The sequence below is a fragment of the Phoxinus phoxinus genome (genome assembly GCF_949152265.1).
Source record: "Phoxinus phoxinus genome assembly, chromosome: 9".
NCBI lineage: Eukaryota > Metazoa > Chordata > Actinopteri > Cypriniformes > Leuciscidae > Phoxinus > Phoxinus phoxinus.
In genome coordinates this window covers 29,633,167-29,694,114 of record NC_136884.1, presented here as the reverse complement: position 1 = coordinate 29,694,114, position 60,948 = coordinate 29,633,167, and the positions used below count along the sequence as shown (strand labels likewise).

Genomic DNA, 60,948 nt, shown 5'->3' with positions numbered 1-60,948 from the left:
AAAAGATTGTGAACCAAAATGCTTAAGTTATTTTATAAAAAATATATTTATTTTAAGTTATATTGTTGTAAACCAATCAGGGGGTTGGTGTAAAGCTGCTGTTTTATTTAAAAATGTGTTCTGCTTTTGTGTTTACAGAAATGTTCTAATTTTGGAATAAAATATTAAGTGACCTTTTTGTCACTTGTAATGAAGCTTGCATACTAGTGAAATTATTATTATCATGGAATGGTAATTATTGTCTTGAGCCTGGAGTTATGGCTCTCAATATCGCAATATATATCGTTGGGAAAAAAAATATCGCAATGTAATTTTTTTCCAATATTGTGCAGCCCTAGTCTGTACCTTGCTGCATCATATCCTCTTCCTGACCAGCTGACTCTCTAGCAAAGGATACTGTTTTCAACTTCCGTTACCTTCTCCTTCTCCAGATTTCGGGTGTGTACTTAAGAAACAGAAACAATTTTACAAACACTTTAGACAATAATTATGAACATTTAGAAATCACAAATATGAAATAATTCTAAATTAAATTATTAACCATAAATGTACAGTAATTACCACCAAATACATGTTTCGATTTTGAACATTAACTCACACTTCAGGATTGACCCAAAGACCTCCTTCAGCTTTCCCACAAGCTCCTCGTGAAGATCCAGCCCAATGCTGCTGATGACATCTGCAGTAAATGTTGATTGTTTTTTCCTCCCCAAAAGTAATATGGGGTAGTACCCAACAGCTTCAAGGCGATCCAGCTAAAATGTGATCACACCAAGATATGTGTAAATTACATTGCAAGTACACTAGTAAACTAGTAACAAACTAGTAATTGTATTACTTATTTCTTCGTTGAATATGAAAAGCTGCAATATGATCTCCATAATGGACATATGGCTCTGCAACCCGATTTCACCCCTTGCTAACACGGGATTACACTGTACATTAATGTGTTATTCATACACCAAATTACATTTTTGTGTGCTATAGAAAAGACATTGTTTTATATTGGGAACGGTTAAGGTTAGACAAGAACTTACAGAGGTTAGGGTTAAGATTAGGTGAAAGTTTACATAATGTATAATAGTGTACTGTAAGTACAGGGGTCTGCGTGGCATAGTGGGCTAAGTCGCTGCATTGACGGTCTGCGTCACGATGGTCGTAAGTTCAAGTCTAACATGTACTGTCTGACTTTCCTTGGCCCGCCTGCACGAACCAGTGCAGAATTGGCATTGCGGTGCCCAGGGTTTTGTTTACTTAAATCAGATTCTCTATCCTGTCATGTCGCTCTCTAGCGACTCCTTTATTGAAGTATATTTGGTTAATGTTAACCATATGTCTCAAACCAGTTCCACGGAGGGCCTAGTGTATGCTGGTTTTACTCTTTTACCTTGTACAAAACTGATTGAGTAGGTCAGTAACAATTGGTTAGGATCTCTCATCATCTGGCAGTCTAGGTCTTAATTGGTCACTAATTGAAGATAAAGACTAAAAACCAGCATACACTAGGCCCTCCGTGGAACCGGTTTGAGATCTCTGACGTCAACATTCTGTGCATGATCCGAATAAAGGTGAACAGTGAGGAAAAAGTTGTTGGTTCAAGCGACATAATGGTTGGATGAACCATGTGCGTGCCCCTTGTCATCCCACAGACTACAAGTAGTAGCGAAGCGGCAGACAAGGCAGGATTTGGAACATGGAATTGAGAAGAGAGGAAATTCTATACAAAAATAAATAAATAAAAAGTTATGATATTAGTTTATATCAAACACAAAAAAGTTAGGCGTACCTATTACATGCCACCTTGGCACACTTAATTTTATTTTCTATAGAAAAATAAACACAACATTATGTTAGATGTACACCTTGGGGTGAGATCAGGCTATGATACAGCTAGCCTATACAATGTAAACCCCAAGAGTTCATTATTTTGTTGAAACTGAATGCACCTAATAAAGTCAAGTACAGTGATTTAAATATACATATCACAGGTTTAGAGTAGCTAAATGTTTAATAAAAATGAACAGTAATACTGATATTTCACAACATGTGAGTTCACCTACTAAGAGTATTTGGGTAAAAAATAAATGTGGGTAGGCTACACTGAAAAAATGGACGGTTGCAGATTAACATAAAAATATTATGTTTGATTAACATAACTATATTGTGTTTAACAGTTATTGTATTTTGGTGTTTAACACAATATAGTTATGTAAATCAAACATAATATTTGTATGTCAATCTCACAACCCAGCTTTCCTTTTTTTCAGTGTAAGTATACTTACATACAATGCAGATTAAAAATGTTCAGAATAATCTTAATTCAAAAAGTCAAACTTTACAGTAAATTGCATTCTTATTAGTATGCACCACTTACCACTTTGAAGCTTGACTCTAGCACATGGGTTTGGTTACAGTTCTTCTTTATGTTTTTTACATATTCAGACTTCTGAGCTGCAAACTTGGTTCTGGCCTCAGTCAGTCTTTTCTTGTAAGGCTGCTGTGCTTTGCATTGAGGGCATTTTTTGCATGCAACATAAATTAAATGCTGGCAAGCAACACACTGACGTTGGTTCTTACCTCCCGGCATACCAGGATAAATACACATAGCTTTTAATAAAAACAAATAAAAAAAATGCCCCGACCTTCCGGACCCCAATATCAGTAAAGCAGGGTGTCGAGATGTAGAACTATTGTACTTACTTCTTAATGTTCGGTTGATCGATTGTTTTCGCGATCGTCTGCAGTCACGATGGGCGAGAATGCACTCTGGTCCAGACGAGTGATGTCACAATAATTGATTCCCGCCAAGGCCTCCCGCTAAAATCCTCGAATCAGTATTAATGCGCGTAGGCGTAGTTTAAGTAGCCTGGGTTCCCATTGACATTGAGTGTATATCTGGAGTTTTCCTATAGGCTATGCTGCTGCTGCCTTGCGCGCACGATGTCTGACGTTAGCCAGGCTATTCTAAGCGTAGTTCTGAAATTGTCATCTTTAACGTCCGACTTGAGTGCGTTCACAATAACCGAATCCAAGTCGTCTAAATCAGAATTTTTAATTCTATTGTGAACTGAATAAACAGAATTGCTGTATCCTAACAAAATCATGTAAGTATGTTGCACACATTTAAAATAGATCCATTGGTTGTGTGTGTAATGCATGTTATACTTTGTCATTTTTGCAGCAATTGCAAATTTGGACAAGTTATCAGTCGTCTTGTAAAATAAATCTGAAATACAGAATGAGACTTACAGTTAATTAGCACGTTTTTAGCTGTTTCCACTCTCAATTTAAATTGAGTGATAAAGTGACAAATGGATTAAAAATATTTTAAGGAAAATAATTGTTTGAAAATTATTCTAGCAAAAAGTACTGTATTTAAGAATCAACCACTTGTATGTATTTGTTTCATTGTGTGTTTGTGTTAGATAAGTTAAAGGGGTCATGACATGGTTTTTTTTTATTTTATTATTATGTTCCCTTAGGTGCAATTATAGTATTACTATAGTTTTTTTTACAAAAAACTTTTAAAATGTAGTGATTTATGTCCTTTTCCCACCCTGTTTCTCATCCTCTGATTCAAACAGTCTGTTTTGGGGGTGTTTCCCCTTTAAGAGTTCAGTGCTAACCCCCACTGTTGTGATTGGCTAACGTCAGTGCCTATGCATCAATTGTTAACGCCCCCAGCCAGAACCTGTGCGGATTCAGCGTATTTAAAAAGTAGTTTACAGTTTTAAATACATTACTTACAGTTTGCGTCGTCGTTGTTGAGCCCAGAATAGTCGGCACGGACTTATATTTGAGCAACAGTTTTCTGGCAAAGGCAGCATCATTTCGGGATTTGTTCTCTACCACTGCCGTGACTGGGACAAATAAAGTGCATCCATTTTTCCCTGTCGTCTGGATCTTTCGCAGCGTATTCAAAGATGTTGTTTGTCCACAGCCAGTAACAGCACATCTGCGTGGCATCGTAATATCCCTGTACACAGACCCACTCGCTGTCCGTCCGTCGACTGAACACTTGTGAGGCGCGCGGCGCGTGCGCGACATTGATACGAAATGAGCGTAGTTACCTTGCACTTTAAGCGTAGTTGTCTTGTGCCGGAGGCGGTCGTATGCAAACGCTGGTACGTCACTTCGTACCGTGACGTCACTTCTTACCATGGATCCAGAACGAGCTGTATTTAGAGCTTGATTAAATAAATTATTCGTTTATAATGGGGAGGACGTCTTAAGCTATGAAACTTGCAGGACGTTTTAATGGTACAAAGACCTCTTATATACCAAAAGATCAAGGCAAATTTGGTTTCTCATGTCATGACCCCTTTAAGGTTAGGTTACAACCGGCCAGTACAACTGGCCCCAGCTTGGCCCCCCCAGTTGAAATGTTCTAGAACTGCCACTGGGGCGTAGGACTAAATGAGATGTTGGAGGGGACACATTTCATATTTGTAAGTGTTCTTACTATACTATGCCAGGGATCTCATGCAGTGCAAATTGTAGTTAGGGTCCCTGTGAATTCCATCACAGTTGTTAAGTGTGAATATATGTAATCATCCCATATATGTTCTGACTTAAGTCTTCCATGTTGAATGAGCTGTGAAAAGAATCAGACCTCTTAGTGACATATGCTTCAAAGGAATCATGTTATCGCTCTCCGACCATCTTGTACCTTGTTATCAACAAGATAACGCTTAAAGCGTGAACTGAACATTAGAATTTGATTATGCTGAAAAATTGGGTAACCCATTTTGTGTGTGTGTGTGTGTGTTGTTGCAGCTTATAGAAATCAAAGATATGGTATCTCAAAAAAATTAGAAAACAGATTTTCTAATACAGAAATGTCAACCTGAGAAGCATTTGCAGAGACTTTTTATCTCTCAATCTGGTTCAGTACAACCACAATCATGTGCTGACTTCAGATGCACCTGTATATATATTTTCAACCACTATGTTTGGACACTCCGCATATGTATTCACATTGGTTGTGTTCTGTTTTGAATTTATATAATCCTCAACCTAACAGCCAACAAAGTCTTCTAGAAGTTGAGGAATGAGGAAAAACTCTACTCTGGATCATGTTCCTCTACCAGTGAGATATTTAGCATCTTGAAATACAATGGTGTGCATAAAACTCCACCAACATGCTACAGAATACATCTGTTCTCTCCAACACATATATTCTTCCTAGGCAAGAGGCCTAAGGGCAAAACTGCTCCTTACAGAAAAAAACCCAAATGTATTTCACATTTGATATGTTATAACCCCCCCATCCCCCCGTAAATTACGCCTATGGTTCACACGTGCGTTCACATTCATGTGTTTTTTTTGTAAGGGTGTTGTCTTCTTTAAATAAAACACCAAAAACTACAGCAACAACAAAAATTAATGAGGATTTAACAGGCTGAAGACACCACAGAGTAATCTGTTGTCAGGCCAGGATGTTACTCCAGCAGTTTCGTTGACAGTTCGCAATTTAAATGATTCCAATTGTATAAACAATTATAAAATATACCTATTCGCTTATCACAGGTAAATGTAAGATATAGCTACATTTTATTTGTTATGTGTTTTGTACAATGTAGCCTACATATGTTTTTTTATATATATATTTTTTATATGTTTGGTACAATACTGGAAGAACGGAAATCTAATATATTCAATGAAACGGGAAATAAGTTTTTAATGGTGCCATTTGAATCCTAATTTTCCGGAAGTGGGGTTTACGCGGGCCATATCTATGACGCGAGCGGCCACACCACTGCGAGTTTAATCCGAGAGGTAAAACAGTTTAACGATATTGAATAGACAACATCTAAAAATAAGCAAACGTAAAATATTGCGTATTTCTGGAGTAGGGTCAAGAACCCTGAGAGTAGACGTGACATGGCAAGAAGGAAAAGACTACAGAAACAGATTCCTCTTGATGGGCCTAACGTTTCTAACATTACACTCACTGGAGACGTGGACGATTATGTTGATAGTCGGCTAATTGATATAATTAGTTCCGAATTAAGAGACAAAGTACATGAAAAGGTAAGTAAAGAAGAGTAGCCTATAGCCTACGTTATGTTAGCCCAAACGAGTGGTAGCCAAAATAACAATTTATTAACGTTTTAGATCAGTGTTTCACAAACAGCTGTAGGCCCATAATTCAAGACAAGTAACGTTAAGTTAGGCATAGTAAAATTAATATTAGGATACTAAAGAGGTACTTTGGCTACAGTCACATAAAAATGTTGGGAACAACTGTTATAGGTTAATGTTATGTTGGACATTGCTGCATGAACATTTGCGGTGCCTTTCTAGTGAGATATCAATTTTTGTTATATTTAATAGACTCCAATGAATAACTTTTACAGCTATATTCTTGAGAAATGCTTTTGAGCATAGATTTAAGTTACCCATCTGAACCCAAATATGAACTTGATTTACTCAAATATAAATAAATGTAACTAGACACATTCTCAAAACGGATGCAATTATAAAAATAACTGTTGCCATTTATTTGCATACTAGACTATACAATTAAATGAGTACGATTTAATTTAGCTGCAATTTATTAATCAATACATTTATTGTGTGTGATGTACAGAGGATCCATGTAAGGCCAAATGTAAGAGCAAGAACATTGACCAATGTTGTTTTCGTCAACGATGACGATAACGCAATTATTTCGTTGACGCACCTTTTTTTATGACGATAACGTTACGATGACTAGCTTAAAATGGCTCTATGGTGACTAAAACATGACGAGACGTTTTCGTTGACGAGACGAGATGGAACGAAAATTATTATAAGTCTGACGTTCACAATGCATGTCATTTCTGCCTATTTTGCGTGAAATCGGTCTGTTTTGAGCTAAAAAAAAAGTATCACCAATGCCGCATTCTAATCGTTGTTGTACGCCCACCACCCGGCTGCCGCGCACCAGATTCCACACAACAACAACCAGTGTTGCCAGACATACGATATTTATCGTATTTGTACGATAATTATGACAATAATGAAAAAAATCCCATAATGTACGAATTGCCCGCAAATTGGTTAAAATCTCCCGGAATCTAGATCGAGCGAGCAAGAGCGCGCATGTGTAGTGCGCGCAGAGCAGAGAAAGGGAGCGAGAGACCTTGCGTGTGTGTGCTAGTGTGCGTTGTGTGCCTCACGAAGCGCATGTAAGGACCCAACCAATCGAATTATTCAGAAAGTCTAGTTTATTATGCAAAGGTTTTAGGTTAAATGTTGTTTTATGAATTGCAACACTTGCTGCAACCTGTCAAACCTAAGCCCATTTCCAATACTTTTTAACCTAAATTAATTTGTTAAAGACTACTTTTTTTTTTTTTTTTTTTACTAAAATTGACTAAAACCTTTTTGTGTTTTCGTCGACTAAAACTTGACTGAAACTATCAAGTTTATAAGTGACTAAAATAATGTGACTAAAACTAAAAAGCATTTTCGTCAAAAAGACTAAGACTAAAACTAAAAGGGCTGCCAAAAACAACACTGACATTGACTCAGTGCGGTGGAGAAAGATGGACCAGTTGGGACGATTGATTATTAAGAATCGAACTCCCTCAAGAGGTAGTATGTGTTCTAACCCTAACCTAACCCAACGGTGAAAGATACTTCCAAGCAGCAACTTATCTCCTGAACAGGCAGTGGGAGGGAACTAGTCCAGCAACTTCTCTTTAAAGCCGACAACAGCAGACGAGGAACGGTGAGAGATTTCCAAGCAGCAACTCGCCTCCAGAATAGACAGTGGATACTGGAACTGGCAGTGGTAAGAGAGCTACTCACAGCGACTTTTCTTTAGAGCAGGCAGCGGCAGACGATGGGACAGCTGGGGTAAGATACTTCCAAGCAGCAACTTATCTCCTGAACAGGCAGTGGTAAGGGAACTAGTCACAGCAACTTCTCTTTAAAGCCGACAGCGGCAGACGATGGGGCAACGGTGAGAGATTTCCAAGCGGCAACTCGCCTCCAGAATAGACAGTGGATACTGGAACTGGCAGTGGTAAGAGAGCTACTCACAGCGACTTTTCTTTAGAGCAGGCAGCGGCAGACGATGGTACAGCTGTGGTGAGAGACTTCCAAGCAGCGACTTATCTCAGCGACTTCTCTTTAAAGCAGGCAGCGGCAGACGATGGGACAGCTGTGGTAAGATATGTCCAAGCAGCGAACTATCTCCTGGGCAGACAGTAGGTAAGCGGAACAGGCAGTGGTAAGAGAGCTACTTACAGCGACTTTTCTTTGGAGCAGGCAGCGACAGACGATGGGACAGCTGTGGTGAGAGACTTCCAAGCAGCGGCTTATCTCCAGAGCAGGCAGTGGATAATGGATCAGGCAGTGGTAAGAGATTTACTCACAGCGACCTTCCTTTAGAGCAGGCAGCAGCAGACGATGGAACAGCTGTGGTGAGAGACTTCCAAACAACAACTTATCTCCAAAGCAAACAATGGATAACGGAACAGGCAGTGGTAAAAGATCTACTCACAGCGACTCCTCTCGATTTCTTTTCAGGGTAGACAGCGATGGACAACCCGCCCACTGGGCCAACGGGGGAAGCAGATTTGTACACCCACACTTGTGCAAATAATAAAGCATGTCAAAGAATCACACGTGTCCACTTCATATTAAGCACTACAGTCCACATCATCACATAGCGAATAAGGCTCCCACTCGTGGCCCCAGCCGGCGTTCTCTCCCCATCTGAACGTCTATGAAGAATATGCTACAAAAAGGATTTCAGTCAATACCTCAACGAATCCTAGAGCCTACTGTCCACTTTACAGTTCCCACGATGCCGAGGATAAAACCTCGCCTCCACGCTACAACAATCCTTCCCGCTCCGTCCTGCTTCCTCCATGCCAGAATGCCCTTTTTATAATCCACCCGGTGGATACAGCTCATTTCTTCATCTAATCGCCGCGCCCGGACGCATTACACGGTGGAAACCCCAGAACCGTCCCGGTGTCCCACTAAAATTGCTCCCCCCCCCCCGGAAACATGTCCTGAAATAATAGTTCCCCCTTGTTCGTCATACATGTACTTGTTTAGGCATTAATGCATAACTGTATTATGCCTTAATGCATGTAAGTAAACCATGAGTATGAATAACAATTGTTTTTTTGTTCAATCAGGCATGCAGACAGGGCACCCAATCCCTACTTCAGAGTGTGCAGCTGCCATTTTAAAGATGGACTTGAAAGGGGTCCAACATGGTTCCAAGGGCGTAGTCTCAATGAACCTGTCGAGGACAGCACGAGTCAGGCCCTGGAGCCCGGCACGAGTCAGCCCCTGGAGCCCGGCACGAGTCAGCCCCTGGAGCCCGACACGAGTCAGCCCCTGGAGCCCGGCACGAGTCAGCCCCTGGAGCCCGGCACGAGTCAGCCCCTGGAGCCCGGCACGAGTCAGCCCTTGAAGCCCGGCACGTGTCAGCCCCTGGAGCCCGGCACGAGTCAGCCCCTGGAGCCCGGCACGAGTCAGCCCACACAGGAGAGCCTGCCCATTCGACATGCATCAATGTTCCAGGTACTCTACATCAATCCTTGATGAAAAGGTCCTACTGATGGAATTTGTAACATCTTTGTTGGCTATGTGTTGCGATTCAAGGAGTCTATCGTGTACTATGCTGGGTGGAAGGTAGAATGTCTGTCAATTGATGACCAGATCCTGATGACTCTGATGAAGCTTCGTCATAATTACACTAACCTGCACCTCGGTCAGCTTTTTCAATGTGGCTCATCCTGTGTGGCTAATGTAGTACTAACTATTATCTATGTTCTACATGAACTTTGGTTCAAAGACATCATGGCCACTGCGATCGGTCTGCGAGAAGCCGAACCATCTCGAACAAGCCTGGTGTGTTTTTGTTTGGCGCTGCCACGCTAGCGTTGCTGGGCAACATGAGATGTATACACAGTGACGTAAGATCTGGCTCTGTTGTGGCTCTCTAGCCTGTGGAAAGGCAAACCGGTTCTTCGAAGACCCGTCAGTAGAACCAACTCCGAACCGGCAATAGCTCTAGCTCTGAACCAGCACCTGGTTCTTGCTGGTGGAAAAGGGGTATCACACATACACACACGGAGGAATGGATGCTGGGGAGCAGCGACTCTCTCTCACACACACACACACGGAGGAATGGACGCTGGGGAGCAGCGACTCTCACACACACACACACGGAGGAATGGACGCTGGGGAGCAGCGACTCTCTCACACACACACACGGAGGAATGGACGCTGGGGAGCAGCGACTCACACATACACACGCGCTTTGGGTTGCATTCTGAGAGGCTAGTTGTTTTTATTTCTTATGTTCTGAATCATTGGCTTCCCTGTAACCAGGTACTGACAGGAGGCGCGACGAGAACGCTGATCCATTGCCCCCCAAAAATGTTTGAACGGAACTGTGAAGAAATCCTCAAGGATGAACAAAGGGGAACTGATTGTAAGAACTATTACATTATATACACTATTTACAATTTACAAGTTCTGCTCAATATGTGGGAGCATATGAGCTCTGTAAAATGCCTCCAAAATCCCCAAATTAGGCAGCCAGGAGTCATCACGGGAGATTGGCAATATCATGCACTGCTTAGGTGTCCAAATGATAAAGTGGCATGTGGTCTTCCCTGTAATGTGCAGCTGCCCCTGCACTTGGTGCCAGTAGCTGTGGTCCCTTTTCAGGTGGTAGGTGCCACCTTCCTGGTGAAGGTAAAAGCTCTTCTCTTTCACCGCATCCTCAAAGGTACTGTCCCTCAATCTGTATGGACACTTCACCTCAATAATGCCCGTCTCTTCAACGAGACCATCAGAGGTGGCACCAAGGATCCCAGAGTCAGCCAACCATAAACCAGACCCTCTGACCTTCAGGCCGGTTCCCTCCTCGAACGCAGAAATACCCTCTTTTTCATTTACTATGCCCCACTGCACAGCCAAAACTCCAGAAAGGTCCTGGTTCCCACAGAGCCTGTTGATGAGGGAAGGGGTGGCACGTTTTGTGGACAGCACGCTCCCAAAATTGCTGGCCGTTAGGCGACCTTTCCGCAGGGCATGCCAGAGGTGATTGTCCTTTTGGCCCACTGTTGCTGTCTGGATGGCCATTATCTGGTCCAAGGACAGCCTTAAAGGTGCCATGTGTAAAAATTGAGGTAAAATTATCCAAAAAATGAGCTACACGCATCAAAAGAATGAGAAGAAATAAGGGCAATGATGTCATTAAAAAAATGTCAAGTTATAGTGCTGCAGAGATATCAACCTTAATTAGCATTAGCATTTCTAGCCACGGCCCGACAGGTGTTGTAATACCAGTTTCGGCCATGGGAGGCGGTATGCGGGCCACATAACCACCAGCCAACCTGCAATACACGACACGAATAACTCGCACGGCTTGTGGGCGTACTTGAACCTGATGTCTATCGTGTGGAAAGTACAGAGCCCACTACTTCATTTCAATTCAGGGAAGAGAGCGGAAGGATGGCTGAAGCCTTTGGCAAGAGACCCCTACAACCACCGCGCTCTGAAGCACAAATCAGATCAGATAAGAAAAGGACCGCTCGTCACGGTCCGGGCTCGAAAGCGCGGGGGACGGCGGGCGAACTGCAGCGCATAGCCCTGTTTTACAACGTTCAGCACCCATTCTGACACGCCCGGGATCGCTCCCCATGCTTTCGCACGGATAGCTAGGGGCAGAATGGTCTCCGTGTTCTGACCGCCGCGCCGCACTGCGCGGGTTCGAGAAACTGAAACGGAGGTATCAGCGCGGCGCGCGCGCCCTCGTTGTCTGAAGAGTGCTGCTCGCTGACGACAGCAGCCGCTGTTTCACATTCAATGACTCGGTCGCTAAGGACGGAGAACAATTTGTGGCGCGAACAGGTCATTTGTAGCCTACTGTATCTTTCAACAGTGTTCGTGCTTTTTTTACTATAGTAGAGATGATCGGTTCACGTGCGCTGTCTGATGTTTACTGCATCACTCGACATGGAGAGGTTGGGTAAAGTAATAATTACAAGAGCTTCACGGTTATCAGATACAAGCATTTAACGGCCCTGTAGTATATATATATATAAATAGTTATTTGTGTTTGCGCACGTGATATCAGGAAGCAATGTAACGTTACCTGTAATACACACATGATGGCAATGCGCAAATCGTGTGTGTGTGTGTGTCACAAATCATTATTGTTTCTTCAACTTATTAAAATATCTTACTTTACTGCAACTATCTGTTTCTGCTTCTTTATCATATTTATAGTGTGTGATTTATAAAATACCATATCCTACATCACATATTTTGATATGTGAGGTATACTGCCCCCATCTGGTATGGAATGTGAAATATGACTTGATTTTTTTTGCCAGACAATGACACATGGCACCTTTAAGGCAGCAAGAACAGCATCACTGCCCAGGTGTTTATTGGCAGTTACAATGCTGTGACTGCAGAGATGAAGAAGGGATCCCTGCTGAGTTTCTGGCTCAGGAGTGAGCAGCCAGGAAACCCCCGTGAAGCGACCCTGGAATTGATCCAGCAACCACTTGCGGTCCTCCGGGGTCACTGAACGAGTCAGTGGCTTGTAGCTACATCCAGGGAAAAGTTCCTCCACTGCCTTGACTGTGTCTGATGGACCACTAGGCTTTTTCCACCTGCACTCAACGTCCGTGGAGCTCAGGTTATGCACAGCCCAGATCATCAGAGCAGCAGCATGACTGCATTTATATTCTCCACGAGGACATTCACAGGAGGTAGAGGTGACATCGGCCGAGTCACCAGTGGAAACCTGAAGAGAAATAATTTTCTCCTATTTATTTCACAAATTTGTGACAATTTCATTTATATGTTTAATGCATCAATGTGATGGTTCTAAATAAACTGAAATGATGCAACACACTTTACATTGTTATTCATTTGTTTATTCATTCATTGATTTCATCTCATGTTAGAATATTGTCACAGCTGAAAGGTGTAGAGATATTTCGTTTTGTGTTAGCTGGTGAATGTCAGATGATTGTATATTTGTAATACCGTACCTCACAGCACATCCAATACAAGTCAATGGAGTTGGACAAAAACTACGATAAAACCTGTTGGAAAGCATCTTTTGCAGCGATTTTTGTGTGAGCATATCAGTGAACATCCCTGACCACTCGGTGAGTTTCACATCTTTGTAAACAAAAGTTTAATGCGTTTTAGGAAGGATTGTTCCAGTGCACCTATGCAGCCGGTGTGGGGGTGCTACCACAGAAACCGGAAATTCTCGGGCCAGCAGCATGTGTCCAAATTTCAGTCTTAACCATTCTATTTCATCAGAAACTTTTGTGAAAAGACATTAATCTGTGTTTAATGAGATGGTTTAGCATGTGTGTGTAGTTTGTGTGTTTATTTCAAAGCCCTTTATGACACAGGACACTCTGCTGACAGGACAGGTTGAGGTCCATACTCATTTTATTCATGAAGTTATAGTTCATCCTTAATTTTAATAACATTTAATGTATTTTCTTAATATCCACAAGTGAAAATTAAAAAGTGATGGTCAGCAAACCAGAAAGTGCACAACGCCACCGGTCTGATGCATGGTCTGCTCTTGGACCACCATCATATTCAGTTTATTAACTTGCCATGAATTATTACACAAATGTTCAGTAAATATATGAATAGGTATGCCTAGGCTAAATATTGTTTTAACAGTGGCATTATAAAATGCTTATAAAAAGTAGCCTATCTAAAGTGAATGATAATGCTAACTAACGTTACCAACCTACCTGCAAAACTCACCACAACTTTGTAGGTCTTGTCCCTCATGCTGGCCCTTACAAAACCCACAAGCTGACCCTCGAACACACGACCCGATTTGAAGTGGTTTTCACCCCTTTGGACACTTTTGTTTTCCTCCTTGAAAAAAGCCATCATGGAAGCCAAGGAGATCATGATTGCACTGATAAGTCTACCGTGCAAAAACGCAACACATACCTCGAGTTGTCATAGACGCGTCGCGGCACTTCTCGTCCGGTGTGTGCGATTGTGATACCTCGAGTTGTCAAAGACGCGGCGCTTCTCGTTCTCGTCCGGTGTGTGCGATACCTCGAGTTGTCAAAGACGCGGCGCTTCTCGTCCGCTGTGTGCGATACCTCGAGTTGTCAAAGACGCGGCTCTTCTCGTCCACTGTGTGCGATACCTCGAGTTGTCATAGACGCGGCGCTTATCGTCGGGTGTGCGGCCCCCAGAGGAGGTTGACTCGCAGCATTTCAACACACGTGTTTATTTCTGCTTGACAAGCTGACCGAACGTGACATGGGGGCGTGGCAGCATCGACGATTCCATTTTTTAATTCGATGATCGAGATTGTGACTTAATTTCGATCGAGACACCCTTAGTTTTTATGGCTTATACCCCAACTGTCTATGGAGAGATTGTATTGAATATATACTTCCGGCACCGGCTGTGGGCGGGACTGTGATGCTCTATGCTGAGAATCTGTCAGGATGTCAATCAAATTCAAATACTTACACAACAGCAGCAACAACGACCTGTTTACACTCAAACAAAATGGGGAATTAGGTCAGATAATACATGGGTATGGATGGATGGACATGCGTTTAAAGTAGCGTTAGCATTTAGCTGACAGGAAATTTCATTTTCTGAGGTAAAACTTTGCTTCATTAGAAATTGTATTAATGACTTTCAATATATAAATCAACAACATGAATAAATAAATAAATTCCTGTGAAATATTAAGTAAAAAAAAGAGAGAAATCTTGTCAGAGTATGAAGTTTAAAAATGAATCATGTCAGAGGCTGCTGCTCTTTTTCCACTTCCTGGCAGGAAATGTAATTTTCTGAGGTAAATTTTTACTTCACAAGAAATGTATTTACGCAATTAATTTATTAATTGGAAGTTGATTCACATTTCTTGTGAAATTAAATTAAAAAAATTCTGTCAGGGATTGGAAAAGGGGGCCGTCTATAGCGTTATGGCTAAGGTTGAGTTAATTTTCTGAGGTAAAACTTTACTGCATTAGAAATTTTATCATTGACTTTCAATAAATAAATCTAAACTATAAATAAAACGTCTCGGTTACGGATGTAACCCTCGTTCCCTGAGTAGGGAACGGAGACGTTACGTCGAATGACGACGAATGGGGTTCGCTTAGAAGCCTATCCTCTTCGAACAGTAATAAAACGAGCCAATGGCAAGCAAATGCCATGGGTCTGCTGAATTTGCATAGCATAACTCCGCCCCACCATGTGGGTATAAAGGAAGTGAGCTGGCAACATGCAGATATGTTTCTTCGCTGAAGGAGCCAAGGCTGAACTCGGCTGTTCCAGCGGTACAGCGGAAGTGGCAGGAAGACGTAACGTCTCCGTTACAACGAGGGTTACATCCGTAACCGAGACATTCCCTTTCGTTGTCACTTCGAGTTACGTCGAATGACGACGAATGGGGTTCCCAGTCCAATCACGCCACCTCGGCTGTCTTCCAGTGCCCTGCGTAAGTCTGAGCTCCCTGTCGTGACTAGCACGGACGAAGGACTCCTACTTAACACAGGAATACCAAGGTACACTGGGAGCATATCTCAGTGGAATATGCAATCAGTGCCCACCCGAAGGGGGGACTTAAGAATAACATATGACCCGGAGGGGGGTGCATACGGAAAACACTGGGGTGTCCAGCCCGTAGGGTGGAGTATTTCAACCCCAGGGGTGGCAGACTGGCTTGCCAAGGGAAAGACACATGCTCGAGAGAGGCTTACAGTGGAAATACACACGTGGGGGTCGCCCAGCGGGGGAACCATGCACATGGTGGCACCTAGCCAACGCGAAAGCTGCCGGAGGCATAACTCTGGCGTTGACGTCAACAGCGCTGTAGGAACTCAGGGCTTATCAGGCTAACCTGAGGAAATATCGCACGTATCCAGTCCGTGGAGTGGAATGGCGAGCAAGCGAAGACACGTGAGCGGGTCCTAGCACCGGCTGGTTGAAGCGAGTACACGGGAGGACACTGGCTCCACTTGGAGATTGTAGAATCTGGCGAATGTGTTGGGTGTCGCCCAGCCTGCAGCTCTGCAGATGTCTGTTAGCGAGGCGCCATGCGCTAGAGCCCAAGAGAAGGCCACACTCCGGGTGGAGTGGGCCGTCACACCAAGGGGGCACGGTCGACCTTGCTGCTGGTAAGCCAAAGCAATGGTGTCCACTATCCAGTGAGACAACCTATGCTTGGAGAGAGCCTTTCCCTTCAGCTTCCCACCATAACAGACAGGAGCTGATCTGAGGTCCTGAAACATTGCGTTCTGTCTACGTAAGCACAGAGGGCGGGTACTGGACAGAGCAATGCCAAGGCTGGGTCTGCCTCCTCCAGGGGCAGCGCTTGCAGGTTCACCACCTGGTCCCGGAAGGGAGTGGTGGGAACCTTGGGCACATATCCAGGCCGGGGTCTCAGGATCACGTGAGAGAAGGCCGGCCCGAATTCCAGGCACGCTTCGTCTACAGAAAATGCGTGCAGGTCCCCTACCCTCTTGATGGAGGCTAATGCAACCAGGAGCGCTGTCTTGATTGACAGGAACTTAAGCTCCACTGATTGCAGAGGCTCAAAGGGAGCACTCTGCAGGGCAGTTAGAACCACTGAGAGGTCCCAAGAGGGAACGAGAGGAGGGCGAGGATGATGTAGTCTCCTTGCTCCTCTCAGGAACCTGATGACCAGGTCGTGCTTTCCCACGGACTTACCTTCGACTGTGTCGTGATGTGCGGCAATAGCGGCAACATACACTTTCAGGGTGGAGGGAGACAGCTCTCGCTCCAACCCATCCTGCAGGAAGGAAAGCATGACACTGATCGGGCATGATCTGGGGTCTTCTGAGTGAGAAGACACCAAGAGACGAAGAGGTTCCACTTCAACGCGTAGGCATGCCTAGTGGACGACGCTCTAGCGGAAGTGATGGTAGCCACCACCGCTGGTGGTAGGGTACTCAAACCTGCCTCGTCCCGTCCAGGAGCCACACATGGAGGTTCCAGAGATCGGGACGAGGGTGCCAAAGGGAGCCCCGTCCCTGAGAAAGGGGGTCCTTCCTCAGAGGAATTGGCCAGGGAGGAGCTGTCGCGAGGAGTACAAGTTCGGAGAACCAGGTTCGGGTGGGCCAGTGCGGCGCAACCAATATGACCTGCTCCTCGTCCTCCCTGATCTTGCACAGGGTCTGTGCAAGAAGGCTCACTGGGGAAACGCATACTTGCGGAGGCCCCGGGGCCAGCTGTGCGCCAGAGAGTCCGTGCCGAGCGTGCCCTCGGTCAGGGAGTAAAACTGGGCGCAGTGGGACGAGTCGTGGGAGGCAAACAGGTCTACCTGTGCGTCCCCGAACTGATCCCAAATCAGCTGGACCGCCAGGGGATGGAGTCTCCATTCTCTCGGAAGAGGCTGAAGCCGTGAGAGCTCGTCGGCTGCACAGTTCAGGTCTCCCGGAATATAAATGGCTCGAAGCGACCTCAGATGCTTCTGACTCCATATGAGGAGGTGGCGGGCGAGTTGCGACATACGGCGGGAGCGTAGACCACCTTGTCGGTTGATGTACGCTACCGGTATTGTCTGATGGGACTAGTACGTGCTGGTTCTTGAGTAGCGCCCGGAAGCGGTGCAGAGCGAGACGTACTGCCAGCAACTCGAGGCAATTGACATGCCATAGGCGGTGGGGTCCTGTCCAGGAGCCCGCGGCAGCATGTCCATTGCACATGGCGCCCCAGCCCGTGGAGGAGGCATCCGTTGAGACAACAACATGCCTGGAAACTCGTTCTAAGGGCACCCCGGCCCGAGAAAGTGAGATTCGTCCACGGGGTGAAGGTCTGATGGCAGGTCGGAGTAACTGGTACTCGGAACGTTCCCTGACGCCATGCCCACCTCGGGACTCGATCGCAAAGCCAGTGCTGAAGCGGTCTCATATGAAGCAATCCGAGCGGCGTTGCCGCAGCTGCAGATGCCATATGCCCCAGGAGCCTCTGAAAAAGTTTCAGTGGAACCGCACTCTTGCCCTCAAATTGTCTCAGGCAAGTCGGCAGTGACTGCGCGCGCTCGCTCGTAAGCTGCGCGCACATGGCGACCGAGTCGAATTTCCTACCGAGAAAAGAGATTCTCTGCACGGGGCAAAGTTTGCTCTTCTCCCAGTTGACCCGAAGGCCCAGACGGGCTAGGTGCCGGAGCACTAGGTCCCTGTGTTCGCAACCCTGGTCCGAGAGTGAGCTAGGATTAGCCAGTCATCGAGATAATTCAGAATGCGAACCCCGTGCTGCCGTAGCGGCACAAGGGCTACCTCGACGACCTTCGTGAAGACGCGAGGAGACAGGGCCAACCCGAATGGGAGAACTGCGTACTGGTATGCCTGCCCCTCGAAAGCAAACCGCAAGAACGGTCTGTGACGAGAAAAAATGGAGACATGAAGTAGGCGTCCTTCAGGTCGATCGCTGCAAACCAATCCTGTGGCTGCACACATTCGAAAATGCGCTTGGCCATGAGCCTCTTGAACGGAAGCCTGTGAAGGGAACGGTTCAAGACGCGCAGATCCAGGATTGGCCGTAACCCACCGGATTTCCTGGGGACAATGAAGTAGGGGCTGTAGAAGCCGGACCTCATTGTGGCTGGAGGGACAGTCTCGATCGCACCCTTCGCCAGCAGGGTGGCGACCTCCGCACTCATGACAGGGGCATTGCCACCGACCATAGTGAAGCGGACTCCCCTGAAGCGGGGAGGAGACCGTGCGAACTGCATCGCATAGCCGAGCCTGATGGTTCGCGCGAGCCAGCGGAACAGGTGGGGAAGCTCTAACCAGGCTCCCACGGACTGTGCCAGCAGGGTCATGCGAACGACAGACGTCCCCCCGGGGGTGCAGCGAAGCGGAATGACCGGCCCAGACGTGGGTGGCATAGCGGCCCGGTGTGGGGGCACGGTCATTAGCCGCGTCCTGCCAGAGGAGGCCAGGGAAGGACCAGCGTTCCACGGGGGCGTGCTCTGGCAGGGATCTGGCGATGGAGGGGGACGAGAGTGGCGAGGCCCGTGAGCGTGCGCACTGTCATCCGAGAACTCTGTGACAGAGGAGGGCGAGAGTGGCGGGACCCGAGGGTGGCGCGCACTGTCGTCCGAGAACTCTGTGTGCTCAGAGATGGGAGAGACAGTTCTTTGGAAAAAGAGGTTTTCACCGGCCCTCCACCGGGGAAAGGAGTGGCCCTGCAACCACCTCCTAGAAAGAACTGCAACCCATCTCTGAGCTGCCCGTAACGGGAGCACCGCATTGCTGCGGGGCTGGTACGGGCTGGGGCGCCTTCCTGCGACTACCTCCACGGCACGGCCTGGGTGAAGGGTGCTGCTAGGGCCGGCAGGGAGTGTCGCAGGAGGGCGCCCTCGGCGGCGAGCGGAATGAGGCAGCTGAGCCGGCGGCTGAGCAGCTGGCCGCGGGATCAGAGCCTCAGTCTGCTCTGGGCAGCCACTGCGCCGCCGAGGAGGCCAGTCTGGGATATGGGGAGTTGAGGAAGCGGGTTCACTCAGCCTCGCCCATATCAACCAGACTAAGCCAGTTTTTGTCTCTGGACCACATATGTGGACATCACCTGACCCAGGGAGCGTGTGGTCACGTTCGTCGCCCGTAGAGCGAGGTCGGTGGCGGCACGCAGCTCTTGGAAGAGCCCTGGACCAGCCCTACCCTCGTGCATTAGCAATGAGCACCCCTGGCCTGGTAGACCTGAAGGATGGGCATAGCATGCAGTGAGGTGGCAGCCAGCCCCGCAGCTCTATAGATCTCTGCCACCGGAGTAGACAAAAAACCTACATGCTTTGGGGCGGGTGGGTGCTTAGGGCCGCCACGCCAGTGGAGGCGCTGTGGGGACACAGTTGTGTTGCCACAGAACACTCCATAGGGGGAACCCCAGTGTACCCACTGGCTGCGACCTCATCGAGGGCAGAGAAGGCGGAAGAGGTCGCTGAGTAATCTCATGACCTCTTCATGCACGTCCAGGAAGAAAGGAATTGGGGGCGGGCCGACGTGTGCCGGTGCGTCCCCAAAAACCGATCATCAGCCTTAAGCACTTGGGACATGGCGGAGGGTTCCACACAAGCCCAAATGCTCGCGACTGCCCGGGGAAGCATGGCAGAGTTCTGGTTCAGACTCGGGCAATGCTGGCACACCCGGAGGAGGCAGCACAGCCGAGTCTTCTCCAGCGTACTCACGCCCACCTTGTGATGCGGCGATAGACAAGATTTAATCTGCCGGGGCATCGAATGAAATGCTGGACCAGCCCGCGACCTCTGGCCAGGACTGGTCAGCGATCTCATCCGGATACCACACGGGTTGCAATGTGAAGAGGAGTGTGTGGACCGAGGATAGATCGTCGGGTTGGTTCCACACAGCAGCCTCTGATCACCCTGGCCACCAGCCGAAGTATTCCCTCTTGCGGAGAGAATAGATCGGGGTGTGGATGAGGGGACTCTCTCTCTCGAGGAGGTCATCGAGTCTCGATCGTTACATTGCGATGGTCATGTCCCCGCAATGAGAACATGACGCATCCACGAACGCTGTCTGTGCGTTTGCCCAAACACATCAGACAGCGTCCGTGCCCATCAGCTGATTTAATCTGTGTATCGCACCCAGAAACACACGGGCGAACCGTCTTTAAAAAGACGCGCCGCGTGCAGCTCTTTTAGAGAGATAAAACTCAAACAGCAGTGTTGAAGCGCCCAGGGAGAGACACACGACTGGCAGACCACTGCGCAGATCGGCAGGCAATATGAAGCTCGCTGGAATTCGCCGTCACACCAACACTTCTGAAGAGTAGCTCGTCTCGAAGAGTGAAGAGAGATGATCTTAGAATGGCTTGTGGAGTGAAGAATGCTCTTGGCTCCGAAAGCGAAAACATATCTGCATGTGTCACGGGGTGACAAATAATCCCCGGAACTATTCCCACCAGAGAAGTGTTCCCGCCGGGGCACTTTTAGTGTAACACTGTCCCCGGGCTTGTGTGTGTGTCTGTCGTCATGACAACTGAATGGCAGATTGGCAACAGGTGTGGGGACTTCACTCTGAGTGTCTGATTGAGGTGGCGCCAGTGTTTGGAGAGGATAAAATACAAGGGGAAGAGAAGGCTGTGTGTTCTCTCTCCGTGTTGTGTTGTTGTTTCTTTGTCTTCCCCCGTCGATCTGGTGTGGTTCTCTCCCGTTGGGAAATGTTTGTAGAGTGTTGCAGCTGAAGGATCATCGTGAAAGAAGAGGAGTGTTGCTTGTGGGATCCGAGGGCAGTTTTTGAAGAGTGGAATTCGTCGCCTGGACTGGAAAAGAGTGAGATGAGTGATTGACAAATTGAAACTCATAAACGCATGTTTTCTACACTAAATTGGATACTGGTTTGGAGTGCTCGGATCACGTGGTACACATCGCACTGAGTGAAATATACTGATTCCTTGTCGATCTCTTGCCTCCTCCTTGGCCATTGGAAACAGCGAAGTGAAGCCCGCTTGTAGTGGTGAGGAAATTATTCACAACATCTGTCCCAACTCTGACGATCATCGGCTCTTCAGATCGAGACCTCTGGGTGAGTGTTGGCCTTATTTTGCACTTTGAAGAGTGGATTTGTAGTGCTGGAATTGACGTTTCCCATCACGTTGCATGTTTGGAGTTGGACTGTCGTGTGTGTGTGGAAGATTTATCTTTTATCGCCGTGCACTCCCCATGTGTCATGCTGGTCTACCGTTCATCATAAGAGCCTAGTAAGATCGATTGTAGTCACCTGTTGGATGTCAGAAGGAAAAGCCCCCGTGTACACACTACACATAAGAACAGTTTATCTCTGCTTGAAGTTTTTATGCTGTCTGTTCCAGTGAAAGCCCCGCTCAGCTTGCGACTCTGTCCCCGGCAGCACACGTGAGAACTGTTTATCTCTGCTTGAAGTTTTTGTGCTGTCTGTTCCAGTGCAAGCCCCGCTCAGCTTGCGACCCTGTCCCCGGCAGCACACGTGAGAACTGTTTACCTCTGCTTGAAGTTTTATTATGCTGTCTGTCCCAGTGAAAGCCCTGCTCAGCTTGCGACTCTGTCTCCTGCCACCCATGTGAGAGCTGTTCACCTCTATTTGAAGTGTTGATTCCGTCTGTTCCAGTGAAAGCCCGCTCAGCTTGTGACTCTGTCCCTGCAACACACGTGAGAACGGTTTACCTCTGCTTGAAGTTTTTATGCTGTCTGTCCCAGTGAAAGCCCTGCTCAGCTTGTGACTGTCTCCTGCCACCCATGTGAGAGCTGTTCACCTCTATTTTGAAGTGTTGATTCCGTCTGTTCCAGCGAAAGCCCCGCTCAGCTTGCGACTTGAGTCTGCTGCAGCCCTGAAACCCACCTGTATGGTGCGAAGTGCCCGCCCTTTACAACCCACGTGAGAACTGTACATCTCTGCTGGAGGTCTTGGTCCGGCCTGTTCAAAGAGAGTTCTGCTCCGCCGACGACCCTGAGGTTGCTGTGGCCCGGAGGCCCCTTGTGTGGTGTTCGTCACTTACCACTGTGAGTCTGGTACTAGTGCCAGGAGAAAGTGAGCCCTGATCCACCTACTCACCTGTGATACCCACCTGTTTGTCACTTACCACTGGGAGTTGGCACCAGTGCCAGAAGGAAGTGAGCCTGACCATCTACTCACCTGTGATACCCACCTGTTCAGTACTTACCACTGTGAGTTTGGCACCAGCGCCAGAGGGAAGTGAGCCCTGACCCATCTACTCACCTGTGATCCCCACCTGTTCAGTACTTACCACTGTGAGTTTGGCACCAGCGCCAGAAGGAAGTGAGCCTGACCCACCCACTCGCCTGTGATACCCACCGGTCTATCACTTACCATGGTGTCGCCTTGGATTCCTGGGACGAGGAAGGAAGAGGATTTTAGATTAGGATTTTCAAATTACTTTTATATATTAAATAAAGCTTGTCATTATTTTTATTCCTGTCTCCTGCCTCCTCCTTTGACACGCTCCTCAGGGTGATCCTGGTCCAGGGGTGGGTGCAGTCTGGCTTGGCCCACCTCGACCTGTGACATATGTTGCCAGCTCACTTCCTTTATACCCACATGGTGGGGCGGAGTTATGCTATGCAAATTCAGCAGACCCATGGCATTTGCTTGCCATTGGCTCGTTTTATTACTGTTCGAAGAGGATAGGCTTCTAAGCGAACCCCATTCGTCGTCATTCGACGTAACTCGAAGTGACAACGAAAGGGAACTACATGAATAAATAAATAAATTCCTGTGAAATATGAAGTAAAAAAAAAAGAGATAATTACACAAATTAAATGACACAATATAAAGAAAACGAAAAAAATATTATGCCATAAATTACAGTAATATAACATTATTACTATTGATATATTTTTCTTTCCATATTTCTTGGTATATATACAGGTTATGTGTCATGATATTTTCATTTTTTAGAAAGTCATTGAAAACATTATGAAAGTTATAACCATACCTTTTTTTATTATTATTCTTAGGATGGCAACCCCCTACAGTCGGCAAGCACCGCTAAAAGTGAAGTGTGTGGATAGCCGCAGGAGCCAAAAGGCTTTAAATTTCGTCTACAACGACAATATCATTGATGTTGGAGCATACAAGGTGACAACACTATCAGCCCTGACAGATGGACAGACATGGTACACCTCATAAAAAAATGGAAGTGACCCAGAGTTTGAAGAGGGTGGGTCCTATGTCATAAAAAATGTCACCCTCTCAAAAAAATATGGCCGGCAGTGTATATTTGTAAACAGGTCTAGCAGGAAATTTAAAACATCTCCACTTGACATAACCGAGGAGGCAGAGAGAGCTGCTAAGGAGGTCCTCTGTCATCCTTTCCCATTTGTAACCGGGGAAGAACAGGAGATCTTCACAAGCCCTGGGTACCCGAGTCTGCGGGGAAATATTGAGAAAGTGAGTGAATTTAAAAGCACAATTGAATATCTAGTACATTATCCTGGTTTACTTAACCTAGGTAAATGTAAGCTATTGTACCTGTGTTTCTCAATCACAGTCCTAGAGTACCCTAACAGATACACATTTAGGTGAATTAACCTGGATTGGGAATACATTCAAAATATTCAGTGTTGGGGATACCTGGACCAGGACTGAGAAACACTCTCATCTGTGAGACTGGGCTGTTATTTTCCAGGTGCAAGTGGCCAGGATGACTCGGGCTCAGTATCCCCTCCTTGACCTTTCTTTGAGGTCTGGAACGAAACTTCTGGAGGTCACTTTATGGAGAGAAGAGGCATTGACGGACATGTACGTCGGGGGTGGAGGTCAGCCACATAAGGGCAAACCTTCGACCCAATGGAGAAGGCAAATTTGACTCCTCCAACTATACGACTGTCAAGGTAAACACATTTCAAAGGTTATCAAAGACAAGTAAACAGTCATTAATAAAACACATAATAATAAGTAAAATGCAAGCATAGAGATCTTGTGAATCGTAATCAATAAATGTTTACTGTTTATAATAATCTAACTGTAACACTAACCTTAACCCTAAGTGTGGATATTTTTTATTTATTTTAGTGCTGACCATTATTGGAGTGTCCGAAGATGATAATATGCTCATCCTTTTGGACAGTGAACTAGAAGACTATGCTGTACCAAGCCAATATAAATGACTTGGTACAGCACCTGCCAATTACATTAAAAGTCCAGCATATACATCATCGTGTGCTGAAACTTGAGGCCGTGGATACAACTGAGGCCGCAAAATCCCGGGATCCAGCTGAGGAAGCAGAATCCCTGGACCTTATAGAGGCCACAGAAAGCCCTGGATGGTGACAACACTGAGGATTAAAATGTGTTTGTGTCATGATCATTGACTTTTATTTTTATTAGGTTTTGTTTTCTTAAGTTCTGATTGTTTTCTATTTCTAAATGTTCTAAGTACTTTACATATTATTAAAGACTGTATGTTCGAATTTCTTGTTGTGTGCTTCTTTGCATTTACCCCATTACATTACAGGGTTGTTTGTTGTTATGGGGTATGGAGTTTTTCAATTTGAATAACATTGCGTAAATTACAAAAAACATAAAATGCATGAGCTGTTCTCTGATTGTTTCAGGAAAAGATTTGAAGCATCAGCACCATCTAAGCATAAATAAAAAGCCTGACAATGCTAAATGTTTTGTGATAATATAATACATTTATATAATAATAATGAAGTGTTTCAATACATGAATTAATAAAATGTTTCTGACTATTCATCATGAATCATGATCCTGAATTCATCAGCTCTATTGTGTCTTGTTACTCTAATTAAAATTTCTGATTAAATTGTAAGAATTTGACACAAAAGATGATGCATACATCTAGCAAAGCATTCCCAGAAAGGTTAAAGCTGTTTGGATAGCATTTTTATTTACTAATAACTGATAAAACATAATTATTGCTGATTATTGCTCTGAATTTTGTTATAATGAATAACGTCGATTAAAAGAATATTAAACTTTTTTTTTTATGTGAGGGTGAAAATGTCATTCTTGTATGACAAGAACCATTTAGGAATCAGTTAATTGCTTTTTACGCATTAGAAAAACAAGACAGTTATTTTAGTAGCATGAAAAATCAAAAGGATTATAGATTAATATCTTACTTGCATCGTAACCTAGAGTTAATTGGCAGAATCCAGTCAGTGTCTGTCTGACTGACTGAGGTGGTGAGCAGCACATGGCGTGAACGCGGCAAAAACTCATGCAAAGTCGCTAACCTGCAGTTTGTTTCTTCATTGTTAACTAATCTGATTGGTTATGAGCTCAACAGAGACTTGTGTGATTGGTGGTAATGCTGTGTGCTATAAAAGTAATCAGGGATGTGATTTTTCCGGATTAATCCGGAATTCCGGATTTTCCGACCAGAAAATGTGACCTACGTGAATCATGCAGATCTGTAAAAAAAAAAAAAAAAGTCATTTCCTTCAGAGGCTAGGCAAGGATCCTCTTTAGGATTCGAGAAAACACGTAAATGGAACATTCTAAAGTGCGCGTCATTGCGTCCGTCAGTGAAAAGGTAAGTTTCGGCGCGGAAAAAAATTGCAAAAATGGAAATGCTACTGGCTTGTTTGTTGTTCAGCATTTTTGTGGAGATGGAGATTGGGAGGCAGGATCGGCGTCAGGATCGAAAGAAGGAGAATGCGAATTTGTCACCACCTCTGGCGTCAAAGACGTGGGATGGTAAGTAAATCATTCATTTATAAATAAATTATAGCGAATAACTTACAACCCCGCGAACTCTAACGCGAAGCGGATGGGTCTTGAATAAACCTAAAAGGGTTGTATTCGCTGTAAAAACCGGCTCGCTATACATTATCCCGCTTATTACATGGCTGCCTACCTAACAAAATAAATCAATAATAATAAATCAATAATTTGAGACAAAATATTGATTTAAAAAGGAGTTTGTTGATTTAAAAATGATTGTATTGCCTGAGTGAACATAACTGCGTCCATAGCAGCATTCTAGCTGTTAAAACACATGCAATGGTAAAATATGTGATCAACAAAAAAAAGGCTAGCCTATATGAAGTAAAAATTACAAGGTGAATAATCAGTAAAAAGGGAACAGCTTTGCTATCGTGATCAACGGGAGACAACATAAAGTAGCCGCTGCTGATGAAAATATTAAAAACTTTACTAGAATTGCATGGATGATAACCATGGTAATTATGCATTACTGTCTGAAAAGAGTCCATGACATAATATATTGCCAAAAAAGCAATACTACCTAATGTCATTTTTATCGGTAAAGGATACATCCAGCTCACTCTGTCAAGAGAGGAAAACGTCCGTTAATCTTTTCTCAGGAAAATTGTAATAGGCCTTTATCAAAAATATCAGTACTTACCACACGACTGAAATACTTGTCTAACACCATATTCTGTAGGAAAGAGGGCCAAGGACTATAAATAACAGACTTTAAAAAGCTTTAAATCCCCCCCTGCAAATCAGTTGAGCCGATATGTTTAATAGTTTAACAAATTATACTGAAATTATACCTAAACCTTCCTCTCTTCTTCATGTTGTACAGGCTCGGCGCTACTGTGCCATCAATGCCACAGTGCCAGTGCTGCAGCGGTACTATGGGGGGGAGGACACTCGGCCAGACTTCAGGCTGGGCAGAGAGGCCATGCAGCAGCTGATGGTGGCCCTGAAGACCGACAGGCAGCACGGATGGGGCCCGACCCTGGAGACACTCGTGTTCCTGTTCTGGCTGGCCACCGGTGGTGGTGGCTGAGGTGGTGGCTGTGCTCCCCCAATTTGTATACTTCTCCCGCACACAGGAGGAGCTCCAAGTGGTTGGGGATGGTTTCGGTCGTTTAGCAAATCACCAAGCATTTGACAAGGCAGCAGGGGCAGTAGACGGCTGCCACATTCAAATTAAATGTCCCGGCGGCCCTGATGGTCACGATTATAATAACAGAAAGCTCTTCCCTTCAGTGGTGCTCCAGGCAGTCTGTGACCATCAGGGTCGCTTTATTGACATCTTTGTGGGTTACCCAGGAAGTGTGCATGATGCATGCATCCTTAAGAACAGCCCCATCTACACTAGGGGGACTTACCCTCCACCTGGGTATTTTCTCCTAGCTGATGGTGGCTACCCATGTCTACAGGAACCCCTGGCCCTTATCACACCATATAAGAGGCCAGTGAGAGGCATGGCAGAGCAAAGGTTTAACTACCATCATTCCAGAGGTCGCACAATCATTGAGCGTGCATTTGGAATGATGAAAACCCGCTTCAGGGGCATCTTTTCAGAAGCACTTGAAGTACATACACTGTTTGTTCCTAAGGTAATAAATCATTGCAATATTTCTGTTGTGAATTTCTTAATCAAAGCATAGTATACTCAACATAACAGTATCCTTTTGCTCTGCCTTGTGCACAGGTGGTGACGGCTTGTGTCATTTTGCACAACATTTGTGTTGGTGTCGGGGATGTGCTGGAAGAGGTTGTGGAGGAGGAGGACAACCAGCCACCTGTGGAGCTTGATGGTGGGGAGAGCCGGAGTGGAGCTGCTTGGCGGGCTGCGCTGACCAACGAGGTGTCTGCACTCCACGAGGCACCTCTGGACCATGAGTATTTTTGCCAATAAAAAAAACTTGTTTAAGTTGTTGTATATAGTTGTAGATATGAGAATGTTGTTAAATTAATTTGCTGCTTCATGTATATAGTTGTCAATATAGAAATGTTTAAATAAAAAAAAATTATGTAACAAAGATGAAATTAATGCTTTTTGTAGAGCTTGGAATTAGGGGTGTGCGATATTACGATTTTTGATCGTGGACGATTAAAATGTCTCCACGATCTGCTTTTGAAGAAATATCGTAGGATCGTCCATTTTATCAGTTTGCAGTTCTGGCGCCTCCGTCTCAACATACTGTACACCGCGACGTATATCCACATGAAATGCAGAGAAACGGGACACTGTAGTTCATAAAAATGAATTATTTGTATGTGCTTTAAAGCCTTGCCGGTTAAACATGTAATTCGCTGCTGATGCGCTGTTCTAACGGGCGCTTTTCTGAGCGCAATAACGTTACACCCGACACGCACATATGCACTAAAAGCCTGTCTAACAGCACCCGTTACTGAACTAAGTTATCTTATTGCGCTAATACTGTCAAATACACACAAGGTTTACATAAACAAAGTTGGTTATGTCTAAAGTGAAAGAACAATAGAAAAAATGAAGAAAAAATCTGCCTTGTAGCGTGTAGACTCGTTGCGCGCAGATCTTAAAGTGACAGTAGCCCTAATAGTAAACATGCTGCCGCTTGTCCTTAAAGGGACAGTTACCCAAAAATAAAAATTCTGTCATTATTTACTCACTCTCTAATGTTGTTCCAAACCTGTATTAATTTATTTCTTGTGCTGAACACAAAAGAAGATATTTTGAGGAGTGTGGCTAACCGGGCGGTTGCTGGTCCCCATTGACTACCATAGTGGGAAAAAACTATTATGGAAGTCTCTGGGGTACATCAACTGTTTGTTTACCCACATTCCTCCAAATAACTTTTATTTTCAACAGAAGAGGGAGACTTATTCGGGTTTAAAGCGGCTTGAGAGAATTTACATTTTTGGGAGAACTATCCCTGTTAATAAAACAACAAAATACAAAGAGCATCTCACTCACTCTTGACTGAGAACTTTAATAGTAGTTTTAATAAGAATCAATGTAAAATTTATATAGTGAAGTCGATGTTGTTTTATTTTCATATTTGTTCATTTAATTACTTTCTTCAATGCTGTTAAATACACCTGTAGCTGAAAAAATAAAGCACTGTTTTTTTTATTTGTATATTAAGTTGTGTATGTGTATCTTTGTTCTTAATTTTTAATAACAAAGACAATGACAAATATTTTTTTATCTTCACCACTTTGGCCTAAATGTCTGCCATTCTTTTTTATTTTATATGTTGTTACCTAAGGCTTTGTTTTTAAAATAGGGACATTAGTTTGGCTGTGATGCTCAGTCACTTGCAAAATAGTAAAACCAACATGAAAAGGAATCGTGATAAAATCGTGAATCGTGATTTTCCTGAAAAAAATCGTGATATGATATTTTTGCCATATCGCCCACCCCTACTTGGAATACCTAATCACAAAACGTTGTAAATAAGGGTGAGGATATTGTCAATACATTGTTTTAGGTTCATATGCTAGTTATTTGTTACCAAGTTTTTCTTTCTATTGCAGTCTAAAGAACAAGGTTTTTAAAAAATGGATATACAGTTTATATTAAATAATTAAGGGGCAAAGACAAAACCAGTTCAATTTAATTGACTTTATTTAAAAAAAAAAAAACATTTATTTTTCCGCCAACCTCTCCAACAGCAAAAAAAAGTGGTTTGACCTCTCTCTGGCCTCTGCTTCCCCCTCCTCTCATCTGCCTCCCTCTGGTATTTTATATCCTCTCTTAGGAGCTGTAGGATTGGATCCTCTCGCTTCCTTCTTTTCTCTCCTCTGTGCCCTGCTCTGTTGCTGCTGTCACTCACTCTCTCCTCCTCCTCATCTCTCCCTTCATCTACCTCTTGTGCAGTGCTTGGACCTGGTTTTTCCTCTTGGATCGAGGCAATAAGGCAAGGGGGCGAAACTGCTGCAGACTGCCCTAATGCCTCGTCCATGAGGGAAAACCAGGTCCAATTTGCTGCTGTTGCCTTGCCATCCTCTGTCCCTTGAAATAAAAAGAAGATTACACAGCTATCACTTCTGTTTCTGAACATTAAATAATTTGCTTCTCACCGATATCCGTTCGCCGCGGTGTCTCTCCCCCCGGTAAACAGCTGCTTGTGTTCTACACGGAGACGTATAAACGCCTCCGTTTGTTCCTTGGTCCCTGTTAAAAAAGACGAGAAAGCTACGAATAACGCTGTGAATGGTAGGCGGCAGACCTGTAATATTAACGTTACATTACTGTGTAAGTGTAATGAATCACTAGACTCAGCAGAATTTGTAGCTTTTAATAAGGAAGGTCGTACAGGCAGGGTCAATCAGGGCAAACAGAGCAATGAAGATCAAACAGCAGGGATAATCCAGATAACAGGCAGAGTTCGGGGCAGGCAGCAGAAATCGTACACACGGGGAAACAGTCCAAGATCAAAAACCAGATAAACCAAAACACAGGATAAACGCTCAGAAAAGATCACCAAGGCAAATCAAGACTTCGCAGAGAAGTGGTGAGTGGAAGTGGCTTTTATGTGTGTGTAGATGCGGTGCAGGTGTGAAGCGCAATCAGTCCCAGGTAAGAGGTATTATGGGAATTTGAGTTCAAAGCCAATAGTTAATATTCTGGAGAAGGCTCCCTCTGGTGGCGGAGAGGAGGTGGTACGGAAGCCTCCTCTGTGACAGTAAGTTACAACTTAAGTCGGTATTTATAAAAGAAATCCCGGTGACGGCAAACAAGTTAAAAATTGTTAAAATGACAGGTTAGCCATAACGTAATTTGTATAATTTGTAATATCAATACGGTAGTAATTTGTACTGGCATTTAAACGTTAAACTTTACTTATATGACGGTTATAACAAATGTATGGTAACGTAAATATACTTACATTTAAACGCATATTGCCCCGTCATTGCTCCGACTCCGCTAACATCCGACATTTTGTATTTTTTTTAAACAAGATAGCAAAGCTGCGCGCATAGGATTGTGGGCGATTTGATAGCGCGAAGAGCGCGACGTCTACACATATGCACCCTTTTCTGTGTATGGGATATTTTCTGAACGAAGGACTCCGCCCTTGGTTGAAATTCTGAGGATCCTCGACATTGGAACAGTCCTTCGACGGATGTCGATGACGTAGCATCCTCGAAATTCCGGCTTCCGAGGATCCTTCCTTGACATTGAGAAACGGCTAGAGACTGTGCTCCAAAGACAAACTCTACATTATACCGCTTATAACATGGCTACCTCACATTATCGATTATTAACCGTTTATTAACCGTTAACTGATAAGATGGTAACACTTTTCAATAAGGTTCAGCCAGCACTGCCGCTCCCACCACGCGCATCATGCCATAGACATGTATAAAGGCTAGATGGCTTACCGGCGCTGAGAGCCAATGGGACCCGACGACGTCACACGGCGGCCATCTTAGGACAGGACCGCTCGTCCAGTTATAACATTAAAGTCTATTGTGCATGTAGTGCTGAAATAACTATATTTTGCTCAATTTTCAACCGATTTTCAAACGGCTTGGTGTGTCATAAACGTCAGGGATGCCATGAAACACACAGCTACGCTGCAATGTTAAGCGTTTCTCAAAACGTGAAGCTACAATTTAAACATCGGCATCAGCACAAATCATAGCCACGTTAATAAGGTTTCTAATAAACCAAACCGTTTGTAAATCCGTCAAGAATTCAGCAAGTTACGAGCATTTGTCACTCACCATCCGTCCACAGCAGCAGGGAGCAGCAGCGCAGTCTCCTGACCTAAGATGGCCGCCAAGTTGACGACACAGCTGACTCCGCCTTGAGCCATCTAGCCTTTATACATGTCTATGCATCACGCACTGTGCGTAGGGTACCGAGTGCTGAGGGGGCACCAAAAAATAGCCTAATGAAAAATCAATAATTATATTTTAATAACTATTTAAATATATAGCTCACTGATGGCCGCAAATAGTTTCTACCGGAATCTAGTGCGAGTGAGCGCGCAGAGCTTTTGCTCAAAACCGCTTAGCGTGTGCATGACAGAGGGAGAGAGAGCAAAAGACTGCGCGCGCCGCGTATTCCTCATGAAGCACATGTAAGACAAACTCTACATTATCCCACTTATTACATGGCTACCTACCAAATAAATGAATAATTTGACACAAAATATTTGTTTTAAAAGGAGTTTATTTAAAAAAAATATATATATATATATAAAAAATTATATTGCTTCCGCTAAAGAAAATAGTCCGTCTCACTTTTCGTACTTAAGTAGAAGTACAGATACTTGTGTTAAAAAATGCTCTGGTAAAAGTAGAAGTACTGATTTAACTTCTTTACTCAAGTTAAAGTACCAAAGTACAGGCTTGGAAATTTACTTTAAGTATAAAAGTAAAAGTAGCCATGCGAATGATAACCATTTTTTTATGCAAAGCTAACGTTACCTGGCCCACACAAATGCTAGAGTCCAAGCTGAGAAACCTAAGTGGATATGGAAGAAAGGTTCTTTATAAGCCATTGCCTACATTTTAAATGGTCTCAGTATATTTTCCAGCTTTTTTGTCCTTAGCCAATCACATGCCTGAGTTATTATGAATATTTTAAAATATGCTCACTGATAAAATTGAACCATTGAGGCTGTAAGTGTAGCATAAAATACTTTACTTACAATTAGTAAATTATATTTTGTAGTAGCTTTACAACTAATTTAAAATTCAAACTACTAAATTTACTTCATTTAGACGTATAAACTCTAAACTCATACACTTATAAACTCATGAGTTCATAAACTTATTAACTCATACACTTATGAATTCTTAAACTCATTTAAACTAATAAACTCATGAATTAATAAACTTATACATTCATACACTTATAAACTCATGAATTCATACACGTATAAACTCTCAACTCATATAAACTCTTGAGTGTGTAAGTGAGTGAGTGTATGAGCGAGTTAGTGTGCGTGTGTGTGCTTGTGAGTGTGTGTGTGTTCTTGTACTTACGACATTGTGAAGACCAGCGTGAGTTTTTAACCAACATTTTTGGAAAGTGAGGACATTTTTGCCGGTCCCCACTCACCTGTTAAATCACCTCTAAATGCCTTCTAGAAGCTTCCCACAGAAAGTCCTCAGTTTGGGTTAACGTTGAGAATTTAACTCAGAATTTCACAGACTTTTGCACTCTTACACCGTGTCCTCACTACACGCGACGCGACGCTGTGACACGCGATAAAAGGTATCTTTTCCTTGTTAATCAGAGTTTTTGTCCTAACCAGACGTGACGGCGACACGCAAAGTTTCTAATTTAGAAACGGTTCCTATTTCTGCGACGTCGCGGCTGACAGATCCGCCCACACAGAGATCTCATTGGATGGAAGTTCTGCGTGTCATGAATATTTAATATTTAAATATTTAAATATAGACGACGAGGAACTGATTGTCGAAGTTCAAAGGCATTCAATTCTCTACGATAAATCCCACAAATTCCACAAAGACATCAGGAAAAAGGATTCCGTCTGGAGAAGTATAGCTGAAGCTTTGAATACACATGGTAAGTTAAGTTTAGACTTTCATCTACAGCGAATGAATGAATGAATGTAGCATTTAGCTATATAGTAGGCCACTAATGACGCATCAACCTGTGTAAAACAAATTCTGCTTTATTTTCAATGTAAAGTAGAGTGAATAGGCATGACGATTTGTGTCCCTGTATCCAGGGGTGTCATTCCAGACAATAAAATAGACTGAAATACAGGCAGGGTGGGGAGTCGCAATGACAATGACAGTAGTCCGCGCTGCTCGTAGCAGAGGCGCCGGCGGTGTGACACGGGGCAGAGGGGCTATTATGCATAGTCTATCATATGAATAATATATATGTGCCCCATATATGGAATCAGAAATGTATGCCTAATGTATGTAGTAAATGGAAAATCTCACCTGTGGCACATACACTGTCCTCAGTGCAGCTTCTCTAGTAAGCAACCCTATACGTGGAGAAACAAACCAACAGCCCACATTTTTAACATCTCTCTATACTGACCTATATTTTATATATATATATATATATATATATATATATATATATAATGCAATGTTAATAGTTATTAATGATTTGAACTAAAATATGGTAGTTTACCATGGCGTGTAGGTCAATATATATTTTTATTATGTACTGTGTATTACATAGCATATTATGTTTTCCCATGCTGATTCAAATCATAAGCTAGTGGCAAAAATATGCGTATATTTTATTAATGTTTTGATTTTTAATAATGTTATTTCTTGATTTGATTATGTCCTTACCCATTTCCAATGCGAGTGCGAGCCAGCAGTGCATGCGCTTTCACAGAGAGACTCCGCCCACACGCTGTTCTGAATGGCTGTGATTTTTGATTGACTTGTGGCGTCTCACAGTCGCGTCGCGTCTAGTGTGGACAGACACACTTGCTGTCGCTGGAAGTTTATCGCACCGCGTGTAGTTAGGACACGGTGTCACTCCACCTATGGCCCAAAATCGGTACTGCTCCCAAGTTATCTACAATCTTTTGGATTTATATGCCTAACCTTGTGGTATTTTTAAGGATTAAACTATTTAAAATGATTTCTGAGAACCTAACAGATTTCTGGGTTCAATATTTTTCCTGAAATGTAAACATGAAGTAATTACAACCTATGGAAGAAAGCAAGGTCATACATACAGAAATGTCAAATGTTAGTATGCACGATGACTCTACCTGTTGCATGCCGAGGCTAATGTAAAGTTAAAGGGGTCATGACATGGTTTTTTTTATTATTATGTTCCCTTAGGTGCAATTATAGTATTACTATAGTTTTTTTTACAAAAAAACTTTTAAAATGTAGTGATTTATGACCTTTTCCCACCCTGTTTCTCATCCTCTGATTCAAACAGTCTGTTTTGGGGGTGTTTCCCCTTTAAGAGTTCAGTGTTAACGCCCACTGTTATGATTGGCTAACGTCAGTGCCTATGCATCAATTATTAACGCCCCCAGCCAGAACATTTGCGGATTCGGCGCAACTGTTTAGTAGCGGGTGATGCATGCGAAGCGATGGCTCTTGCAATGATAAAACCTTATTATTTTTGAGCCGGAATCAGAGGAAAATGAACCATCACCACAACAACGAAGACTGGATCAGCCCGTGTCCACATGGAAAGTGAAACTATTTTGAATTAATAAAAAAAATTTAACCCGAGACACTTGAAAACGGATTATTGTTTCATAATTATCCTATAGCTTAATTTGCTAAAAGTTTAACATTATTCAACTAATTTCAATGAAATGATAGGGTGTACCACGGACAAAAATGCACAGGCCATATTTGAAGATGCAGCATTGATAAAGGCACCATTTTAAATTTTCTATCACATGTAGGCCTAACGTACTAGAAAGGCGACATATTTTCAAGATTCTCTTATACAAATTTGTTTATATTAGCCAGTGATAAAAAGAAAGTTTGCGTCGTCATTGTTGAGCCCAGAATAGTTGGCACGGACTTATCTTTGAGCAACAGTTTTCTGGCAAAGCCAAGCATCATATTGGGATTTTTTCTCAAAACAGTCATCCTTAAAATGTATAGAACAAACGCTTAAGGCGAGACACTACAGGTGAATAGGGTAATATTTTTAACTAGCAGATATGACCATAAATCTTTCCCAGTTGATTACCTACATTAAGATGAGAAAAAAATGTATTACAAGTTTTCTGTAATTTAATGTTTAAATATGCAAATGAGGCATTATCTATTTAAATATGCGCTAATTTGCCTATATTTTAAAAAACGAAATCTCAGAATTGGATAAAGCCAGGTTCAAAATTCTTTTTTCATTGTGTTCACATATTAGATGGGAAAAAAATTACCGAGGGATTTATGGATATTTACTTTTGTTTTCCTGTAAATCAGAATATACTGTCAATAGCCTTAAAAAAATTATTTTCGCCTTGTTTTTTGGAATAAAATGTTATATAAATCAGGCTAGGAATAATATATTTACAAATCCCTCTGTAATTGTCTTCATAATATAACTAGGTACAAGACTGGAAAGTTTGGTGTGTATCGGTGCGACTGAAGAGGAGATTTCGGACTTGGAGTATGAGAGAAAAGTCATTTTGAGAAAAAGGCATTTAAAGATTTGTAATGTAAAAAATCATACTTTTTTTAGTGGAAACAACTATTTACTGACACAATATCTTATCAAATCATTAGCAACAACAATACAAACCACCTAAATCACATCAAAACTTATAACCACAGCATTTATGGCCTTTAACTGAGCAGAAAAACAGTCAAAAACACACATCTGAATGTCAGAGCGGGTCACGTGATGCATCTGAACCAATCACGGTGTCAGAAATTGACATCAGCCAATGAGATTTCGCTTTTAGGGTTAAATGCCCATTTTACTTTCACGATTGGTTACTGATTAAAAGGAAATGACCATATTTGGATCCGACAGCATTGTACAGAAGAGAGAGAGCTTTCCAGACATGTGCGTGATTAAAAGGAAGCAGAGAGAGATCGCGGAGCAGCGCGTTGATTTAGAACGCCAACTTTTGTTGAATTTCGGAGAAATCTACAGACGCAAATAGACAAAGTGTAGTAAAATAAAGACCTAAATGTGTATTTTGGACATTTTTTCACCACAAGTCTGAAAGAAGACATGTCATTGAAGACAAATAGCCCAAAATCTCAAAATTGACCAGTGAAAAAAAAACGATGTTTTTGCCTGCCGTGTCTCGCCTTAAACTAACACTGCCGTGGCTGGGACGTCCGCAAAGAATAAAGTGCATCCATTTTTCCCTGACGTCTGGATCTTTCGGCAGCGTATTCAAAGACTCTGGATCTCCATCAGACCACAGAACAGAGGGAAACACTGTGATCTGTTTCTGATGCCAGTATGCTGACTGGATCTGATCTTGGTAAGCAGCCGTATAGTTTTCTGCAAAATCTACCTGCAGCCCCACAGTTTCCTTGTCTGTTTTTGACTGCTTTCTTTTGGCCTGAAAAAAATGTGCTTTGATTTCTCTTCTACGGCCCTGCCCCTGAAGCTGCAGGTTGAGCGCATTCAGGTGGCTCGTGATGTCACACAGAAACGCCACTTCACACAGAAACTTTTTATTTCGGAGCTCTTTTGTGTCTTTTCCTTTGCTTTCCATGAACTCACAGATCTCTTCACGCAACTTGAAAAATCTTTCCAGCAGCTTTCCCTGGCTTAGCCATCGCACCCCTCTGTGTGATAGGGCAAGTCACCATATTCTGAACTTAACTCCGCCAGAAAAGACTTGAACTGGCGGTGATTTAAACCTTTGGCTCTGATAAAGTTAACCGTTTTTTTTATGATGCTCATCACATGTTCCATTTTCAAGGCTTTGCCACACAAGGATTCCTGGTGTATGATGCAGCGATAAGCTGTCAGCTCACCTGTGACGTTCTCCTCCCGCATCTTTTCTCGGATCCTCCCCACCAATCCACTTTTTTGACCGCACATCGCAGGCGCTCCATCTGTTGTCAGTCCCACAAGTTTATCCCACGGCAACCCCATTTTATCTACACATCTGGACACCTCTTCAAATATATCTTTCCCCGTAGTTGTGCCATGCATTGAGTGTAATCCCACTAACTCTTCTGTTACGCACAGGCTTGAGTCCACTCCACGGATGAAAATTGACAGCTGGGCAGTATCAGAAGTGTCGGTGCTCTCATCCACAGCAAGGGAGTATGCTATGAAATCGTTTCGCTTTCTCACAAGCTGTTGTTGGAGATTGGCAGCAAGGTGACGCACACGATCAGCAACAGTGTTTCGGCTCAGGCTCATGTTTAAAAATGCTTGCCTTTTTTCTGGGCACACGGCGTCGCAAACTTTAATCATGCCGTTTTTGACAAATTCCCCCTCGCTAAAGGGCCTGGCTGATTTTGCGACCTCTGCTGCCACAATAAAACTGGCCTTAACAGCAGCTTCGCTTTGTGATTTGGCTTTAGTGAACATAGCCTGGTGTGACACCAGACTTCTTTTTAACTCTTCTACCTTCTGTAGCCTTTGTGTCGTGTCCAGATGCTTGTATTTGTCGTGGTGCTTCGTTTCATAGTGTCTTATGTTGTATTCTTTCATTACAGACACGCTGTCTCCGCACAGGAGACACACAGCTTTTCCCTTTACATCCGCAAACATATACTGTGACTCCCACCTGTCCTGAAAACCCCTGTTTTCAAAGTCCACCTTTCGTTTAGCCATTTTTTTGGGAGAGAGGTAGTTGATTATTGTGGCACGCTTTCGCGGTAATGTTTCCATGGTGACGCGTCATTGCTTGTCACGTGACACAGCGCAACCACACAGCGCTGAATATATAGATCAGTGCGCTGAATGAATGACGATCTGCTTATGCAATTTTTACTTTTTTATTCAAAATAAATAATTCATCCTCTCTCTATGTGCTCAGCTCTCACTGGCTCCCACGTAATTCGAACCGATATACCGGCGGGCCAGCTCTAAAAATAAATACATTTTGTCATGCGGGCCAAAGATAATTAATTTGCGGGCCGGTTGTGGCCAGCGGGCCTTGAGTTTGACACATATGCTGTACAAAATGAAGAAGAGAGGAAGGTTTAGGTATAATTTCAGTTTTGCCATTTATTTAATGTTTGTTAAACTATTAAACATATCGGCTCAACTGATTTGCAGGGGGGGGGGATTTAAAGCTGTTCCCTTTTTACTGGTTATTCACCTTGTAATTTTTACTTCATATAGCCTTTTTTTGTTGATCACATATTTTACCATTGCATGTGTTTTAACAGCTGGAATGTTGCTATGGACGCAGTTCTGTTCACTCAGGCAATACAATCATTTTTAAATCAATATTTTGTCTCAAATTATTGATTTATTATTATTGATTTATTTTGTTAGGTAGGCAGCCATGTAATAAGCGGGATAATGTATAGCGAACCGGTTTTTACAGCGAATACAACCCTTTTAGGTTTATTCAAGACCCATCCGCTTCGCGTTAGAGTTCGCGGGGTTGTAAGTTATTCGCTATAATTTATTTATAAATGAATGATTTACTTACCATCCCACGTCTTTGACGCCAGAGGTGGTGACAAATTCGCATTCTCCTCCTTCGATCCTGACGCCGATCCTGCCTCCCAATCTCCATCTCCACAAAAATGCTGAACAACAAACAAGCCAGTAGCATTTCCATTTTTGCAATTTTTTGCCCGCCGAAACTTACCTTTTCACTGACGGACGCAATGACGCGCACTTGCTAGAATGTTCCATTTACGTGTTCTCTCGAATCCTAAAGAGGATCCTCGCCTAGCCTCTGAAGGAAATGACTTGGAAGGACGCGTCCTGCCAAGGAAGTATCCTTGACATTGAGAAACACCTAGACTGTTTGAATCAAAGGATGAGAAACAGGGTGTGAAAAGGTCATAAATCACTACATTTTAAAAGTTTTTTTGTAAAAACTATAGTAATACTATAATTGCACCTAAGGGAACATAATAATAAAATAAAATAAAACATGTCATGACCCCTTTAACCTCAGCAGATCTCAGTTGAAGAGCACCAGATAGGATATATAGGTAAGTTTTCACCACAATCTTTAAATAAATAAAAAGTACCTGTCAAATTGAATCGATATGGTTGATATAAATAACAGTTAATACGTCTGTGGTTTGAAATGTCACACGGTTTTCATTATTCTGAGTTTGGATCTTGCCGGCCTCGCGCCATTTCGTCGCGCTTTTGTTCAATGTTTTAATAAATCTTGATAATAGGGTGAATTACTCACGATGTTGTCACGAATTTGAGATTATTGAGTGTTTTTCGAATCAGAGTGTTACCTCTGTCACTACATCATCTCAGTTGCAGAGCACCAGATACAGGTGAGTTTTCACACGAAATTCAGATGTGGGTGGATCATTTATAAATCACACGAGGTCCCCAGATAATACTAATCCAGTGCGAATATGGGCAATTCCAGCGTTATGGACGTGACATTTGCAGTCAAAACATAAAATATAAATTCTCAGAAAATGCATTTAATACCAATATATTTAAATGTCTGTTTATATGTCCATACCCAGATAGCAGACTGATGTCGATTCAACGTTGATTTTTAGTTGTAAAGGTTAGTATCAATCATCAATCAAATTTCAACGTTGAATCAACTTCAGAACGTTATTACACCGAAAATAAAACATCGATTCAACATTGAAATGCGGTTGAATGGCGTGTTTGACGTTGATTCAACGTTAATTCGATGAGCAAAACGATGTTGTTTCAATGTCACGAGAAACGTTGTTTCCACATTGATTCGATGTCAGTTTGCTATCTGGGTACTCCCTTAATAAAGGAGTACAGACATTAGAAAAATATCAGTCTACACATGCGTTTTATATTTAATATGAGGGAAATACACATGCGTTATGGACGTGACAAAAAAAGATGCAAGTTTGTGGGAGACAACATACTTTGTTGAAATTCTGTGAATTAAAATGCACAAGCCAAAAGAAATAATACCAACCGAATGGATGAGTGTCGGCTCTCTATAGAACATAAATTATTTATTGTATTTTAGTTTAAATTTTTCCATTTGTGAGGAAAAACGGACGTTACGAAAGTGACGTCTTTCCGTTATGGACGTGACCGTTCCGAAACCATCACTTGGCTGACGCTGGAAAACTTAAACAGAGACCTTTTTGTGTGTCTCTTTATTTGAAACAACAAACATCTGAGACATCAGTAAGGTAAGTCTGCACAATTAATCAAATTTAAACTGAAATCACCGTGTTATAGATTAGTTCACGCATATCTCTCATGCTACTAAACTAACCGGCATGTGAGCATGTTCAAAACTCAATTCAGGCATGATATTGCTTGATAATGTGATGTTTACTTTAGACCCCGAAAGATACGGAATTGCTAATGCTAAGATACATAATCATTATATATGCATTTTATCATATCGATATTCTCCGGAGTCAAGAGAACCTCAGGTTTCCCCTCAGTCCCGTCAGTGAATTGAAACGCTGTCTGATTGTAACAGTCTATATAGAACAAACAGTCTGGAGAGCGTTTTTTTTCATGCATGCAAAAAAGCAATCGTGTCACAATGATCGCAATATTATGTTTTGTGTCAAACTAATCGCAATGTTTATACCCGTTTTGCGTTGTTGAATGCGCAATCGTGCTTTAAAATAGCCACATTATTGCAAAATTAGCCAATGCATTGAAATAATAATTGAAATGTTATTGTCTTAAGTCAAAATCACAATGATTACTTCATTTCATTAGGCCCGATGGGGTTTTGCCACGTTTATAATTGGTTTGGATGTCAGGAGGATCAAGACAATCTGTGTGAAAAAGACGTCCAAAAAAGGTAAGCATTTAAAGTGAATATACAGTATTTTTATTTATTGTTGTTAACTGTGAACATAAATAGTTGCTTTTTTTTTTTACAGGTCAACATCTAACTGATTCAATAGCATCCAGCTGCAGCCCCGCAGACTCACCTCCGACTAGACACCAGTGGCTGGACACCAGTGGATAGACAGCCTACGTCATTTCCTTTTTCTCCGTCATTTCCGTTTCGCCGCTAATTTCCGTTTTCACCTCTGGATTGACATATATTCATTTTATATTTTCAAAATATTTATTTTCTGTTTTCACCAGTGGATAGACAGCATTCTTTGCAGGCTTTTGCACACGTCTTTAATATCTGACGTGTAATATCTTTCAAATTGGCTTAAACTGTCTTTATATACAAATACATAATTAAAATGTAAGTACTTTGAAAAAGAGAGTATAAAAATTGAGTGACTATAGTGTATTTAATCTTCAAAAAACACAGCTCATTAATTCCTACCGGGACGAAACAAGTGATTGGCTTGCGCGACTGTCACTCTCCGTCGCCATGACTACCGCCGCTATTACTGGCTCTGCCCACGTGCGCGCAGTCGCGCACCCGTTTTTCATATCACTATTCTTTGATCATATCACTATTCTTTGTGACTTAAATTCAGCCTAGATCAATGGACTATAACGTTTTGTCAATACAACAGACTTGTACATGTTAATTGACCACAGTTTTTTGCCATGCCCATTTGGATATTCTTATTTTTTTTTGTAAATGTAACCACTTCTGTTTTTTAAAATATACATAGATTCATATACATGATCAGACAATTTACCAAACAATCCAGATCAAATGAACACTTCATGGTTTTGCAATATTTATTGGAAATTACACAATCTGACCATCAGAATGAAGATGCCACAGTCAGGCCCGTAAGGTTGTGGGGGAAGTAACCTAGAGCAACCTAGCTCTAGAATTGAGGCACACCAGTTCACTAATACCTTTAAAAAACACGACACAGTACCTTGAAAACAAGACGATTTTTTTTAAATAGCTAGTTTGTGCATTTGAATTCTGACATGACCTATCATCATCGACAGTTTATTATTTTTTCTTACCGCTGACATCTGCATGGCGCGTCAAATTTGAAAAGTGAATGACGATACGGAAATGACGTCAATTTGAAAAGGAAATGACGTCTGCTGTCCATCCACTGGTGTCCAGCCACTGGTGTCTAGCAAGAAGTGAGTCTGCGGGGCTGCAGCTGGATGCTTCTCAACTGATTATTGCTAAACATTCTGTAAGCATAAACATTCAAGAGGTAAGAATACAGTATTGATCCCTTATGAACACGAATCATTATAATTTAAGATAATAAAATAAATAATTTAATTAATTCCAGACAGAATCGTAACTTTTTACATCTCATTAAATATTGAAAATATGTTATAATCATCTAATTTAAAATCATTTAATGCATCAATCAAGGGAAAACAACAAACAATGAAAAATATGTACCAAACGAGGACAAATGTTGATTAATAAGATTACTTTTCTTTTTCTATTCTGCAACGACTGCCTCTCCAAAGTGATACCTCCCTCTGTTGTCTATTTTTGGGTTGAAAGTCTCAATCACTTGGTCAGGGACTTTCAGCAGATGTGATTTCTGAGGGCAGAAATCTATGGACACTTGACTGTTCTGCCTCTGAGTAGATTCTCTAACTTCTCCCCAGGTGACTGGCTCAAAATGATGAACGGACTGAGGCCCCGTTTACACGATGGGAAAATGCAGATATTTCTCTGCGTTTTGGCCTGTCATTTACACGAAAACGCTGTTTTTATTCCAGAAAACGATTATTTCTAAAAACTCCGGCCAAAGTGGAGATTTCTGAAAACGCCGGTTATATGTTGTCGTGTCAACTGGGAGAAACGGGGTTTTAGGTTCTCTCTTGTCGATTCTGAGGATTCTGATTGGCTTGCATGGCTTTATCCTTCTCCCTACACTGCCGCCCATAGGTTTGGCATAGTTATGATGGCGCTCAACGGCGTATTTATGCGGATTGTGTGCACGATGTTATTATTGAAAACAGAGGGGGGAAATATTTGTTTCTCTAAATACCCGGCTATGTGTAAATGTGGCCTGAGTGCCTGAAAGAGCAGTGGCCCATCCATCAGCCAGCCTATGATGCTCTATAAAATCAGAGATTTCGGTGGATGTAATCATTTTGATTTTAATGTTTGGGCAACTCTTCTTTGCAGAATCTGCAAATGAAGCAGCATCTGTCACAACGATAGCCTGTCTGCTGAGGACATCAGTGTTAACCGCACGCCAGAGGTGGACAAAGTACACAATTTCCTTACTTGAGTAAAAGTACAGATACTACTGGTCAAATATTACTCCGTTACAAGTAAAAGTTGTAAAGATTTTTACTTAAGTACTTTTAAAAATGAGTACTTCTGTACTTTTACTTAAGTATAAAAGTAAATGTCAATTCATTGTAAATGTAAATGTTTTATTATTGTTGCATTGTTGCATGCAATTTATTGTTGCCTTATGCCTCTGAATCTCTGCCTGCCGACCCTCATATCCATATCACATTATTTCTATAACACAGTTCCAGTCGTGGGATTGAATAAGTGCACTCAATAACGTCCACAATGGTTTCGGACACCCAAATTGCTGTTCCCAGTTTTTTGGCTTTTAGTATGAATATGTTAGCCTTACTGTTATCTATAAGCTAGTGTGCTCCAAAACAATGACAAGATTTGCATTTATAAGACCAAACCCAACGTTGAAAATTAAATCATGTTGATGTCAGAATCCAATGTCAGATTGACGTTAATCTCCACCGTTGGACAGACGTTGTATTCAGGGTCCGAAATTAACACCCGCCAAGCGCCAAATGCGGGTAGATTTTCCGTTTGGCGAGTACATCTCAAAAGCCTATCCGCCACACTGGCGGGTGAATGTTCATAGCAAAATAGTAATGTAATAAAAGGTTTTTAATAAAATGTTTGTCCCGCCATAGTCTTATCTGATCGGTGAGTAGCCGAATGTAGACGAACAGCTGCGCGTGTGACAGGGCGCATGTTTAACTGAAGAACGAGCAGAGCTCTCTCTCTCTCTCTCTCTCTCTCTCTCTCTCTCTCTCTCTCTCTCTCTCTCTCTCAGTGGAGCCAGGCGAAAGTATAAAGGCTTCACCGTCTCCTAAGCGCTGTCTTGCTCTCTCTCCCTGGCATATATTAATCAAAATAAATCGACACGATGGTAAAAGGTCGGAAGACCATAGTTTCTTGTGGAGCATTCGGATATTTTTTTTTCCTGAATTACCGCTCGGTGTGAATTGTGCTAAAACACCTTCTATGAAAAGCGTTCCGCACATTCAGCTGACATAAACCACACTTTAAATAAACGAAAAAAACTATCCAGTGATTAAATGTTTTCTGTGTTGACACAAATCTTGTGGGATGTCCTAGCTGCCGGGATAATCAGATTGTTCAGAGCTACAAAAATAACATGACGCCAGTGTTGTATAAAGTACTAGAAAGCAGAAAGTATGGTACTAGAAAAAGACTTTGGTAGAAGTAAAAGTTACCTTTTAGAATATTACTAAAGTAAAAGTCTTAAAGTATCTGATTTATACTGTACTTAAGTATGAAAAGTAATTTTCTGATATTTAATGTACTTAAGTATTTTAAGTAAAAAGTAAAAAGTTTTTTTTTTTTTTTAAAGCAAGCGGTTAACTTTGATTGTGAACTTTATTGTGGATTTCTTATACTAGGCATACTATTAACTGGTACAACCTGCTGTTGTTTGTGTTTTGTAGCCTGTAGCCTACTGTACTTGTGTTATCGTTTATCTCGCACTGCATGTAGGCCTACTTTAAGTTAGCTGCTCTACTAAGAAAAAATCAGTCTGCAATAGTGCACTGTTCTGTACAGCCTTATAATTCATTGTATTTTTCAAAAATATAATTTTATATTCAGTGCAATAGCCGTCGTTTAAAACTTCTATCGTAAATCAGCGGTTTAGTTTAGCCACTTGCATCTTATCTCGTAAAGCGTCGCGTTTGGGATTCGCGCGCGGCCGCGGCTCGCGCTTCCACGGGTTCAGTTGTGCATCCTCCTCCATGGCAACAAACAAGCTTTACGCTGAAATAGAGCGTGCGTCATGCAATCTAGGAGCAGTGATTCGCCAAACCTCAAACCCACATTTCTTTTGATTTTATTTTGTAGTAACGAGTAACGAAGATGCTTAGTGGAAATGTAGCGGAGTAAAAGTATACATTTTATCTAGGAAATGTAGTGAAGTAAAAGTAAAAGTTGACATAAATTTAAATAGCGAAGTAAAGTACAGATACGTGAAATTTCTACTTAAGTACAGTAACGAAGTATTTGTACTCCGTTACATTACAACACTGCATGACGCTAAAATCGCACCGTGTACGCCCGCCTTAATGTTTTTCCTCCTGTAGCTAGACTAGTGTTTTTGAATGTAGTTTTTAAAGACTATTTAGCAGACGTGGGCCAGTATTGGTTATTTCTCAGATTTTGTTAAGCTTTTGGTTTACCTCAAAATAATTGTGTAAATACAGTAAAATAATAGGCCTGCTGACATTGAGAGCTCCATGCTTTCCTATGGCTCTGTAACATTAGGTTAATGTTTGTCTTCAGATACTGTTTAAATTAATATATAGATTTTATTATTATTATTATACATTTCAAATTTTGCTCTGGACAATTTTTTATGTTTGTATTCAACATAATACCTTATTATCTCAATTAAATGTACTGAAATTAATGTATATGTGACACAAAAAGGCTGTTTTATTATTTTGGCCGGTAAAAAATATGCTTGGCTGGTGGATTTTTTAATCTACCAGTCCCCGTGGCAGGTGAGCCAAAAAGTTAATTTCGGACCCTGGTTGTATTGTGGTTGAAAATCGGTTGACAGCAGAAACCAACATCAGTCGAGTTCTGACGTCAACCAGACTTTCATTTCCAACCAAAATGCAACCCAAATCATCCCTGACGTTACTACTGTCTACCCAAGGCCCTTGACAGAACTGTAGTGGAGTAAAAAGTACGATATTTGTCTTTCAAATGTAGTGAAGTTAAAGTTTCCAGAAAAAATAATACTCAAGTAAAGTACAGATACTCAAAAAGTGTACTTAAGTACAGTACTTAAGTAAATGTACTTTGTTACTGTCCACCTCTGCCGCACGCTTCACTGTTGCTCCCACACCATCCACTGCACCTTTGCCATGGCTTGTGGCAAAGAAGTGCCACTGCACTTTTAAAGTTGGAAACAACTCCTTGAAGGTGGTTGACATGAAACACCAGATGAATTTGTTTTTGAGCTGAGAGGCAGCTCCATCGCTAAAAATGTGCATCACTCTCATTGCAGGATGTTTTTCTTGAACGTCCAGGACAATCTTGGTGAGGAACGTTGCCACGGACCTCTTGTCATGTTCCAAGTTGTCGCTAACTATGGCATATGACTCTGGATCTCCATCAGACCACAGAACGGAGGGAAACACTGTGATCTGTTTCTGATGCCAGTATGCTGACTGGATCTGATCTTGGTAAGCAGCCGTATAGTTTTCTGCAAAATCTACCTGCAGCCCCACAGTTTCCTTGTCTGTTTTTGACTGTGTAACGGGTGTCTGCAGTATTTAACAATTAATTAATTAAATTGCTATTGGTGCAGATAATTCATCAGAAGATTATTTTATTAGCTCGTAAAGGAGGTAGCGGGTTGTGGTGAGAAACAACAAACGACACAGGTTGAATGCGAACTGGAATGTAATTTTGTTTCCAATAAAAAATCAGAAAGGGTAATTACAATGTCAGTCAATTATACACACAATTTAAACATGAAAATTCCCCTAGAGTGCACTCTTCCGTTACCCCAAAACATACACAGGTAATTGCAATGACAGAAGAAAATTAAATAAAATGAATAAAATAAAATAATGAATAATGGAGTGGTGTCTTTTTCTTATTCCTTAAAACCTCTTTTCAAAGCATATATCAGTTTTGTATCAGTCTCTGTAATCGTCTTTAAATCTTGAAGAAAAACTCAATAGTCTCTACATGTGAATTGTCTTGCTAATGCAAGACTGGAGCAGAAAGGAAAGGATATTGAACTCTTCTTTACGAATTGTTGTCCTTTCACCGTAGTAGATTCTTTCACCGTAATAGATTCGGGTGGCTCGCCATCAAACTTGAAATTTCTCACAGGATATCACAGATCATCACCATCCAGAATCAAGGACAAAATAGAAATACAAAGAAGAAGAAGAAAGAGAAAACACAACAAAAAAACCTGGCCTGATCACAGACCAGAACATTCATTTAGTGATTTCAGAAATAATTTCACATCACAGATCAAAATAATCAAAATAACAATTAAACATACAAATATAATTTTTCAAGAAGAGATATTACACTATGTACCTCTAGAATAATCCTACTGGTCTTTCTCACACAAGCGCACGTGACCAATAATGGCGCCAGTGAACTGAAATGGAGGAATAACCACGCGGTTCACTATGACCACACTTATAATCATTTAGAATGAAATAGTAAAATTAAACAATAGAACAAAGCAGTATTTCTCCACAAGAACTTATATATTACTCATTTACCTCTATATTAATCGTCTTTTGCTTTCACCCATGCGCGTCTCACAGGCCCGCATGGCCAGCAATGGCGTCGGTGAACGAGGAATATCCACACGATTCACTTTAATCTCTAACGTTGAAATACGACATGAAATTGGAAATAACAATTTAGTCAAACGAATTAACCATTTTTTAATCGTGTTAGGAAGTTTATACATTAACATTTAGAAAGTTATGCTGACTCACCGGAGTAAAATGCAACTCAACACTCACTCAGCTTCTCCATACACTGCACGGTATGAATTGAATTAAATTAACGTTTTTTTTCTACTTTTCTTTCAACTACCCAGACAGCAAAATGTATTTGGGATAGATTTGGGCCAGGTCTTCATTAGCATTTGGCGCAGATCCGCTAAACGGACCTGGGCCGGACTCATTCTTTCCAACGGCCCAATACCGGAACAGGTCAGAATTACGGATCAGAGACAGATCTGGGCCAGCACTGGCCCAGTACAGTTATTAATGCCATGACATGTGGTGCAGATCTGGCCCAGATCCGTGACTCATTATTTACATCTGGGGCTCATCTGGCCCTGGTCTGTGATTCATATTTAGGCTCAGACAATTAAGGCACAAACACCCAGACAATTTGTAATTTTCAAAAATCTTTATTTAAAAAGGCAACACAATATAAAAAATAAAAAGAAAAGAAAACCTAATGTGAACACTGCACTCTCATGTCACTCATTAGTTGGGTGTGACCGGGCACGTCGGCCACCCCCACGGTCGCATGCCAGATTAAACCACCTGATGGTGTACTGGTTTATCTCGGTGTCGGTTGCTTTGTCAGACATGCAATTCTTCCTCACTGCTCCTGTAAGACGTACAAAAAGCACACAAAGCAAAGAAACAAAGAGTAAATATTAGATTCAATATTCAAAGATTCTTTATTACATGACATTATAGTAAAATGCTTGCACAAATAAATAATAATAAATGTGACTAAAGTGGTATGGAGCGAGTAGTATGAAGGTAAAAGAGTATCAAAACTCGAGAGCACGTAGATGTGAATTTGAGAACTCGCACAATAAATATTCATACTTGTACGTGAACATTTACACTCACAGCTCCAATGTGAAAACCTGTCAAATATAAATCTGAGGTTGAATGTTGAAATTTGCACTCGCAGACAAAAGTCAAAAACCTGTATTCTGCATTTGAAGCTGCAGACAAGTAGTCACAGATGTGTAAAATGCCATTCACAGAAATACAATGACACGCACAAAATTGTAATATATATTTGCAGTTAATCTTACATGCACATTCGCAGTACAACCTCAATTAGGCACTTGCAACTCCTCAAATCTGTCACTGCAATTTCAAATTTCACGCCTAAATATAAATGTTTCAGCCACTTAACGTTAATTTAGTGTATTAAATTAAGCTTTGCACCAAATGCTTTTTAGCCATTCGACTTATACACTTTTTAATGCAATTATTGACTAGTATTAAGTCATCGCGTGTACATTATATGGCGTTTGTTCTCCATTATCCACTATAACTGTTAAATGTTAACTTTGCTATTAGGCAGAGCAACATGAAACTAATTGCCCAAGGTCGGTCGCTGCAGCCGTTAACGTTACTGCATTTTCAAATGAACGGAGAGCGGGAAGCAGACACGAGCACGAGCATCACAACCATGACTTCGCCCTCTTTACCATCAGAAGAACTTTAGAGGTTGGACTCGAATTACAAGACGAAGATAAATTAAAAGGACCTAGAACGTGCGTTAACTTTGGATAGTCTAATGGCGTGTTGTCCAATGTCCATTATCCCTTACTTATGTTGTACCTGTTTTGTCATTCCTGTTCACCAAATGTTTTAAATAAATAACTTTTAACAATTTTCTTATTGTCTGCAGTTAATTGCAATATTTTAAAAAAGATTAGCAAAAGTCAAGGCGTGAAATTTGAAATTGCAGTGACAGATTTGAGGAGTTGCAAGTGCCTAATTGAGGTTGTACTGCGAATGTGCATGTAAGATTAACTGCAAATATATATTACAATTTTGTGCGTGTCATTGTATTTCTGTGAATGGCATTTTACACATCTGTGACTACTTGTCTGCAGCTTCAAATGCAGAATACAGGTTTTTGACTTTTGTCTGCGAGTGCAAATTTCAACATTTTTGAAAGTTTTATGATTTTTATATTTGACATATATTTATGATATATATTATATCAAATCAGATTTATATTTGACAGGTTTTCACATTGGAGCTGTGAGTGTAAATGTTCACGTACAAGTATGAATATTTATTGTGCGAGTTCTCAAATTCACATCTACGTGCTCTCGAGTTTTGATACTCTTTTACCTTCATAGAGTAGTGAGTGAATGAATGAGAGAGTGGTGATTAAGTAAAGTGAAAGGCATCTATATATAATACTTACAAACTATTATGGCCTTGGTTGCCATCTCGCTGAATTTCTTTTTGTTATTCATCCCCTTCTAATTGATTGATTTTGCTACACTGTCAGCAAAAATGTGTGCCAAAATGTTAAAAATTATGTGCTTGGTATCTCTTCCACCTATGGAGGCCAGCATTCCCACCTGTGGAAACAAGACTAAATTAGTGAGAAGTAAGAGATTGATAAATGATAGAGAGGTATCTGCAACATAGCAATGAGTGTGTGACATATCTCATGTCATGAATTACATCTTGATGGAATAAGCTTTCAGGTTTATATGGTTGAATCAGTTTTCCCTTAATGGAACAGGCTAAAATGTGTTAGTTGTAACCCTTCATCTAAATCCATAAAATCCCATTCATTCCAATGGGAAAATGTATTTTGAAGGCAAATATATTAAATTGCCCAATATCACCGATCACCCTCCCCTTGACAAAAAAAAGCATGAATAATAATGTGTTAGTGGACTTAGATGTTATATAAGCATAAATACCAAGTGCTGTTTTTTGGCTGTGTTGCCTGGGTTTTTCAACCACCCTTCAAAATGATCAACCTCCTCGAGGGAGGCTAGGGGCAAGGAGATCTCATCCGGCATCTCCACAACAGGCTCAGCGGCTGCCATTCTGGCCATGATCACGCTCATATTTATTGACAGCTGATTCATCTGTTGCTTCATGGTCTCCATTAATGTCAGCATGTGGAGATCAGCAGCTACAAAAACAACACCAAATTGAAAGACATGATATGAATTCTAAATGTAGCAAAAGCAGATAACACAGAAAATATTGTACATACTGTAGTTGAATTGAAATCATTTTTTAGAAGCATTGTTATAACATTGGTTTTAATATCTCTGAGAGTTTCTCAATGTTAAAATTATCCGTATTGGTTTTGTTGATATGGTTCATGTGATTCAACATTGTGTAAGCATATGTTACGTTGTTAATGCTATGTTGCTATGTCTGCGCAATAATTCGCTTATGTGTACAGATGATTGGGTCCTTCCCAGAACGCCCCATATTCAGACTGGGCATAAATACTTCCGTGGCTCTTTCTCTGTAGCTAGTTACCAAACCATCGGAGGACATCCCGGGAGGTGGATGGGGTAGAGACAGATCTGTGTAGGTCTGAGATGAACAGTCATAAGGAGATCGGAATAACTGCTGAGGAGGTGTAGAAAATGAGGTGGGCCTTGAGGGGGAGCGTGGTAGTGGAGGCGGAGAACAGGAGGATGGCACTGGAGGGGGTGGTAGTGGAGGTTGGGCGAAGTAGGATGGCCCTGGAGCTGGTTAGTTGCTAAACAATAATCATAAACATAAGGGAAGGGTTATAATGGAAATATTTTAGTGACATTTGGAACAGAAGAGTTCTGAAAAAACAGCAATTTAATAGTTTAACAATTGATTTCCACAGTAGGACAAATACTGGTTATATTTACCATCTATCAGTTAACGAGGGTCCTGAAGATGGCCGATGTTGATTCAATGGTGTTGGTGCCTTCTTGGGTGCAGGCTCTCTGTCACTGTCTTCAGTATCACCATAATGATGCCTAATTTTTAGGAGAGACTAAGACTGACGCTTGCACTTTCACACGGAACACACACAAAACTACATAAATCACATCACTTGGCACTTGCACTTTCACACACTAGCACCTCTTACACCTAGAGCTGCACGATTCTGGCTAAAATGAGAATCACACTTTTTTGCTTGGAATAAAGATCACGATTCTCTCACGATTCTGAAAAGCTTCATTATTTTAAAGATCTACAAACCATGAACGTTAGGTTACCAAACAAGATAGAAACAAAATAAGACATAATACTCTTTGCTTCAGTCCAATTTAAACAAATGCAGTAAACCAAAATTTGAACATTCAAATGCTAATTCAGTACATGTCTTACACTCGTATTTCTATGTACGTGAAAAATAAAATCCTTGTATCCTTGTATTATATCCATTTAAACCTGACAAATATCATAAACATGATTCTCTCTTACATAGGTTTAGGTGTTCTTTTGCCTCGACCAACTTCCTCATTTTCATCATCAGAGTCTAGCTCCGATGTGTCAAATATCAGTGACTGTTTCATCCCTTGCCAGGCTGACAGGAAGTCACCTAAAATAACATTTACATAGGTAAATCACCGGCATTGATCTTGACTCGAGATATTATCAAAATAGTTACTGTTGGCTACCGGGAGACACAGTAAAAGGTAATAATAACAACTCAAAAATGTATACCATATGTCTTCAATAGTCTGACAGGATGCTTCGACCAGTTGTGGCCTGGCACCTCGGCAAACTTCACACTTTTGTTGATCCTCTCATTGCTTGTGTAATTTGGCCAGAAAGTAAAACCGTCATTGTACCATGATTGAGGCACAACAGACACAGACTTCTTGCCATCAAAATATTGCACAACACAGAACATTCTTTTGAGAGAGAGAGAGAGAGAGAGAGAGAGAGAGAGAGAGAACGAAAGAAAACAGCATTAGCCATTTACCATGCCTGAAAAAAGCATTCTTCTGCCCCCTGAAAATAATCAGGTTTAAAGTATGAATGGTGAGTACTTTTAATAAACTCTGTATATTGCTGCTGTGTCTGTTGTGTATGCATTTTTATTAACAAAATACATTTTACTGGTGTCATGAAAGTGTACTTACATGTACATAAAAAATGTATGTAACGTAGAAGATGATGCTTAAGAAACTAAAATCTAACCACAACTAAGAACAGAGTATCAGCTGTAATACCACCCTACCCAAAATTAAAAACTAGAATTTATCAAACAACTGATTAAACAACTGATCCTAATTCAAAAACAGCAAACTACTTTATCATTTCACAGAATGTAGAATTGGTATGGATGCAAAACCTCTTCTATGGGGGAGTAATACACATTTGTATGCAACTGCACACACTTTGGCATACAGTATGAAGCAATACGTGGCCGTCTAGTAGTGACTCCGCCACCCCAATTTACTGGGGAAATAATCTAATAAACGGGACACAAATCCGTTTGCTCAGGAGAGGCAGGAGACGTGAGTTTTCATTTATACAAGCAAATTTTATTAACAAAACAATTAAATAATAATTCACAATAAATTGTCTTGATCAGTAAACAAAAAGACAAACAGACAAAAAAGAATGTAGATCACTGCAGGGGCTGAGGCCTCTGACAAGCAGGCTAGCTATAGCTGCACACGGCAAGGAAAACACGATTTGAAAAGTCACACTCCACTACAAATTGTGATTAGAAATAACACAACACTAATAACCCCTAATTAAGGTGAAGGCCGTGCAGCTACCACCACCAGCCTGCTTCCAGGAAAACCCAGCTCCTGCGGAATACAAAGAAATAAAAATCAACAATCCACTTGAACCAAGACAGAAAACAACATCATATGAAAAAGAAATATACATGCAAGACAACAAGGTCACGTCACCAAAGTCACACAACCAGTCAAAGAAACTACACAGATGACGGAACCATTTGGCTGCGATCAATCCAGGCAATAAATAACAGTGACGATCATGCTACAGAACTGGTGACAAAACCAGCCAAATCCATACAAAGAAAAACACAAACAGAAACAAAATCATAAAACAACAACAAAAACCATTCAGGCCCGCTCGAGCCTAAAACAGATCGCCTGAGCAGCAGACGGGTCACAGCAATAAGTTGGATCACAGCAATAAGTTGGGTTTCCCCCAAAGCAGCAGACGTGGCTCAAAAGCAAGGGCTGCAGCAAGTTGTTAATGTAGCTGCTCCACCTTGCTTTACAGCGAGCAAAGAGATTTCCTAAACACAAATATTTATTAACAATCTAATTAAAACAATTTGCAGATTAAAAAGAAGCGATAAAAAAACGTACTTACCCTGATAATATCGACGCGCACACACACGTTATCACAGGCACACAGAAGTCATATGATAGGTCCATTAGTGAGTTAATAAACAACAGCTGGTACTCCGACACGACTATTAGATGCCACGCCGATGGGAGCCCCGAAGGCACGCCACACTAAAACGTATTGCAGATCATTCAAACAAAACAAACTTCCCAAAAAGTTACGACGATACCACATTTAAACTTACCACAATGCGAGTGTCCCCACGAAAATGCGCACAGCCTCAATGGCCGAGTGTCACACTAAACAGATACAAATAAAGAAACAATATAACGTCACTTAATACTAAAATCAAAACAACCAGCAGCACAGCTGACACGCATACCTCCACGGTCTCTTGGACTGAAGACAAGGGGGCGGGCTTTCGACAATGACGCATCCCAGGAGGCATAAACACAGAGTCTATATACGCTTAGGGCAGTACCCCATTGGCCATATACATAATGAGGATGACGTGGCAACGAGTCACTCACTTCACCACAAGTACATGCATTGTTCTGATAATTGAGAGACACTGTAGATATTCAGAAAGTCTGAACTGAATGGATAGGTAAAGAAGATGGACTTATCAGAAAACCTTCTATAAACTAAATAGATGCCATCATGACACTCAACAATATTGTCAATCTTACAAATGTCACCAGCTATGGCAAATACGTTATTTCCTGTTGAGACTTTGATAGTCCACTGGTTAGAAACCATTTGGCTGTACTGCCCTTTAACCTTTCTAGAGGCAAGCTCATTTGGAACTGGTCCAACTAAATGTGGCTTTTTCAAAGAGACCGGTGTTCTGTGACTGTCAATTATTTGATTCTGTTGATTTTGCTCAGACCATCGACGTAGCATTTGGGCGAGGGGGTTTTGGGGTTTTCTAACAAGTTTCTTGAGTTTCGGCAAGTGGTTTTCATACGGGAAAGCTGATATATTGTCGAGACAACCATGCTGTCTCACCTCTTGGGCTAAGTGTACTAGTGAATGCACACTGTACACAATTGCCTCCTTGCCATATATTTCGCCAAAATGCGTCACAAACATATGGAGCAATCTTTCGGCATACTGCCAGTGCATCGAGGACAAGGTTGGGCTGACTAAAATGGCAATGCTGGAAAACAGCAGCATAAAATTCTTGTAAATATTTGTGTCCAAGTATGAAGGCAGAATGACAGGTCCAATGTACAACAAAAACATCCTTAATTCCGTTGCCTTCCACCTGTCAATGTCCCTCAATGCTCTGGGTTTTCTTGCAAATTCCAAAGGAATATAGTTGCGCAAGCCTGTTAAACTGTCAGACATCCGGTCAACAATCGAAGCAGGTAAACGGAATCTGAGAGGTCCTCTAAACCAAATGTTCAGAAGCTTCCTAACGACACCTAAACAAACAGAATGAATATAATCACCTGGAAACTGAGATATCATCCCTACGTTCAACCCCTGGAAAGGGTTAGGGCCCTGGTGATGTTCATTATGTTTTTGGGAAAATGATTCATCTGTCCTGAGTGGGCAAGAGACTAAGGGAAAGGTCATTCTGCCATATAGATACTCTCCTTTCTGGGCACATTTATCACATCCAAAATATCCATTGTGACTCTTAATGTTTTTTTATAAAAGCCCGGGCAGGTGTATCACATATGACAGAATCTAACTTAACAAAAATCCTTTTGCCTTCAAAGTCAATACCACTCTCCAACTCTTTCAACTCAGAAACAAAATCTTCCAAAAAGACTTCCGGTGGCTTTGGTTTATGTGGTCCACAGAACAATGCAATCACAACAGGTTCTTTAATTGGAAAACATCCCAAAATGGGCCACACCTGAATCCCACTACTCTTGAATAAGGGCAATCCATCAATATTGACTTGGAGTTTTAGTGTGCAGCCATCTGCAACTGACTCAAACACCTGTCGTAGCTTCTGCTTAAAGGAGGACAGGATGCCAATATAGTAATAGAGTCCTTCACATTTTTTTTCTATGCTATACGTGATTCTGGTCTTAAGGAGGGTTCTGGCATCCTTTGGCAGGTCAGGAGGATGGAGTCTCAGCAGGCCAAGAAGAGCTGTAAGAGCCACCAGGGAAACTCCAAAAGTTAACGCCCAGTTGCGTAGACTATCACCAAGGTTAAGGGTCTGATCTGTTTCATCAGAATCTTGGTCTGAGTGAGACTCCTCCTCAGATCCAAGCAGGTCCATCCTAAAGGACTGCTCGTGGGATGTGTCCCCCTCTCCAATGTCCTCCTCTATCATCTGTTCATTTCCAATCTCCTCTCTCTCCTCCATGTTACCCTGCATATTCTCCAAGACTGTCTCTGCTACTCTTTCCCTACATCCAGGCTGTCCTTCCACTACATTTTCCCCACTACAACACTGGGAAGCAAAATTTTCGTTGTGCATATCCCTAATTTGTTGAAGCCGTTTCTGAACTTCTCTACGCGCTCTCCATCTAATGGCGGCCCCAGAGAGGAGTGTTTCTCTTGAATCCATCACTCGCGAGCTGTTGAAAAAATCCTTAATCGAGAGTACATGTGTGGTGGAGACCATGTGTCAAGTGCAAAAACATTGAAAATAACAGACAACTTACATTGCAGTTTGCAAAGAGGGCAGGACCCGGACAAAACCTAAAGGGCACAGTACAGAGAAATGAGAGACAAATTATTTTTTATCTACACAAAAGATGAATCTCTTAGACCTTGGTAAATGCTGACAGCTACTGTCAGAAATCTGTATAGTGTAATGCAAGTTTAAAAAAAAAGCTTTCCCCTTCAAACAATTAAAATATGAGTTAGAAATTATTGTAGCTCAGGCCTATTGTATTTGTAATTATATTGGGGAGCAGGTACATCATACCATGCAGTGCATTACATCTTGAAGCTGTCAAGAACATGGGTCATATGTGACCTGGAAGCACTTCCCAACGTGATAGTGAAGTTGCTATTAAATTATTTTTTCATTGTGTTCACATATTAGATGGAGAAATAATTACAGAGGGATTTATGGATATCTACTTTTGTTATCCTGTAAATCAGAATATACTGTCAATAGCCTTAAAAAAATGTCGCCATGTTTTTGGGAATAAAATGTTATATAAATCAGGCTAGGAATAATATATTTACAAATCCCTCTGTAAATGTCTTAATATAACTAGGTACAAGACTGCAAAGTTAGGTGTAGGTGCAACTGAAGTGGAGATTTCGGACTTGGAGAGAAAAGCCATTTTGAGAAAACGGGCAGCAGAAATTTGCATCAGCCAATGAGATTGCACATTTAGAGTTAACTTCCCCCCGATATTTTTTTTTTTTTTTTTTTGCTTGTTTTGGTTTTTTACGTAGAGGATTTCTAAATCCTTCATATTTTATTTATTAATCTTTGTTTATTTTAATATTATTGTTTTATGCTATCAGTATTATTACTTTCTGTACTAAATGTTCTAAATCATTCTCTATGTTGTTTTGATGCTTTGGCAATACAAAATGTATTTTTTTTTGTCATGCCAATAAAGCTTTCTGAATTGAATTGAATTGAGAGAGCTTTCTAACGGTGTGATGATGAGTGGGTGCAGGCAGAGATTGCGGAGCAGCGGGATGATGGAGAACGTAACTTTTGTTGAATTTAGGAGAAATCTACAGACGCAAACAGACAAAGTAAAATAAAGACCTAAAATATGTATTTTGGACTTTTTTTCACCACAAGTCCGAAAGAAGACATGCTATTGAAGACTAATATCCCAAAATCTCAAAATTGACCTGTGAAAAAAAAAAACTGTTTTTGCCTGCCGTGTTCCAATTTATGTATTAAATTATGATTAGTATTACTATATTATTATTATTATTATTATGGTCTGAGGGAAGGCCAACTTTTATTGTTAAATTGATAGGCTATATTATAATTAATTTGCCACGCAATGATTATTACAGTGTTCGGACATATTATTTATAGATAATATAAATAATATTATTAATCACTGCATAACAGACACGCTGCGAGGATATAACGTTAAGCTTGCTTAGGCTGAAAATGATCTAAAAACATTTAGGTCGATTATACAATGAATTATAGGCCTATTAAAGTTATTAACAGTCTATAAATAATATCTCCAAACACTGTAATAATCATCAATGGAAATTAAAAACCGCTTTATAGGCTATTTCACAAACAGCTTGTTTAAAGGGCACCTATTATGGAATTTTGAAATTTACCTTTCATGTAGTGTGTAACATAGATGTAAGTGAACAAAAACATCCTGCAAAGTTTGAAATATGAAAGTGCACCGTATATAAATTTATTGTCTTTCAAAAGTAAGAGTCGACTCGGAGTCATTTTTATGAATCGTTAGAAGACCGAAGCTTTTTCTCTGACTAGATGACGTCAACTTGTCAAGTTATTTGAATACGATACGCCCACTTATTGCGCTCCAAGGCCAGCAGGGAAACATCAGGGCGACGAGACGCTGTGTTCTGAAGTGCGACTCAAAAGCCAACTTTTTTCATCTGCCCAAGGAGGAGCATATGAAGACTAAGTGGCTACAATTCATATATACAACTATACCACAGAAGTATAGTCCGAGCCTTGTGCTTTGTTCGCGCCATTTTGAAGACGATTGCTTTACCAACTTAAATGCAATCAAACATGGATTCGCGAGCCGGCTGATATTGAAGGAAGGTTCAGTTCCAAGTGTATTTGCATCAGCTTCCTCCTCCGTATCACAACCTGTAAGTGTTATTAATAATTGTTGCTTTTATGTTTTATGATTAATTATTATTTTGTTTGTTGTGTAAGCACCGTTTAGCTTCTAGGTCTTCAATGGCAATTTTTGTATTGATATATGTGAAGTGTTTGTCGTTGTTTTCGGAGTTGTCTTAAAGAATAGAGTAATACCTCGTAGTAACGTAACTGCATTTATTTTTTATTTTTTTTTTAAACGTTATAATTATGCATCGGGCTAATGCAAACAAAGACTGATTGTGCTTTTACAATATGAACTCTGGGCTATGCTCGCTAACATAACATTAAATTCTTTATCTTATTTTTAGTTTTTTACTACAAACTACAAAGCAGTGGACTATAATCATTATTATAACACGATTTAATTGATAAAAGCATCATTGTACTCCGTGTTAAACAATAAGTATTATCTCTGTAAACACTTCTGGGTCATCTGACCAATCGCAGATTAGCGTCGCGCAAAGGAGGGGTTTGGAAAAACGAGTCGTTGAACGAATCATTTGGGAGTCGGTGAGCAAATCAGGTAAAAATAAATGCATATTATACGAAAACAAAAGTGTTTTTTGACATTGCATGCACGTAAAACTGTTGTTGGGGACTCCCTAAACAACATTAGGAACATTTAAAATGTCATAATAGGTGCCCTTTAACAAATAAAAGAGGCACATCGCAGTGGCTTAGAAGACGTAATATGGTTTATCCATTTTGCAAAACGAACTGGAGGTAAGCAACAGTAATTTGCAGGTAGTTTGATAACGTATCGACATATCACTGTACAGCCGGTATAATACAGTGAGACTTGATATGTTACTGACGTCGAACTAGCGCTATGGGTATACGATTTTGCAGCTAACACACAATGGACACGATATTCAGCAATTTTGGTGAATAATAAGCAAATATCACCGATTCAGCCTTAAAGCCTATGTTCACATTAGTTGTGGATGTTTAAAAGAACCTACCAGCTAACGTTAACCGTCTAGGCTATACTTGTCTGACACGTCTTACGCCAGTTTCACACTGCATGCGCTAGAAGAGCGTCAGCAGCGCATGAGCAGTGCGTACAATGAGCGGAAGCAGGACACGCGCGTTTTGCTTCCACACTGGCAGCGTTTGACACGCGAAACTGAACCGCGGCGTGTGTAGCTACAGACAGAGTAACCTACTCTATAATGGGTAAGTTGGCATTGCTTTATTTTGTTTTCAAATATATTTAAGAGAAAAGACTTGTCAAGAAGCTTATTTTATTAATATATTATAGCTTAACTTTTGGTTCATCTTTGTTTTTGTTGACTTTGTTTACCGTGTAGTGCGAGTTGTTGATAGAAGGAAGGCCATTGCGCTGTATTTTAAGAAGACTACGGAAAAGACGCAGACTTTGGGTTCACTCCATGAACCGAAGAAGGAGAGAATATGGTGCATATTACCATCTTGTCGCTGAACTCCGCCTTGACCGTGACCGCCACCTAAACTACTTCAGGATGAATGCAGAGCAAATGGATCACATTCTTTCCCTGATTGGAGGCCAACTAACAAGGCAAACAACAAACTACAGGCAGTCTATTGAACCCAAGCAGCGACTTGCAGTTACACTGAGGTAAATATTAGGCCATTGTATGTATTTTTAAATATTAATGAATAAATGTATTTTGCTTCAATTAAGTTAAAATATGTATTGCACTAGTTTC

General features: G+C 41.7%; 2 protein-coding genes and 1 long non-coding RNA gene across 8 annotated transcripts; 1 reads left to right on the top strand and 2 right to left on the bottom strand.

The window, feature by feature from the left end:
• Window positions 1-351: 351 nt before the first annotated feature.
• LOC307004268 lies at window positions 352-2,594 on the bottom strand. Its single transcript, XR_013798963.1, has 3 exons — window positions 2,375-2,594; window positions 599-755; window positions 352-445 (listed from the first exon to the last, which is right to left on the bottom strand). It is a non-coding gene; the product is annotated as an uncharacterized lncRNA (long non-coding RNA).
• Window positions 2,595-27,064: 24,470 nt separating this feature from the next.
• Window positions 27,065-28,117, top strand: LOC307004530 (putative nuclease HARBI1; the record flags this gene model as incomplete). Its single annotated transcript, XM_079623849.1, has 3 exons — window positions 27,065-27,089; window positions 27,177-27,805; window positions 27,901-28,117. The coding sequence occupies 3 exons, from the start codon at window positions 27,065-27,067 to the stop codon at window positions 28,105-28,107; spliced, it is 861 nt and encodes a 286-aa protein (XP_079479975.1). The 3' UTR covers window positions 28,108-28,117.
• Window positions 28,118-29,696: 1,579 nt separating this feature from the next.
• LOC307004483 (general transcription factor II-I repeat domain-containing protein 2-like) lies at window positions 29,697-39,342 on the bottom strand. Of its 6 annotated transcripts, none has more exons than XM_079623806.1 (3): window positions 37,611-38,048; window positions 30,258-30,351; window positions 29,697-30,189 (listed from the first exon to the last, which is right to left on the bottom strand). In XM_079623806.1, exons 1-3 carry the CDS (start codon window positions 38,002-38,004, stop codon window positions 30,036-30,038), a joined length of 642 nt encoding a protein of 213 aa, XP_079479932.1. In that variant the 5' UTR covers window positions 38,005-38,048; the 3' UTR covers window positions 29,697-30,035. The 6 variants fall into 6 exon arrangements, 2 of the variants coding, with proteins under 2 accessions (XP_079479932.1, XP_079479933.1); XM_079623807.1 differs by lacking the exon at window positions 37,611-38,048 and adding an exon at window positions 31,908-32,298 and having other exon boundaries at window positions 29,701-30,189; XR_013799045.1 differs by lacking the exon at window positions 37,611-38,048 and adding an exon at window positions 39,251-39,342 and having other exon boundaries at window positions 29,702-30,189.
• Window positions 39,343-60,948: the final 21,606 nt, after the last annotated feature.

Coding starts and splice junctions, on each gene's coding strand:
- LOC307004483 (XM_079623806.1), bottom strand. CDS start 38,004: ATGAGCCTGAGCCGAAACACTGTTGCTGATCGTGTGCGTCACCTTGCT. Junction 30,352..37,610: donor GCGGGAGGAGAACGTCACAG/GTGAGCTGACAG, acceptor CTTTTTTAACAG/GGACCAAGGAACAAACGGAG. Junction 30,190..30,257: donor ACCGCGGCGAACGGATATCG/GTGAGAAGCAAA, acceptor TTTTATTTCAAG/GGACAGAGGATGGCAAGGCA.